A 72,089-nucleotide genomic window follows, 5' to 3' on the forward strand; every position below is an offset into this window, starting at 1 on the left:
ATAGCACCAAAACAAGTTGCAGAGTTTGTCCTTTTACAGGGTTCAGAACCACGATCCTCATTCATCGCTTATATCCAGATGGAGAATACAACGAAGGTCTCTGGTTGCCGAGCCAGTCCTTAGACAAAACCGCCTCCAAGAAGAGTATGGTTCCCTTGTAGGTGAAGGCGGAGCGGACTTGACCAAGGGGTAAATCTGTCACATCCTCCCACCCGGTACCCTAACTGGCATACCAGAGAGTGTGATCCACAGCCCCGAAGATCAAGTAATGAGGAAATCATCCTCCCACATATACAGTTACATAATCATAAACAAGAAATAATCAGGGTTTAAAATATTATAACAAAAGATTAAAGCCAAGAAATGACTAATCAATATAATCAGAGTGCAAAATGATAACAGATGTAATCACATCAAAAAAAGTAGAGTGAGGCGGAAACTCACTCCACAAAATACAGCGGAACGCAGAATGTAAGTCTAAAAGAAATAATATCTAAAACAATGGAACTAAGAGAAAAATCTAACATCAGGGTTTTCTATTCTATAAATAACGTCTTCAAAATAGTGGACTTCATCAATCCATTTGAGACGTTCCACGTATACGTTGTCTTTAATCGTAGTACGCATCTTGATCAACTGAGGGATCATTAGAATAATCTTGATGGTTGCCAACAACTTGCGTGTAGTACGGTTCATCGGCTTGCGCTTCATTGAACTGTTCGCCATAGAATTCAGTACCTATAGAATAGTCTAACAATGTACAAAAGGATGAGTTTCGAAGAAACTCAGTAAGGTAGTTAATCCATAACAACATAAATAACATGGAAGCAAACCATAACAAGATGCAATGTGAAACAAGTAATGTATGTATGCATCTAAACTCTATATATGCTGGTCTCTATGGCAGACATGTTTTAAGTCATAGCACCGTACTTCTTTGGGTAGGTCACGCATACGGCTCCTGTTGGTAGTGGGTCCAGGCATCCCTCTCGGACAAACCATGGTAGGGGGTTAAGTCAACACACTCTCTCACAACCATTTGGCATAAGTACTGGCGCATGTCAGGGAAAAGCCTAGCCCAATGCAAGTCATCTAGTCAGTTACATCAAGTCAGGTCTAGATACTTCCATTCCTCCCCTCTCGGGATCCTTTCCGGTTTCCTTTCCACTAGAGTCAGCGTATCCGACTCTCTCAAATACGGACTCATCAACCCTATTGGTTATCCACATATGGTAAACGGGAAGCTCTCATGTCCTCTCACGGATATAACTCACCAGTCTCGAGCGCCCATGAGCCCAAGTCTAGTCATATGCAACCCTCCAATAAATGGCCCCCACAATGTGATTCCCGTCCTCTCAAGAATATAACTCACCGGTCTTGAGTGCCCGTGAATCCCCATTGCTACCACGGGTCGTTCACTTTCAATACCCTTCCGAATCGAGTCTGATATAACAGGGGTACAACCTAATCAAACACTGCTAGACAGCCCTAGGTATGACAACCAATGATTCGGGAAAGTGTCGATGGGCAACCCCGGAAACATCCCATACTATTTCCGATATTGTCCAAGGACACCTCCCAATCCCAAACCAAACTTAATCAAACACATTCTCAAATTAGTCATGACATACACAACCAGTAGTTCATCATATAAAAGAGAATGTAAAAGCAAAATCAGATTAAGCAGTAATAAGTAATTCATATAACATGAATAATGAAAAAGATGATATAAACAAGTGCTACTGTTCTCACAGTAGGAGATCAGAATTAAAGTACAACAACAGTAGGTAATCTCATAGTTTCACAAAGTAGAAACTAGAGAACAAGTAATCTATGTAGTTAAGGAAATAACTGCCCTTACCTTCTAATTCGCAAAGGAACTTAGAGAATCAAGTAAGACCTTGACTAAACCTGAGAAAAGAGTCTTAAACAAGTGTATACTATGAGTTAGGAAAGATACATGGAAGGAAAGATTACAATTCAATCAAAACAGACCAAGAATGGGGTTGCTGTACCCATTGGTCGACTGATTGGTCTATTGCCCCAGTCAACCAATGAGTCGACCAACAGACAGTAGCCTTCAAAAGTCAGAATTTTTAGAATATGAATCCGAATTTGGTGGTTCAAAAGGGTACAAAATAAGGGGGAAACTTTAATGGAAACATCTAAGTCTATAGAGGACAACAAACCATTAATCAAATCAAGTTTCTAGGTCACAACTCAGGAACCAGAAAGTTAACCTAATTAGGTTAAACATAGATTATGACGGAAAAATATAACATGATCAAGGGTAAGGAAATAAAATTAATAGGTTACAATTCTAGTAAAGAAAATAAAGTGAGAGTCTTCTAACATGATCAAAATAGGGGTTCTTGATCTTACCCAAGAAATTAGGGTTTCACCCTTTTTGGTTCCCATGAAAAAGGTTGAGATCACAGGAGGGAGGGAATTGATGATAGGCCAATTACAACAAGAAGAATTAAAGAATATTGAATTTAGATCAACTTCCACATTACCCATGAGGTTTCCCTCACATGGGGGGTTTACCAAAAGGTTCTCCTGATGACCACACAAGGTTAGGGTTTCAAGGGTTAGGGTTTCCAAGATTCAATTGGCAAGGGTTGAGATCATGATGATGATCATAGATCTCAAGGAACATGATGAAATCATGGAATAGATGGTTGCAAGAATGCAGCATCATCTTCCTGATCTCAATCAAGAACAGATTCAAGAAAAGAAAAATCAGAAATAGAGAGGAAAGAGATCATACACATACCTTTTATGCAGGAGGATGAGGATTGCTTGAGTTCTTGCGAGATATCAACCAAGGATGCAAGGGAAGCGATTAGATTAGGGTTCTAACTCGTTCCAGAGGCTTAGGAGGCAGATGAGGCGGAGTATTCCCGAGATTAGATTTAAATAGAGTAGCCACGATTCAAATTTCAAAAACAGAATCAATTGGTCGATTGATTGGTCAACTGGTCCAGTCGACCAATGAGTCGACCAATCAGAACAGCAACTTCAAAACAGGGAATTGAAGGCTCAGATCAAGTCCAAACATCAAGGGGTTTTGCACACACCTAAAGTGACATATCTAGTAGGTAGAAATGCCTTTGAACCAATACAGAGAGCACTCCAAGTCCATCAACTAATCCAATCTTCATCATAGTGCAGTTTCCATAGAAGGGGCACTGACATCCATACTCAAGGATTCCACTCCAGCCATCAAGTCTTCAACTGAAATGGCCCAAAGTTGACTTCTTGCCTTACTTCTGGTTACTGGACCTACAAACAACAAGGTTTCCGGGTCAGGGTTAGGGCTGGGTTTCACAAAATCCTTCCATCTGATACTAAAACTGGCACCTCAAGAGACAAGCTGCGCTTTTGAGGGATTGAAAATTTAGCGATTGGCAATGAACTAGGAGGAGGTGAGTTCGAATAAGTTGACCCTGCCCAGCGTTCAGAGGAAGAAAGGCCATCGCTAAAAAACCTTTCGACCTTTCTAGCCTCGATGTTAAAAATCCACTGAAAGCAGCTGGTCACGACTGAGATTTCAATAGAGTAAAGTAATTATTTCCATATAAATAGACTAAGTCTTCGTACAATAAGTCTTAGAAGCGAAATCCAAGAAGAAAAAAAAACCATATCAAAATCTGCAGTAACAATCATAAATAACAAAATCCATCAAAACAGAGTAATATGGAAAGGAAAAATTCATGAGAACATCGAAACCAACACTTTAGCATATATAGTAAACTGAAACCAATATTGCAAAGTAGAGAAATCACCTCAAGAAAGAACAGGCATTTAGGAGATGGATTTACACTAGGATTTCTGAAACAGGAAATTAAGTTTACTAAGGACGAAATGCTCTCTCAAGATGCAATGGAAGTTGTTCCACCCTGAAGATTTTCACAGGAATCGTAGATCTGGTAATGTGTATGCATTTGCTTTGTCCTATTCACTGCGGCAACGGACGCAGTGGCAAGGATGCATAGAGGATCCATCGGTGGTTTCCAGTGAAGCCAAGGTGAACAACAGAAGGGTTAGAAGAGCTTGTAAATCCGGATGAGGTTTAGGATTTTGTTTCTCATCGAGTTGAACAGGGATTATTTTTGTAAATTTAGAAAATATAAAGGACGAATAATTATAATTTGTAAAACATTTTAAATATAAAATCTGATTGAAAGAATCTAAATCGATGATTTATTCTATGCCACGTGTCAAATTATAACGGCTGCGCCGATATCTATCCGCACAGCCGTGAATAAAAATCCCTTCGTTTTTCCGTAAAATCCATGTTTTCCTTCACCTTCCCCCACCAAACTGGCTCCTTCGGTCTCTCCCCCTAAACTGGATTCTTCACCTTTTGTTTTTCGACCGTCCTCATTGAGCAACACAACAGCCACTACAGGTGAGCAACTTAAATTGTAGTTTTCGATTCTGATTATTTAGGGAACTTGAAACAAGGGCTGATATTTGATACTCTTGTTTTCCAATTCTTCAAGCATAAGTTAGAATTACTATTATATAAGGACTTTGTAGGCCGTTATTTTTCTTAGTTTATGAAAAACTACAATGCCTTTAATTCCAAGCTAGTGAAGAGCTTGCCATTGCCAATCTCATATATTTGGGATTTCTTCTGATTTGTTTTCAAATTTTTGAATGCAAAAGATCAGGGAAGTAATATTGTTAGCATTATTGCACCAGTTGTGGCTGCATGAGTGATTATAAAATTACTCGTTGTTCTCTTGTATTTTTTGGTATTCCGGAAGAAAAAAGAGGAACCGACGAGGGAAAATGGTATCGATTTTGGCCTTTTAACTTGCTTCAAAAAACCACCTATAATGGCTGTTGTGTTGCTCGATGAGGACGGCCGAGAAACAAAAGAAGGTGAAGAATCCAATTTAGAGGGAGAGACTCGAAGGGAATCCAGAATCATCACCCCGACGGGGAGCATAGAGTGCTCCCCAATAGGTTTACCACTACAAATTCGGTGGGACCCACCAGTAAAAAATAATTAAAAAAAAAAAAACCCTCCCATCACCCAACTCCTGGTCCCCCTGTATTTATGGTGGTAAAGCCATCGAGGAGCACAAAGTGCTACCCCTACGGGTAGCTGATCCGGACTCGACTGAAGGAGCCGGTTTGGTGGGGGGGAAGGTGAAGGAAAACATGGATTTCACAGAAGAACGAAGATGATGCAGTTGGTTTTGAGTTTTTTTTTTATTATTAAAATTAGTAACCCGAACTGGTTCATTTATTTGAACCGAATTTTTGTAACCAGATTAATGGGAAAACAGAGGAAAAACTCTAAAAACCTTCAATGGTTGTGATTTTTTGGGATGACATGTGGCAGCCATCTGGAGCGGCCTCTGGATGGCCGCTCCTTTGATGGCCGCAGAGAACTTAAACCCATCAATTTGGTATCGAAACCATTTACTGACACTGAAACCGCACCGTTTAAACTGTATTGTACTGAACCGTTTCAAAATTCGGTACTGTTTGTACCGAAATCAGATTTGGGAATTCGGTACGGTACGGTTTCGGTATAAGGCATCATACCAACGGTATGTAGCATATACTGTACCGTAATACCGGTGATATGGAGAAAATATGATCGAACCGGGTTCGTACTTGGTTTGATCCTTGACTCCGGTCGAGACAGAAGGAATCGACTCTCTCCCGAGCGAACCGAATCTGTAAGATGGCTTGCTGAGGAAGAAAACTTATTCAGCTACAAGCACGCCCTAATCCAACTTATGGATTAGGTTAACTACCCTAATGATGGCAGACTCAAAAGGACGGCTGCGGCTAATCATTATCGAAGGGATAATCATCACATAACCTAGAGGTTATCTCAGGAGTCCTCTACTAGTCCAAACTAGTAGAAGTCTATTGCTCAACAGATCTAACTGTTAAGATCCAACGACTACCCGAAGAAGGCTCAAGTGCATCCAACGAAGGAGATTCGAAGGTACATTCTATATGAACCTCACTACCATACAAGGTGAGGGACGGAGATTCATATACACACTGGTAGACGTAAACTATCAGGGGCTCACGATCTAGATGAGCAGTTTTTCATTCCTTAGCTCTGTGCTTCTAGCAGAGCCGTTTGTGATTAAGTTCATCAACTGACTTAGCCTTCCGAGGTGGACTCCCGACCCCCGCGGTCGGGCCACATCTGACGCTTTCATTTTGCAGGTCATCACGAGAAGATCTAAGGGCTGAGCAGATTTTGGACACATCATTTGGCGCCGTCTGTGGGAAAGACTTGTAAAGCCATGGTGACTAGATCGGCAGCAGCCGCAAGAGCCGCTACACAGTGCGATTCCGGTGTTCAGATCCCTGGAGTGAATAATCCAGATGTTCCCCAGGGAAGCCAAAATCCTATCGAAGTGGATGGCGGTTAGGGAGGACGTAATCCTCCTGATACATTCCAAGATCAATTGAATCAGGTAAAGATTCAACTCTTGGAGGTGAGCCAAGCACTCCGCATGCTCACCAAACGAGTGGTGTTACCACGAGAACCTGATCATCGCGATTCAGGGAGGCGCGCGTTACGACGTGATCAACCGCGTGATCAAAGATTGGCTGAAGACCAGAATATCGGTCAGAACTTTCGTGAAGGCGACCAAGGACCTAGACGAGTTGACGATCAACCTAGGCGAGACGATGGTTCGACAGACCGCAGGAAAGTACAACCGATTCAAATACAAGGTTGGACACAGGGGTGAGAACTCACTCACCAACGGTCAGAAGAACCGGTCGTGATGATCGAGCAGTTCGCGACGAGCGGAATGTTCGGGATGGACGGGCTGTTCGTGATGATCGAATAGCTCGTGAAGATCGTGTTAATCGAGGTCGTGATCATATCGATGAAGATCACCCGACCCAGATTGGTCAGGAATTGGCCAACATCAATCAGAAGTTAAGGCAGTTGGCTAAGGGAAGGATAACTGAGGATATTTACTCAGTCATTCAGAAGACCCCCTTTGCCGAGCCAATTGCGGGATATCAGTTCCCCCATAACTTCTGTTTGCCTACCTTTTCTACATTCGATGGCTCCGGAGATCCAACGGCCCACATTGGCTATTATCAGTAGACCATGGCAGTTTCAGGTAATTCTGATGAAATTTTATACTGGGTTTTTGGTTCATCTTTAACTGGAGCAGCACAAAAGTGGTTTTCGAACCTCCCCTCTGGAAGGATCGTAAACTTTGAGGAATTGGCGCGCAAATTCATAGGGCGATTCCAGAGTGGAATACAAGTCAAGAAAACAGAAGAAACCTTGTTTACTGTCAGACAAGGAAAAACCGAATTGATCAGAGAGTTTCTGAAAAGATTCAACAAAGTAACGATGGAGATAGAAAATTTGGATGAGCAAGTAGCCAAAACCGCTCTATTCACTGGACTCACTAACCGGAAACTCCTGGAGTTATTACTAGAGGATATGCCTACAACTTATGTTGAGTTGGTAAAGAGATGCCAGAAGCAGGCCGAAGTCATGGAGATCCTAGATGCGCGCCAAGGAGATAACAAAGTCTCCAATAAGGAACAGAAGGCTCCTGAGCGAAAGGCGAAGCTAAAGAAAAATGTCGGCGATCGGGTTGGAAAATCTCAGGCTTGGCGCCAGAGGTCTCCCGGTAAAAGTGAGTATACTCCGTTGAATGCTCCTCGGGCTGATATTTTAAATATCATCAAGAGGCGAAATATTTTGAAGTGGCCACCTAAAATTCCTTTGAAGCTTGGAGAGCAGCAGGATCGAGAAAAGTATTGCCGATTCCACAAGAACTATGGTCATTATACAAATGACTGTCATCATCTGAAAGCGGATATTGAGAGATTAATATCTCAGGGACACTTGTCCAATTTTGTTAGCAGAAGAAGGGAGGAGCCACGCGCGGCTGCCCCTAAAAGGGATCTTTCGGTTAGTTCAGAACGATCAAGGGAGGCTCCAAAGTCTAAGAGGGGCAAGGAGGTGATTGAAGCTACTCGGTCACCGATCCTTACCATTTTCGAAGGACCAGAGCCCGAATCACTCCGAAGTTTGAAGACAAAATCCAAATTTGTCGGAACCAGAGAGACGCAGGGTCTGCAGCTGACCTAATTTCTTATGAAGTGTATCAAAAACTGAAGGTGGATGAGGACTTGATGGAGCCTTCATCCACACATCTATATGGTTTTGCGGGGTCATCTGCGGTGGCGGAAGGATCTGTCCAATTGGACTTATCTATTGGAAGTTTTCCTAAGGAAACAACCGTCCAAATCAATTTTTTGGTGGTTCGGGAACTGCCAGCTTATAATGTTATCCTCGGGCGACCATCTTTATCCAAGATAGGTGCTATTGTTTCAACAAAACACCTGAAGATAAAATTCCCGACTGATATGGGAATCGGTCAAGTTTCCTCTGACCAGAGGATCTCTCGGTAGTGTTACGTTGCCTATTTAAAAGACAAGGAGGGCCCGAGGAAGGTGACTACCCTACCTATAGAAGTTCAAGACGATCGGGAAGAAGCAGAAATGCAAAGGCCGGAACCATTGGAGAAGCTGGAGCAAATCCAACTGTGTACCGAGGATAAGAAGAAGATTACTTATATCGGGTCTGAACAGCTGGAGAAATTCAAAGATGAGTTGAAGTTATTTCTTCAACAGAATAATGACATATTTGCATGGTCTGCTGAAGACATGCCAGGAATCGACTCAGGGCTGTCGCAGAGCATAAACTCTGGATAGATCCGAAGGTGAAACCAGTGATACAGAAAAGGAGTAATTTCTCCATTGAAAAGTATGAAGCCATTCGGGGCGAAGTTGAAAAACTGAAGAATTCTGGTTTCATAGAACCAATTGAATGCCCAACTTGGTTAGCTAACGTGGTAATGGTAAAAATGGCGAATGGGAAGTGGAGGATGTGTACAGACTACACAGATCTCAACAAGGCTTGCCCTAAAGATTGTTATCCATTACCTCGGATTGACCTCTTGATAGATGCGACTATAGGATATGAAACTTTAAGTTTCATGGATGCCTACTCAGGGTATAATCAGATCCTTATGAATAAGGAAAATGAGAAGTTTACAGCTTTCATGACTGATCGTGAAAGCTACTATTATAAAGTCATGCCATTTGGCCTGAAGAATGCAGGAGCAACATATCAGAGGGCCGTCAACAAGATTTTCAAAGATTTGATAGGGAAGAATGTTGAGGCTTATGTTGACGACATGCTTGTGAAGAGCTTTACAAAAGCAAATCATATTGCAGATTTGACTGAGGTATTCTCAGTGCTGCGAAAATATCAAATGAAGCTGAATCCAGAAAAGTGCGCCTTTGGAGTTTCCTCAGGCAAATTTTTGGGCTTCATGGTGTCACAAAGAGGTATTGAGGCTAATCCTGCCAAAATACAGGCTCTGGTTGATATGGAGGCTCCCAAAACTGTTCGTGATGTGCAATGTTTAACAGGGAGAGTTGCCGTTTTGAATCGTTTCATCTCCAAGTCTGGAAAAAAGTGTTTGCCATTCTTCAAGGCACTCAAAGATTTGAGGGGCAGCAAGGAAGCAAAATGGACCGAAGAATGCCAGAAAGCTTTCGAGCAGCTAAAAGTAGCACTGGGACAACCACCGATCTTGTCCCGACCAGAGAAGGGGGAAATATTACAGCTATATCTAGCGACGTCCCTTTCAGCGGTCAGTGCAGTACTTGTTCGTGAAAAAGATAAAAAACAGTGACCGATTTATTATGTGAGCCACGTATTGCTAGATGCGGAGACACGATATTCGCAGATTGAGAAGCAGGCTCTGGCTCTCATGATGGCCACCAGGAAGCTAAGGCCATACTTTCAAGCTCATCCATTTGAGGTATTTACAACTTTTCCTCTCAGTAAAGTTCTTAATAAACCTGATTTATCTAGAATGATGGTGTCCTGGTCGGTTGAACTCAGCGAGTTCCAAGTGAGCTTTAAGCCCAGAACCGCAATCGAGGCTCAGGCGCTAGCCGATTTTGTAGTAGAAACTACTGCACCAGTGGAGTCCACCATGGAGGATCCCATTATACCAACCACTTGGGAGGTATATGTGGATGGTTCGAGTAATAAAGATGGAGCAGGAGCTGGAATTCTATTGAAAAGTCCAGCAGGATTTATTATTCGATATGCTTTGAGATTTGCATTTGAAGGAAGTAATAACGAAGCAGAATATGAGGCTTTGATAGCTGGACTTCGGTTGTCAAAAGCATTGTCTATTGCAGATGTTACTATTTATAGTGACTCTCAACTTATAGTCAACCAAGTCCAGGGGGAGTATGGTATTAAAGAACCACGCTTGCAGAAATTTCAAGAGATAGTGCAGGCATTTCAAAAGCAATTTCGGAATTTGAAGATATCTCAGATTCCGAGGACTGAAAATTCAGTGGCAGATGAGCTATCCCGACTAGCCAATGCCAAAGAAAAGAATCTAGACCCTTCGGTCTACATTGAAGAGATAACATTTCCAAGTTATCATGAGAAAGAAATTTCTTATATTGAAGCAGAGCGTTGCTGGATTGATCCGATAATCTAGTATCTGAGAGATGACAAATTACCTGAGGATCCGAAAGAGGCAAGGTTGATCAAGATACGATCGGCGAGATTTGTCATTCAGAATGGGAGACTATACAAAAGATCTTATTCTGGACCCCTTATGAGATGTATAGGCCCCGAAGGAGCAAAGTCAACTTTGGCTGAGGTCCATGAAGGAATTTGTGGAGCACACATGGGTGGACGAGCCTTGGCCCACAAAATTCTAAGACTTGGGTTATATTGACCTAAGATCTAAGAGGCTGCTATGGAGTATGTTCGTCGATGTGGCAACTGTCAAATTCATGCTACCGTATCAAAGCGCCCAGCGGAAACCATGACTTCAATTCTAGATCCCATTCCCTTTGCGATGTGGGGAATTGATATCATGGGCAAATTCACCAAGGCGTCAGGCTGACGGGAATATCTGATAGTAGCAATTGATTACTTCACAAAATGGGTTGAAGCCAGAGCCGTGGCAACAATTAATGAGAAAAAAGTGAAGAAATTTGTGCTTGAGTCAATCATATATCGCTTTGGGATTCCAAAGATTATCATCACTGTCACATCCACCCAGCCGGTATCCTATCTGGCATACCCGGGATGTGATCTACAACCCGAAGATCCAGATCGAGCGGCCTTGCCTCCCACATACACGATAACATAATCATAAACAATATAATCAATGTATAAAGAAATAATAGATAGATCAAATGAATAAGACAAGATAGATAGTCAGAGTGCGGAAACATTTAAGTAACAACTTCAAAGTGATAACATCTCAAAGAGAGGGAGTGATCAGAAGTCACTCCTTCACAAATAGCGGAAGCAGTAGTAAATCAAGTTTAGTTACAGACAGTATCATAATCAAATCCATAAAGACTGGAGAGAGAAGATTCCAATGAATACAGTCATCCAGAGAAATGGGGCCTACACATAGGTTTCCTCTATCCTAATGATGTCCTCTTCAAAAGTATGGATAAAGTAAACCCAACGTGGCCGCTCCCTCACTAATGTGGGGCTAACCCGGGTACGCACTATAATCCTCCTCGGTATAGCAATCCTGACTCTCTGCGTAGCTATCACCCGAAGGGTAGTATGCGGGGTCATAGCTCAGGTCATAGGACGTGCCATCCAGTTCGTCAGTACCTGCAGGAAAATCTAACAAATTGCACAAAAGGAATGAGTTCAAAAGAACTCAGCAAGGCAAGTCGTTTCATAATACACAGTCCATTCGATACAATTCACCATACGATGTGATATGATATGAGGCAAAATGAAATATGATTCTATATTAAGTATGCTGATCTCTAAGGTAGACATGCTTTAAGCTGTAGCACCATACTCCTTTGGGTCGTCATTCACACCCCCTCAATCATAAGATATCTTGGGTCTGCCCGGGGAAGTTCGGTAAAGTCATCTCATAAACCATGGTTGGGGAATCAGTCACCGCTCTCTCACATCACCGTTTGGTATAAGTACAGGCGCATGTCACAGTAAAGCCTAACCCAATGCAAGTCATCTACTCAGTCATATCATGTTAGATCCAGATACGTCCATTCCTCGTCCCCGGCGATCCTTTATGGTATCCTTCACACTAGAGTCAGCGTAATCCTGGATTACGGACTCATCAACCCTATTGGTCATCCACATATAGTAAACGGGAAGCTCTCACGTCCTCTCACGGGTTGGTTACTAGTCTTGAGTGCTCGTGAGCCCAGGTCTATCCATATGTAACCCTACCAATAAATGGCCCCTTTCGGGTATCCGCAATATAGTTCAAGCCCTCTCACGGAGTGGATACCGGTCTTGAGTACTCTCGCTCATATTCTACCACGAGTCGTTCGGTCTCAATACCCTTCCGAATCGGGTCTGATACAACAAGGAAAATATCCTAACCATACACCTAGACAACCCTATATATGTCATCCAATGACCCGGGAAAGTGTCGATAGGCACCATCGGAGAACATCCCATACTATTCCCTCCGATGCCCAAGGACAGAAGTGTCGAAAGGACACCTCTCAATCCCAAGTCATACGTAGTCAATCACAATCTCAATCTCATCATATTATAGTAAATCAATGATTCGTCATATAAACAATTACATATCATAACATGATTGATCATACATGAATTATAAAATAAGACTGAACATGATATTCTAAATGATACATACATTCTATTACTGATAAGGAAATACATAACAATCATGTATAGTAAAGGATTTCTCATATGATCAAAACCAATAAGTTCTCATAATGTAAGCATGTTGGTATAATTAACATACTTAAGTTAACGACCGTCCTTACCTTAATCAAGTTGTAATTAAATTCAAGGATCACCAAGAATGGTTCCAAAGTCATTGTTGTTACCCTAGATAACACACAAGCAACATCAGAGAAGAAAACATTCAAATCGGGGTTCAAACGGATCAAATCGGCTGAGTACAGGGCATTAACAACTCTTGGTTGACTGGCTTGGTCGACTGTTAGTTGACCAAGCAGTTGACCAAGACTTGTTAACTTCTGGGCAGAAATGGAAACGTGCTCAGAATCTGCCCTTCCACTGCTCCGATTGACTTGAAATTTGGAGGGCATGCTTATAACAGTAAGAGGATATTACACACCAATTTTCATGATGATCCAACGGTTCAATCAAAAATGCCCAAATCGAAATACTAGGTTCTATATGGTAATCCTCAAGAATCAAAATGGAATTTATAGAAATTGTAAAGGATGGTAGGAATCAATCAAATAAAGGATAAGAATTGAGTTAGAGTCTTAATTTCAATATAGTCTAAGCTTAACATGCATCTACATATCAGATTGAATCAAAATAGATTAATATTGAAGAGGATCAAAGTGATGAAGTGAAATTAATCTTGATTGAATCATAGCATATCATGAGTGAAGATGATTAAGGAATTGAAGAGGGGAAACTCATGGTTGAGTGTTTGCAAGATTGCAGCACTTCAGCCATGGTCTCAAGATTATCAAATGATAGGGAAATGAATAGATTAGAAGAGGATAGAAAGAATCATACCTTGGATTGATGATTAACACATACACCAATGATTAGAGTCAAAGATCTTCCCAAACTTCAAAGAATAGCCCAAGAGGTGTCCAACCTCGAGCTCTGAAGTGCCAATGATTAGGTTAGGTCCTCATTCACGAGTTCCAAAAAGGTAGGGGCAAAATGGGAAGAGATTTCATGAATATTTGAATTTCATTACTCTTGGTCGACTGGCTGGTCGACTGTCAGTCGACCAAGCACTCGACCAAGCCATGACAGCAACTTTAGGAGTGGATTTGGAAGGCTATACAGGGTCAAATTGAGCGGGGTTTTGTCCTACAAGTCAATCAACAAGTCTAGTTTCAGAAAATACCTTCGGATTGATCACGGGGTTCCAGGAAGTGATTCAACTAATTTAATCTTCATCGATGCGCAGATTTTTACTCAACACTGACAAGGTGCACAAGTGAGGGGCATTGTTGTCAATGTCCATAGGCTCAGCATCAAGCATCGAATCATCCACTAAGAGGGCCCACAGGTCTCTTCTATGACCACTTCGGGTGTTCGGACCTGCAACAGTATAAAATCAGGGCCGGGTCAAGGTAAGGATAAGGCTGGATTTTACAATCACTGACCATGGTACTCAGTTCGACTGTCCGCAATTTGAGCAATTTTGCGGAACATATATAATCGAGCATCGTATGTCCCAGTGGCATACCCCCAGAGCAATGGACAAGTAGAGGTACTAACCAAACGCTACTGGAAGGAATAAAGAGAAGACTCGAAGCTGACAAGGCTTCTTGGGTCGAAGTTAGTGATGGTCCACCCAAAACAATCACCATTAAGACATTTTTAGTGATGGCAAGTTAAGGAACCGCCACAAATTATGTCAATATTATATTGTGGTACATCCCCTTGTAATTTCCTATCCTTTAGTGGCGGTTTTTTGTTTACCGCCACCAATTACATTAATTTTTTTTATTTTAAATTCCCCTATATTTGCTATTATTAAATTTATTCCTGAAAGACAATACAAATACATGAATACAAAGAAAATTCAAGAAAGCTAACAGTATTCAAAGAACACAATTTAAGAAAAATAAATACAATATATATTAATCAAGTCAACTTGTATACAAATATACAAAATTTCTTAATGTTACATTGTTAATCTAAACACCAATAATAGAAAAAGAAGAAAAACGACACAAATTGTAATATGAGAGATGTTAAGGGACAAATGCGAGGTGAAGGGAATCCTGAATGGCTTTGAACTCCAATGCATAGGCAGAGTAACCGTGGCTAGCCACTGACTTTGCCACCACGAACGGGCCTCCTAGATCCCAGATGATGCTACCATGCCTCCAGCTTTAGAAGATGCATCCCAAGTGGCATCAGAATAAATCTAAAAGCATACGTCCAACTGCTCGAGCGATGTTGTTGCATAGATGATTGCACTTGAGGCTGAATATCTACTTGAATCCCAAGTGAATGAGTCGGTGGCTGAATGTCTACTTGAGGCTGTTGTTGCATAGATGATTGCACTTGAATGTCATTTAAGAGCTTTGTCAAAAAAGAAATGGAATTAGAAAGATTGGGGTATATACCACGAAATAGGAAATGGATTCCGGCATTCCATATTACCCAAGTTAGTGTACTCCAAATAAAGTAAATCCAAGCTAATTGATAGACTAATGAAATCTGAGATCAATGAAATCTAATCATTCTTCAAGAATTTTTTTTTTTCTCTCTTTTTTTCTTCTTGTCGCACCAAATTTCCTCTATTTGTCACTGGGAAAGTTGTGCATGACATAAATCATGACAGATGCAATAAATCATGGCCTCCAAAAAATATCAATTTCTAACCATCAACTTGAGAATATAATGCAATAGATTTCAGTGATGTAAAATAAAATATTAATTCATAATTTCCTAAGAAGTGAGCACCAATATAGGGCTTAAATATAAAGAGAAAAAAATGGAAAGGAGAAGAACCATTCTTCAGCTTCTTTCCATCTCTTGTGCAGTATGCTACTTGGCATTAAAAAGTCTTTTATCTCAATTAGCCACACACCATGACTGCTCCTTGCTAGTTGTGAAGGACAAGGATGCTGCTGTGGTGCTTTCTATAGATTTGTTGTTAGGGCTGTAAGGAGCCACACTCAGAATCCTGCATTGAATGGACAAGAAAGGGTTTAATTGAAGGAACTTCAAAATAATACCACCACCCTACTTAGAAATACATCAAACAAGTTTGCTCAGGAAGTTCCATTTGGTGCCAAAAAAGAATCGAATGCATCAACAACCATGTATATCCAGTATACAAGGTCAAATTGGAAGCTTAAGCAACCCTTGCAACTCATGAAGCAGTTTCCTAGTAGGGAACTAAGTAGATGAGTCCCCAAATTAGATAATCCAATAATGAAGGCACACCTAATTTCCTACCCAAACTGAAATTTGAGAACATGGGCTGGTTTACGGTTGATGCAGAGTGACTTAATTTTATATTTCAGTTGGTAAGGTATTGCAACGGCCAGATTTAGATCCAATGCTATAAATGTGACTTCCTCAACACCAATTGGAGCTTCTGTACCGAGAAACTAGCGTTCATCTCTTTCAGGTTCTTTCTTTCCTTAATCTTCTTCTTTGCTACTTTCTGGATATCATCACTAGCACCAACAATGGTTGATGCTATTGTTTATTCTAATGTCATCAACAAACTGACCACCATCGTTTGGGATGAGATCAAGCAAGAATTGCAATTGGTCGTGGGTACTTGTCATTGGGACTAAACTTGAATCAGAATAGACAAGACTCAAACCAGCTCATGCAACCCATTGAAAAATGGGGGGAAAAAATAATAATAATACCTATAAGGAAATAAAAGATACTAATATTCCCTTACTGTAATTACCTTAAACTTGGAGGCAATAGAAGAAAACTTGTATGATGATCTAGCAGATTCCTCCGGAGAAGGAGGGAAAATGCCAGCAACGAAAGAGCATTTAGAGGAAGACGATAGACTGCAGTGTTCTACCACAACATAATCTCTGTTTTTATCTAGGAAAGAATCTGTGTGATAATTAACCTACCAAAAGAATACCAAAACTTAGAAAAAATAGTGCTATCAGATCCAACAAAATCCATATCACAAGATTAAGACGTGTAACATGCCTTGCCAGGACAGTGTGAAATGGTAAAGTCTGTTTCTAAGAACTTTGCCTTTTCCAACCGAGGATGTGTACGGAAGCTCTGAAAAAGCTTGAGGAACAGCTGCAAAACCAAAGACCAATCAGTCAAAAGTCTAGGATAGTAGAGGGTAAGATCTCAAGCTACCCACAACCAGAGTATAAATTTATACAATATAACGTATAAAAAATTAACTGTTGGCATGAGAGTTGTTGAATCAAATGACACAGGAGTACCCATAATAGGAGCCTCAGATTGGCTGCTGCTAGGAGTTTCCAAAGTACCTATTGATTTTGTGGCCATCCCTTCATCACTGTTATTGGGAGTCCGGATCAGCTACCCATCGGGGTAGCACTTTGTGCTCCCCCGACGGCTTTACCACCATAAATACAGGGGGACCCAGGGGTTGGGTGATGGGAGGGTTTTTTTTATTTTTTTATTTTATTGTTTTTTACCGGTGGGTCCCAGCGAATTTGTGGTAGTAAACCCGTCGGGGAGCACAAGGGGTGATGATCCGGATTCCTGTTGCTAGACCTGCTACCTGATTGAGCACGAAATTGTGATGTAACAGAGGGAGGTCTTGGAAGGGACTGGTTCTCATGCACAGCTTCTACCCCGGATGGTTTTACGATTGCCGTTGGCACTTGAGGTCTTTGGTTTGTTACAGAAGTTCCGTTTCCAGCCAAAAACAAGTGTACCAAAATTTCAACAAACTATCATGCTAACTCGAAAGGGTTCGGGTTCAGATTGAACCTAGAGTATGCTTGTAGTGGGCTTGTGATTAGCATCGAACGCATCTGCTATTGATACTGTAGGCATAAATGCAGAGGAGGATAGGGGATCAAATACTATCATTTTTGCCCTATCTTCTTGCACGGTCTTGAAAGACACTAACTAAGGGAGAGCGGAGACCTTGTTTGAGAAGGGCCATTGCATGCCTGAACCCCTAGCAAACCCTGGTGTATCAAACAGAAGCATGAATAAAGCTGAATCAGCTAATATCAAAGATCTCAAGGTATAACATGTTATGACCAAAAGTTAAAAAACACCACAACAGGAATCTTGATATTCCTAATGGGAAACCACATCAATTATAGTGGGGAAATATTCTCAAACTAAAAACATAATATAATGTTAATCTTTAACTGGTTATTCTTGTTCTACCTTCTGTTGAAGATTTGCACATTGCTAATATCTTTGGTAATGGTATACAAGTGAATATGCCAACTTTTATCCGTGCTTGTTTTCAGCCTTCACCGCACTAGCAAGTACGATCTAGACGATCCGTGTACGCTCCATCAGATGATAGTGAAGGTATGATGTATTCAAGAAGCATTCCATTCCAATAAAGGACCTTTTCCTTTTGACAAAAAAAAGAGGACCTTTTCCTTAATAAATGAGGTTGCTCACTTGCTCTTTTCCCTACATAGATGGGGGAAAAAACAATGCTAATGCTGAGGATCAGGATATGGATCAGGATGGTCACAATTAGTTATTGAGGAGCCATAAGGTGGGAACATGTTCTTACATCCAATCAAAGAACAAAATGCAGAAGTGAGACTTACCAAGGGCATTTCCTAATATAATTAAGAACGAGGTCATTAGACCATCATAACCATACTAAACCAAGAAGTTTAAACTTAGAACAATACTAATTGTTCAAAATAAACACACAATTTTAACGTGGTTCGATCTTCAGTGTGAAGTCTACATCCACGGTGAAATCCCCAATCATCTATGTTCTGGGGAGAACTTTCATTAACTATAAATAGAGATGGTAGTGTACATGATGTGGTATTTTACAATGAGTGGAGTTCTACTAAGATGAGAACTTTACAATGATTAGGACTATTAGTCTTTATGTTGTACTGAAAGACTAATATCCAATAACACTCCCCCTCAAGTTGGATCGAAGATGATGTCTGAGGTCAACTTGGACAATAATTTTTGGAATGTTCCCTTGGATAAAGCTTTCGTGGAAATATCTGCAAGCTGCTCTTCACTTCTTATGAATGGAGTTTCAATAGTTCCATCTTGGACTTTCTCACGAATAAAATGACAATCAATCTCAATGTGTTTGGTTCTTTCATGAAATATTGGGTTGGAAGCAATGTGAGTAGCTGCTTGATTATCACAGAAGAGCTTCATAGGTTGACTAAAACTGTCAAAACCTAATTCTTGAAGAAGAGATCTAATCCATACCAATTCACTAGTTGCAGATGCCATTGCTCTATACTCAGCTTCAGCACTGGAACGTGCAACCACACTTTGTTTTTTACTTTTTCAAGTGACTAGGTTTCCTCCAACAAATAAGCAGAAACCGGTAGTTGATTTTCGATCAATAGGATTACCTGCCAAGTCAGCATCAAAGAATCCTTCAATAATAGTGTTCCCATTTTTCTTCATCCATATACCTCGTCCTGGAGATGACTTCAAGTAACATAGAATACGGTCTACCAACTCCATATGTCCTTTGGTAGGAGCATGCATGAATTGGCTCATATAACTCACTGAATATGCAATATCAGGTCTAGTAATAGTAAGATAAATTAGTCGTTCTACTAATCATTGGAAACAACCAATATCTTACAAAGGAGTAGAATCACTGACCACTTTGCTATTATAGTTTATGGGAGAATTAGCTGGTTTCACACCCATTTTTCCAGTTTCTTTTAGAAGGTCAAGGGTATACTTCCTTTGACAAATGAACAATCCCTTACTAGAGCTTGCAACTTCAATACCAAGAAAATATTGAAGTTTTCCCAGATCTTTGATGCCAAAAGTTTTATCCAAATATTGTTTGAGAGTAGTAATTTCCGATGATTATCTCCAAGTGATAACTACATCATCGACATAGACTAAGACAACAATTGTACCACCAGTAATTTTCTTGACAAACATTGAAGAGTCTAATCCACTTCTTTTGAATCCAAAAACTATAAGGGTTGTACTTAACTTCTCATACCACGCTCGTGGTAATTGCTTAAGACCGTATATTGCCTTCTTCAATTTACAGGCAATACCATCTTGATTTTTTAATGGATGACCTGGAGGAACTTCCATGTATACTTCTTCTAGCAAATCTCCTTGTAAGAATGCATTCTTAACATCCATTTGAAAGAGAGGTCATTCACAATTGACGGCTATTAATATTAACACACTTAGAGTGTTCATCTTTACTATAGGTGCAAACGTTTCCTTATAGTCAACCCCATATGTTTGAGTATATCCTTTGGCAACAAGTCTAGCCTTGAATCTTTTAATTGTACCATCATTGTTGTATTTGGTCTTATAGACCCATCGACAACCAATTGGATGTACACCATTTGGAAGTGGAACAATATCCCATGTATAATTTTTATCAAGGGCCTTTAGTTCATCTTCTATAGCCTTCATCCATACTGATGAATTCTTGGCTTCAAAATAATTTTTTGGATCCTTATGATCCTCAATAGCAGTTAAAAAGCAAGGAATTGAGGAGAAATACGACCATAACAAATATGAGATTGAATAGGATATTTTACTATATGATATGTTGAGAAGTCATGCAATCTGATGGAAGGTTTAGAGATTCGAGTTGATATTCGAACTTGTATAGATGATGTCTGCTCATTCTTAGGTGGAGCCAATATTTGTGGTTCTTCTTAAGTATTAAGACTGTTTTGTTGCTCAATGTCGATTGATGAGTTATCTGACATACTTGGTAACGGGGTAGGAGCAAATTCCTGCACAATAAGTTCATTATAATGATCCATATTCTCCCCCTGAATTTGACTCCTGTCAGGATAAAACATGTGAGTTTCATTAAAGGAAACATCACAAGAAATAAAAACTTTCTTAGTAGAAGGTTATAGCATTTGTATCCTTTTTGTGATGTCGAGTAGCCCAAAAACACACTTTTGTGAGCGGGGATCAAGTTTGCTACCATGTTGTGAGTGAACATAAGCAACACAACCAAAGACTCTAAGATGAGTCATTATAATTGGACGATTATAAAGAACCTCCATTGGAATCTTGAATTGTAACACACTACTTGGAAGGCGGTTAATCAAATAACAACTTGTAAGAATAGCATCAGACCAATAAAGTTTAGGAAGATTTCCATGAAAAAGTAAAGAATGGGTCACCTCAAGCAAATGTTTATTCTTACATTCAGCAACTTCATTTTTTTGAGGTGTGCCAACACAGGATGTTTGATGCAAAATTCTCATATTTCTGAGATATGATTGGAAAGAAGTATTTGTATACTCTGTGCCATTATCTGTTCGCAAGATTCTAATATTCGTTTGAAATTGAGTGTGAACCATATTGCAAAAATCTTGAAATATCTGCAAAACTTCATTCTTGGATCTCAATAAATATAACCACGTGGCTCATGATTTATCATCAATGAAACTAATGAATAGTTTAAAACCATCTCTAGAATCCACAAGAGAGTGCCAAACATCAGAATGCACAATCTCAAAAAATGTACTAGAAACATGAGTACTATTCAGAAAAGGCAACCTATGTTGCTTAGCAAAATGACAAGCATCACAACAACTAGAATCAAAAAGGAAAGATGAATTCAAAAAATTTAGAATCCTATCAGAAGGATGGCCCATACGCCAATGCCAAAGTTGGGATTTCTCAGGTTTTCTCAAAGAAACCAAAGCACTACTTGGAGAGTCCAACACATAGAGACCATGTTGCAGGTGACCTCCACCAATTGTAAGTCCGGTTCTGTTGTCCTGAAATATTAATTTGTCTTTGGAAAAATCACATGGCAATTCAAACTTTCAGTAATCCTGCTAACTAATAGTAAATTCATAAACAAATATGGCACAAACAATGCATCTGTTTTGGTTGAAAATAAATTCAACTTCCAATGTCCTTGAATAGGAACAGTGGTGCCATTAGCAACCGTAATAGGAGGGCAGGAGTCCACTTTATCAATACTTAAATCAGATAAATAAGATGAAGAACGACACATATTGTCAATTTGCACTGAATCCACTATAAAGTAATTCTGAGATAGAGTAGAAAGGGCAAGGGGAGTACTAGTGGTGTGAGCAACATTGCTTGATTCAGCTGCTGGGTGAATAGAACTAATTTGATTGAAGGAGTTGTTGCAGTTGAGATGCAATCTGTTCAAGAGAACCCTGAAAATTTGAAGAGCTTGCTTGTGCAACAATTTTTGGATCTGATGCTTTAGTGGTAGTCTGATCTTTAGAAGGACGCAAGTGAGGGTGCAACTGCCAACATCGTTCTTTAGAATGACCATCACGATTACAATGATCACAATGATAAGCAGGTCGAGTTCCACAGCCTTTCCCACAATGACGACCATAAGAGACTTGATTTACAAAGCCAGAATTAGGGAAGATATTTGTTTTTGCAACATGGGCAGTAGTCTCATTTTGGTCAGCCCTTGTTTTAGATTCAGAGTGCATAACACGTCTTCTAATTTCTTCTCTTTGAATAATTGCACAAACAGTAGTGAATGTGAGAATTTCTGGATTCATAAGTATCTGTCTTTTTAAGTCTTCATATTCAGGACGAAAACTGGCTAACAGTTGAAAGACATGATCATGCTCATCTCTCTTCATATATTCATCAATAGTTTGGGCTGGTGGACGATACTGACGAAGTTCATCCCATTTCCTTTTAATGTTTCCAAGATGATCAAAAAAAGACTGAGAAGAGCCTTGCTCAACATGGGTAATCTCTTGTTGTAATTCATAGATTCTTGAAGAATTATCTGTTTGCCCATACATGAGTCTCAAAGCATCCCATAAAGATTTAGCCGTTTCAGAATAAGCAAAAATCTCATATATCTGAGGTTCCATGGAATTAAAAAGCCAAGTCATAACTTGGTTATCATTGGCAAGCCATTCACCATATTTGGGATCAGCAATCTCAGAAGCTTTGGTCTATCCATTAACATGGTCAATTTTAGAACGCCCATCTAAGGCCACGGTTGTTGCACGAGACCAAATCAAAAAATTTCTTTCATTGAGTAAGGTGGAGGCAGTCATAATAACACTTCTACCCTTTCTTTATTCTTCTTCCCTTATTTATTTATTTATTTATTTAATATATGCAACCAATGACCAACCAAGCAAGAAAAAATAGTTGAAGGCTTCAAAAAAACGTGAGACCCAAGTGCGAAGCAAGCAAATAACACAAAAAGAGAATTTAACTCTTCAACATGTGACACCACAAGATGCCAAGCAAGCAAATAACACAAAAAGAGAATTTAACTCTTCAACATGTGACACCACAAGATGCCAAGCAAGCAAATATATAACACAAAAAGAGAATTTAACTCTTTGACACGTGACACCACAAGAAGTTTTTTTTTTTTTTTTTGGTAAATAAAATCAATAAACGTGATTGTACTTATCTGTCAAAGGGGTTTTCTCTTCCAAAGCTCCGGCTGGTTTCTGTGCTCGAGAGTTCTTAGGTGGGTTACTGTGCTCGTGATTTCTTGATCATGACCTCGGGAGCGATTTTAAAAAAAAGCTGCGTAATAGCGCTCAAGATCAAAACAGTCACTGCAAAGGAGAACGTGGCTTGCTCCATCTCTCTCAGATGGAGGAGAACAAGATCGCGATCGAACGATCGAGTGCCGAAAAAATAGGGCAATATCCGAGGAAAAAATACGCAGAGTTTCAAGAACACACTGAACAAATCCAGGTATGCTTTGATACCATGTTCAAAATAAATACACAATTTTAATGTGGTTCGATCTTCAGTGTGAAGTCTACGTCCACGGTGAAATCCCCAATCAACTATGTTCTGGGGAGAACTTTCATTAACTATAAATAGAGATGGTAGTATACATAATGTGGTATTTTACAATGAGTGGAGTTCTACAAAGATGAGAACTTTACAATGATTAGGACTATTAGTCTTTATGTTGTACTGAAAGACTAATATCCAATAACACTAATGTATATAAGTTTCATCTAAATGTTAACTATCATCCCATCCCACATTCGAATATATGTGTGTGCGCCACTTCAACTTATAAGCTTTCCTGCTAAAAATACTTGAAATGGTAAGATATCTTTGGATCTCTTCATCAAACCTCTTCAACTTAGCTCTCTTAGCTTCTCTCTTCATCTTCATTTCTAAAAGAATCTCAGCTGTAGCAATATTATAAGTGATTTCCTCAACCCTTTGTCTTAACCAACCAACCTCCCATCCACTCTACTCAGCATCCAACACTTTTTATTGCCACTTTTTTACTGTCTTTCTATCCAAAAAGATCCACAAGAACAATAATTCTTTTAAAAATAAAAACCACATGAAAAGTAACTCATCCAATAATTGTTAATATGGAAGATAGAATGTGTGGCAATGCCAACACCAAAAATAATTTATGTAAGTTAGATAAGCACAAAAAGTAATGATGAATAATGTCTTACCAAGCAAGAACTGTGAGTACTTATATGCAACCTACACTCCTATTTAACTTGATTAGCTGTTGGTCAATTACAACATAAATAAAAGTTAATTTTCAAATCAATTATACCTGCTTAGTTCTTAACTAAATTATATGTAAGTAAAATGAAACATAATAATTTATCATTACCTAATACAGGATTCTTGTCCAATAACAATTTTGCTAATAACTCCACTTTCTCTTGCAATTCATCATACTTTTGCTAATAACTCCACTTTCTCTTACAATGCATCATACTTTCGAAAAGCATCTCTATCCTTGTAGGGTCCAAACCTTCAGGATGCTCCTTTTTCTAAAGAAATCTAACAAAAAATAAATAAATAAACAAAGATAAAAATGTTAATTAATAGTTTGCATACGTGTTCACAATAATTTAATTAGAGTGACATTTTGGAAACGTGCCTTCATGCGAAATCGTTGTGCATAGCTTTTTCGACCACAAGTATGAGTCATCTTTTGGAGCTTTCTGATGTCAGTATTAATATGACGCATCTTCTGCATAATAACAAAACAATTAAAAGATTAACATTGTATAACATTGACTCTTACTTATAAAATGTATGTTCACAAATAAATGATTTATTACCGTGTTCTTTTCACTATTTCATATGTCTATAAGTTCTTTCCATTAATCTAATGGAACCACCGCTGGACAATTATTGATTGCCTCATCAATACTACCAACATCATCATAAAACTCTTTTCTTAATTCCCTTTTAAAGGCCTTTCATTGCAGTCCCATTTTGATAAATACCCATTTCTTACCCAAAGCATCCACTTGATAATTCTTCTGCAAGAAAAAATAATTATTTATCAAAAAAGAAACATCTTAGTTGTAAATACTAATGTAAGTAAGATTGTTAATTATTTTCCCTGGATTTTATTCCATAATGCTTCCTTGTAGTGAATAGGTACTTTCCTCCAATCGTCATAGTTATAGGGGAGGTTCGAACCACTTCTTACCTGTGTCCCTAGGTAAGTAATGAACTCTGCTACATAGCCATCATCCCCTTGTCCATATACATTAACCATGACACGCTTTATTTCCTTTGGATCCATCATTTGCGTCTTCAAAGACACATTTGGACCCCTCTTATGACGTTTCCGTACAATTGAATTCCAATATATGAGAAATAAATCAAAGGCACATAATTCAAATAAATAAAAAACTATAAGCATATCAAAAGCATCCTCACTCAGAGTTGAAGTGCTTGAAGAAGGAGCAGAATCCACTGGATCCATTAAAAGTCACAAAGTAAAACACTAACAAAGAAAAATATATAGATGTATAATATTATATTATCATTAGACATTCAATTACAACAGGGAACTATAAAATACATTAAAATAGCAAGCAACTAGAATAATATGGTGAGTGAGTTGTGTCAACAAAGACAAATTTGAATATGATATCCAACATACAAAAAAATGCATTAAGAAACTTGAAAAATGAAATACTAAGGATAGTAAACTATTTATAATTGTAAAACAAAACACAAGGTTGAAGAGAAGTCTTTGGCCATCATGTGAGATTTTATCTCTTAATCATTCATCACCATGCATGGTTGTCTACAAGCTTGTGGGTTTCACCTAGATGTGCAAGTTTGATCTTGATAGTCCAATCTTATCATGGCTATCTTGAGTTAAAGCAAGGTTTAAGTTCAAAACTATAATCTAGGGAATGTTAGGTTAAAATACTCTAGCCAAGATCAGGGTCTTAATGTATATATATATATATATATATATATATATATATATATATATATATATATATATATATATATATATATTCCTTTTTATCCAAAACATCAAAGCTGCATTAGATTAAACTCTCCAAGGTCACTGACATGGAGGATAAAAAGTTGTTGTCCAACATGAAAAGAGGTGGTAAGTTCCACCGGCACCTATTGAATGAGAAAATTCTAGCTCTTCTAACTATATAGTCTACATACATATTGTGAGATTTTTTCTGGAGTCAAAAACTGAAAATGCATATGTATATTAAATTATGACTCTTACTTAGATATTCACACAATTTATAAGTTTTAAAAAAGTTGTTTTCATTTACTTTCTCCCTTATCTAAGTAGATGTTGTAAATGGGACTCCACAATGTACAACACTTTAGTCCAAAAAGCTAATGAGACTATCCTTGGACTGGTCAGCGGCGACCGCAATGTGGGAGGTGTTAACAGGAATCTACAGGTCTATCTGTAACCTTGAAAGCCCCAACCCACAATCTTAACCAACCAACTCCCCCCTTTTTCTCTTTTTCAGAACCCTCCAGAACAGGGCATAAAAAGACCTATTTTTACAGCTTTTTTTTTTTTTTTTTGGTAAAGATTTTTATAGCTACTCACTGGTCTGATGTTCTGTCACAAGGCAAATGATGATGCAAGTCCATGGGTCCTCATTATATGGATCGATGGATGCTACTAGCTAGTACAATAATTTTCATTCTCAGTTCTATCAAGACAAGAAAGAATCTGCAAACAGCATTATGACATTACATACGCCCAAAACGAGCAGACCATGCATGGCACTTGCTTTATTCAACAGAGAAGATGAGTAAAAATATACCTACTTCCAAAAATGATTAAGAATGAATAATCTCAAAGAATCAAGCACCTTACCAGATAGTAACCTCATTAACATACCTTTCTGTTATGGAGTCCTGAGTAGCATTTGTGAACCCATCAAAAGCTAAGTTCAGGAAACACAGTCCATATCCAAGAGGAGCATTAGGGTGAGCTAGCTTGCTTATGGTCTTTCAACCCAAGATCCCAAGAAGCCTACCCAAGAATCACTTCTACACCTAAAAACCAACCGATAACATCCCTAAACCTTCCCAGACCCAGCCACAGGCTTCCCAAATCATCCTAAGGTAAGCCTAGATATCACTAAACACACCACATGCTTCTTTGTTACAACCCAAATTGATTTTATTAAAACCTTAGTCATCCCAACCAACCCATGGTGATTTTTACTAAACCCATTTAACCCAAAACCATTCCAAATTGAGTTTGTTGAATCCTAACTTGTCCCTAGGATTTTCCTAAACCCTAAATCTTCCCAAACTTGACTCTAAAACCATCCATAGCAAAGCTAGTTGTAGGAGTATCTCCATCTCTGGACTTAAAATTCTTCATTCCATTTTTCATCTAGCACTGCTGGTCAACTGCATTATGGTGCACAGTTATATCATTATGGGACTAAAAGAAATGTGAAAACTGCTATCATTGGTTGCAGGGCTGTCTGATAATTGATATTGATCAATGCAAGTTTATTTACATGTTTCTTAAGCATCATAAATCTAGCTTTAATGATAGATCCTATGACAGTGATGGCTATCATTCACTAGATTTTGATATTATCAACATTTACAAATTGATTAAAGCAAAATCAGAGAGACACTCTCGCAATCACAAGTTGAACAAATCTAATCTTCTTCTTCATGATTCACACTTAAAGGACTTCTGATCCCTAAATAACATCCATCAGTTCCACCAATTGAGAATTTTATTCTTCTATCTTAATTCAAGGATGTCTGAGACCATTGGTTACTAAATTAACCTACTAGCAGCAATAAACTGAATGGATCTTCTGCAGGGAAATAGAAAAAGCCATAATACTCTAAAAGTCAAAACAAAATTGGATGAATTATCATTTCCTTTACCCACATCTAGAGTTTAAACATGGTTCAAATGCTATTTTCCAGGTAAGGGCATCCACACATTAATGCATCATTTGAAGAAGATGCTTAAATATTAACATGTGATGTCTGCATCGCCTCCGATTGAAAAATTCAGCTATGAAGGCTCCGAGCTCCCCCCTTAACTAGGTTACTCGATACCCATTTTAAAATAAGAATGATAATATCAGCCAGGTTGAATTTGCCAGTAGATTTCATTGAACACTTAGAAGAAAAAAAATTAGCATCACCAGAAAATAATATTAGTTCTAGCAAAACACTACTGAAATTCTTCTCTAAGCACTTAAATGCATATCAAAATTTTTCAAAAGTATATGATCAACAAAACCATGTCATCCTCCTAAGCAGGAATAACATAACAAGAAAACCTGACGCGAAGAGGGCAAAATTGAAACACTTGGAATAATGATTTGCTTAAGCAGCACCAGCACTGCCCTTGCCCTTCATCCTCTGTAACTTCTTCATATAGAATTCCAACTCCTTCCCTTCTAATATGTACTTGTTGAATGGAATTACGAGGCACAAGAATCTGTAAACCAAACCAGACAAGGATGGAAGAGCAGCAACATAAATGCAAAATATTTATTACATTACAACCTATAGAAACTCAAGAAAAGAAACACCCTATTAGCATTAAAAGGGAAAAAGGCCTCTAAGAAAATAACTTCCATGGTTGGGTGGGAGCGCAATCAAATTCACATAAACCTTACTCAGAAACTTAAGTTTTGCAAATTCAGAAATTATAGCATTAATAGAGAAGGCCTCTAAGAAAAGAACCTCCACGGTTGGGTGGGAGAGGAAATCGAGTTTACCTGTCCAACTCAACCAAAACAAATCACAACGACAAGCAGCGAGGAATTGCAAAATCTGATTCTGCATTCCATAAACGAGTTTATGTTTATGAGCAAACATGATATTATTTAATAAAAAAAAAACACAGCTGAAAGATGAAAGCTCAAACTCACACTGCTTCGGTTGAGCTCGTAGAATCAGAAGGGGATGAGGTGCAATGCGGTAAGATGAAAGGCAGAGGGCATCAGAGGAAGCCGAGATTAAGGCCACAAAATATCTGCAAAGCACATTACAGGATGAATTCGTCTTGGGAGGAAGAAAATGAGGAGGCTAAGTTGCGCACTGTACCTGAGGATGAGCTTCATTGCAAGCGAAATGATGGGAGAGGCTGGTGATGCAAGAACCTGGGAATCCTATTTCACAACTACTGCTGAACATGAAAATCGAAACTGAAAATAGCTTAAGGACTTGGAATCCAGATCTTGAGATACTGATGTTACAAGTGGTGAAAGCGATTCCAACTTACCTGAAGCTTCAGTCGTCTCAGAAATTCGAGCATTTGATGATTCTGACTCTAGAAAAATCCTCAAAACCTCAAAACCACATTCATCCTCTCTGAAATTCTTCCAAAACCCCTAGGATTGAGAGAGAGCGAGCTCGAGAATGAGGTTTTCAACTCTTCGTCTTCCAAAATCGAAAGTGAAAAATAGGTGCAGCCGCGCAGGGTTGGGTGGGAGGAGTTTAGGAAAAGCCGGTGGTATATTTTTTGGGAATACACCGTCAGTTTCATAAAACCGCCACAGGTTAGGGATATTCGTAGCGGTTTTACCAAAACCGCTGCAAATGTTTAAATATTCAGTGGTGTTAATACACAAAACGGCACTAATATGCTAATAAATTCTGACAGTTTTCAAAAACCGTCAGTAAATTCGTGTTACTTTCACATTCTTTCATCTGTATCGGGGTGGGGTTGGTATGTTGGTATGTTTTTAATAATTTGTAATGCCCCACATCTTTTTCTATTATTATTTTATTATTGTGGTGAATGTGCCATTGTGGTCGAGGTCAGACATCGCTTGTGGATCCCACAACAGTGGAATTAGACTGAACTGTAAGTGAGGAAATGATCAGCGCAAATTTCTGAACCCGGAGGTATGAATATTCACACCCTAAAGTGGGCCCTGTGTAAGCAGTAGAGCAGGCCCACGAGCCCATCAAGAAGGCCACTAGGTATATACATCATTGTTTTGTGTTAGTAATTGAGGAGAGAGAAGGTGGAGATGCCACCACCTTCTCACGTGCCCATTAAATATTTTCTAATGAATTAGAAGGGGAAGGGGTGACACCTATCTCATATTATTTTTTTGTAATTAATGTTGATAAAGTAGGAGAAAGAGGAAGAAGTGGGTGTTATGCTGGAGTCCGGATCTGCGACCATCGGGGGAGCACTTTGTGCTCTCCTGACAGGTTACCACCACAAAAAACAGGGGGGGCCAGGGTGGTGATGGGAGGGGTTTTTTTTTTTTTTTTTTTTTTACATTTTCAGTGGTGGGGCCCACCTCTTTTGTGGTGGAAAACCCGTCGGGGAGCACAGAGTGCTCCCCGTCGGGGGTGATGATCCAGATTCCACAATCGGATGCATGTAATATGAAAGATGGGAGTGGAAAAAGACAAAATGGAAAAAGTGAAGGAAATGGATAAGAATTAAGAGAGGGAGTTGTAGGGGAGAAATAAACGAGAAGAGAAGAGGAGAGAGAAGACTGGAAAAAAAAAAGAGAGAGAAAGAGTTGTACCACCCAGTTTGCAGAACTTTTAAGAGAGAGAGAAGAAAGTGGAGGAAAAGAGAAACGTGCAGAGGAATGAAAAGAGAAAGAGGAAAGAGAAGGAAAGATTTCAGATTTACAGAAACGATTAGAAGATAGTTAAGGAGGAGAGGAAAGAGGAAGAGAAAGAGGAGAGGTAGAGAGGAGAGAGAAAAGAAAGAGAAAGAGGAGTTGCTGAACGAAAGAGAAGATGAATAGGAGAAAGGAGAGAGAAGGAGTGGAGAAAGTGGAAAGAGAGAAGAAAAGACAAAAGAGGAGAGAAAGGAAAACCGTAGGGAGGAGAGAGAAAAGAGGAGAAAGAAAGGAGGAGAGAGAAAATACAGAAAAAAGGGAATTTTCATATTGGCTCATGCGTTTCTTAATAGCCGTAAATTGCCGTTAATTGTTCGGGATGCAGGAGGGCGAGCGGATTTTAACGGAACCCAGGTCAAGACCCACACGCATGGAACATAATCAAGTAAATAATATTGACCAACCTGTAAATGTTAGTGGGTGATTCCTTTTAGTGGACATATAACATGCACATGATAACAGAAAGTCTATTTTATTTATTTATTGATGCAATTTATGGAAAGTGCATGATATATGTGTCTTTGTGTATTGAACAAAATGCATGGGATTGGATGACATCATAATGATTTGACTGAACTACTTGACTTGGAATGCTAATAGTATTCTTGAACTGTTAATTATGAATTTGAAATGATGCTTATGCTTATCAGATATGGAATTGTCATACTCTCATATTTAAATGATTGAATTTCATGAATTGTGTTCAGATGAGACTGAATGATGCTTGAAATGAAAAATGTACATGGAAATAGGCAGAGCATGGTACGGCAATTTTGAAAGTGAATATAAGAAAGAGTAAAAGAATAAAATGTTAAAGGTTTCAGTAAGACCTGGTACTTATATACCCAAATGGGAGGGCATGAAGCGGCTTCTGTAAGTCCTGGTACTTATGTACCCAAATGGGAGGGCATGAAGCAAGACTGAAAAATGAAAAGAAAAGAAAGGAAATAAAAGAAATAAAGAAAGGAATAAAATGTAATGGCTTTTGTAAGTCTTGGAACTTATGTACCCAAATGGGAGGGCATGAAGTGAGACTGAAAAGTGGAAAGATATACTAGACTGATGATGGCCTCCTGTAGATAACACCTGGCCTTGAGCCAAGAGACTGATGCCACTTGTGTGGTTTAGACTGATGGTGCTCTCTCTACAGGTAGCGCTTAGGTCTAGTTGAATGAAAAAGGAAAAAGAAAAAAATAAAGAAAAGGAAAAAGGAACAGGAAAAGGATAAAGGAAAAGGAAAAATAAAGGAAAGTTTGGAATGTATGATGTTATATGATTTTGATGTGATAATTGATGTATAATAAACTGCCTGACTTACTTACATGGTTGTCCTTTACTGCTTACTGGGCTGCAAAGCTCATTATTGTAAATGTTGACAGACATTCAAATACATGTTAAAAGCAAGGGTGCTACCACCTGACACTGCCTTTAAAGTTGCAGATGTAAATTCACTTTCTTTTCGTTGCGATTGATGTTTGTATAATTGGACAGTGAATATATATATATATATATATATATATATATATATATATATATATATATTTTCTTTTGCGATTGTATGTTCTTAATTGGACATTGTTGAAAGGTCAAATGTAGATGTAAAAGGACTTCAGACTTTATGTATATATGTACGGGCTAGATTGTCAAGCAGGTTGTTTATTTTGCCGTGAAAATGTTTTGTCTAGCATTTTGTTTCATTGATTATAAAGAGGTGAAAATGAGAGGAGCTATCACGTGCCTTAGTTGAATTCCATAATGTGGGCCCCACCAAACCTGTGAAAACTGGGGTCGTGACATAATTAGTGGCGGTTTGTTATAAACCGCCACTAAGTATATATTATTAGTGGTCGTTATCATAAACCGCCACTAAGTATGTATTATTAGTGGCGGTTTATCACAAACCGATAAACCGCCACTAATTAAGCGTCACTAATTCCCTTTTTTCTTGTAGTGATGGAATATGAAACATTAGATTCATCCACGAGAGAGAAGAATCAAAGTTGATTCAGGAATAAAGGATCGGACACAACGATGGTGTAAGGTTCATCCACGAGAAAGAATAAGCAAAGTGCTGATTCAGGAATTGATGGACATTAACATTAGATTCTTTGGGATGAATGATATGGTGGTAGGTGGAACAGGAGAAAGAGACTGGTGAGGAGGAATTCAAACGATCTCACCATATAGAAAGCAAGGAGGAATCAGACGTTAGCTTCAATCGATCCTAAAACAAAAAAGGTAGTATGAGTTGTTATTCCTAGGTTGACACTGATAGGGGGGTGAATCAATGTTTTCTAAAATTCCCTTTGATGTGACACTTCTTTAAGCTCAAGACAAAGTTAGTCAAGATGATCCTATAGTTATCAATTACACAAGGGCATGTCCACTACACACCACAATGTCGCTAGGTCTAGTGCACCACGACTTTGCAATTAAAGCACTCCAATATATGCAATGAAAAATAAACTAGAAACACAAGACACCAAATTTACGTGGTTCAGCCAGATTTCCTGTATCCACGGAGTAATGCCTTAAATAGAGCTTTGTATTTACTCAATACTCTCCAAACTAAAAATTTTGATCAATATAATGATCAAAGAGCACCCACTCTCATTCAAACATGGAGCAACCACTCCAGTATGAACTCTTGTACCCACAAAAGTATAAGACAACAACCTCAAACAACTCAACCCTAACAAGAAACTATTTAAAAGGTGAAACTTTACAAATGAGGGAGATTACAATAGATTACTCACCTTCTTCTTCAATGTTTTCACCAAAATACGCATCCAAGCTTGTTCTTCATACCAATCTTGCTTCTTGGCTTCTCCTCCTTGTTTTTCTTAATCTCCATAGGCCAAACCTTAAAAACTCGCTTATGTTTCGCTCAAATTAGGGATTTTAAAAAGGATAAACGTTCATGTATAGGAACCGTTGGATTTCATCTTCTGAATGAGTCCCGAAGAGAATCTAATCACACAACCATTTGATATCCACTTTAAAATGGCGGGTAAGATCTGGGCCATCTAATGTCTTATGTTATATGAGACATCATAAGATTATTTCAAATATAATCGTTTTGATTCTATCTTAAACATGCAACACATTGGATCATTTTAATCACTATACTTCGCAATGTACCAATATGTATACTCCTGGATAACCAAACACCTCGCGAGGAAATCTTCTCAATCATGGACACTAGAAAACTAACTGCTTCAATCTCATTTCTTAAAATTGGATCTTCATCCATATCCTTCTAATAACCATTAGATTCACACAATTCAGTCTTTCAAAATTACATGCTCCTCCATGAGATACAAAACTTCTTTCACAAAGACCCCCAAACTCTTTAAAAATGATTTTCGAATCCCTGAATGTAGATTATATCACAAAGGTCAAATTTCATCCTATTCTATGTTGCCTAGATTTGCTTTTATATCAAACACTCTCATGAGAAACCTCATAACTTTCTTGTTTAATATAGGAATCACAATTCAAAATGTGATGGGAAAGAAGACTTATGAACTACGGTTTTGAAGTTAGAGTTGAACCCATAAAACAATTTGATGATTACCCAAAAATTCATCCAAGATGACCCTTGTGCAGTAACTTGTGAAATCCACCATTCTAAGAAATCTTCGTTTCACCCAAAAAAACTTAAATTTTCTCAAAAACACTCAAAACTATTGTAATACTATTAATCATCCTCGAAAAAACATAGAAATTTCCCAAAGCCTTCTATGGGACCTTCACTTCAGTACAGTTTATGTACTCTTACAACACACTGTATTTTGGTTGCCAACAATGACGACACATGCAAACTCAGCCAATGGTACAACACAGGCTCAACGATGCCAAAGAAGACCAACATATTGGGGACGACGATAAACAACTGGTAAGATGATTCCGTATTCTCAAAGCTAAGATAAGGTTTTGAGTGATTGAATATAAATCCAAAGGAAAATTAATCGGGTTAGGATAGACATGGTAGATGATAAATGTGATGATTGTGATGACTTACTTGAAAATGCATTTAGAAAAGAAATGAAGCTTTTACTTTTCTTCTCACAACCATGCTCATCTCAAAACATAGTAGCACACAGATGAATCAAAAGCTTAGCTTCAATCGAACCGCAAATAAAGCGAAGCTCAAGTTTTCAACAATTCAAAGGTTAAAGGGTGGGAAAGACGAATTAAAGGAAGTCCAAGGTTTAAGCATAGGAAGATTGGATAAGATAGGCGATGATGAAGCTTTTGTTGAAACAGGGGAAGAGGCGGGTTGGTGAAGTCAACCGGAGCAAAAAAGGTTTTTCCCCACTAGAATTCCATACTGGAGACGTAACAGCTGAAAACTCCTAAAATAATCCGTCAAACCAAGTGCATTTATCACTTCAAATCCTTAGCCTGCTCTACTTGATTTGAGTCTTTAAATTTCCTATCCAACCAAAACCTGACTGAGAATGTTAATGGCACGCTATTGCCATATGACTAACAATATAAATACAGAGGAGTTTTCAACAGCAACTCAAAGCCACCGACTTCAAACACCAAGGGAAAGGAGTTCATCTACATCCAACGTTTGGCTTCAGTACTATGCAACACTAAACTGCGGATGTAGTGGATCTAAAGTTATGGTCGAGATCGAATCTCCACCATAAAAGCTCAATCTCAACCACCATGCCACCTTGAATCCAAACCATAAGTAGTTCAGCATTTCACATTTAATGTGCAACACTGAAGCTCGACCCCTACATCTATAGAGTTCAACTTCATTGTTGCGCATTAAATGGTGATTGCTTATCACATCGGATAATATTGGTATCCATCCGATAAGCAACCAGATTCTAATTCAGATGACTGCTTATTGGATCGGATAATATCAGTTAAAATTTTATCCGATTAGAATAAAGTATTTTTTCTTTTTAAAAAATAATAGTATATTTAGTTTGAAATGATATCTCAAGTGATATTTTAAACCTCACTAAAGTTAAACCGCTTAACCCTAATTAATAGGTTGAACTCACCCTAAACCCTATCAGAATTTTCTATAGCCAACTGACAAAACTATGGAAAAACCATTAGATTGACCTTTTTTTTTCCTTCTAAAAAGAGTTAACAATAAGATTGGGAAACTGGAAATTTGAAATCGGAAGCGAGAAATGATAATCAGCAATCAATAATTTATTGGATTGAAAAATTACTAGATATTCGACAATATTCAGGATTCGATTCGGATACCTTCTATAAATTTCTTTCGTATATTAGATCGTATTCAGATTGCATTTTACTTATTGGATTCAAATACTAGTGGTGGTATATCCGAATCGAATCAAATCCGTTTATAGGTGTAATAGTATGAGTGCATTTGATATATACTTTGAAAGATAAGAGATGTAAAATATGTAATAGAATAAATTCCACAGAATATAAACACAATAACTTACAACTCAAGGGTATGTACATAATTTGCTCATAATTACACGTATCAACTCTTACCATATCTTTGATCAGATGACTGAAACATTTCACAGATCTTTTATTCACGGGAATCAAAAAAGGGGCTCAATGAACAACGAAAGCACTCGATTTTTGGTAACTCCACCAGAAGTACCAATCCCATCACCATGTTGAAAGATGCACTGGGAAGTTCGAGCCATATTCAAGGCCATGTCCACAACCCATCTAGGCAGTCCACAGCTTTGGGCACACTCGTTAAGCTTTTTCCATGAATCCCTAACCAAGCCTTCTATGTGTTGTCTTGCTTCTCCCTCTGAAACACCTTTCTCCTTCATGTAACACTGTATGGATTTGGACACATCGCCCCTTTCCATCTCAGCCTTCATTTTCCAGCCACATATAAAAGCAATTCAACTTTAATAAAATGTTGGAGATTAAGGAACAATCTATTCATAGCATTATCAAGTGAATCGAAAGTAATATATACACGCATATAAAAACATACCTGGGAAGTTCCAAGGTCATCAGTGAGTCGAGTTATGATAGAAGCCCAATAAAATAAATCACTGGAGCCATGGATGAGGCAATCAAGAGTCTCATCAGCTGGTGGGATGCTGCAGCATTCCAGTTGCAAAATACAGGCATGGACCATGGCTACAGGACCACCCACTGTTATCCATGCATTACCCAAGTATTCTTCCAATCCTGGTGTGTACCCCTTATAAAACCATCTTGCTTCCACCAAGTATGCTCTGCAAAGTCTCGCCCACTACAAAATATGACCATGAAATTCATTAAAGCTCTCTTTGTTTTTGCCAAAAAATATAGATCAATTAAATTTTCTTGTAAAGTAATAAACTCCCTTTGTTATGTAGGGTAAGATCAAATCTCGACCACCACTTTAGATCTAGACTGTAGGCAGCTCAGTGTTGCGCATTAATTGCACAGCATTGAAGCAAAATTATTAAACGAGGATGAATAGAAGGGGAAAGGAAATAACCTCTTTCGTTATGTAGGGTAAGATATTCAAGCCAAGATCCTTTTGTGCATCATAAACAATTTCATTTCCAAAATTTAGGAGTGTTGAGTAGCATAACTTCATGTAGTTGGGAAGATCTTCTGTGTTTTTGATATCCCACCTGGCAACATCTCAAATTGATTTTAAACCAGATAATTAAGCAATTAAATATTAATTAGAATGTAAATGTTCCTTACAATTAAGTATGATATGGAGAGTTTATGATCAGACCGGGTTCATACCTGGTCCGACCCTCGACCCCGGTCGAGACGGAGAAAACCGAATCGCTCCCGAGCGAACCGGATCCGGAAGATGGCTTGCTGAAGAAGAAAGCTTATTCGGCTGCAAGCGTGCCCTAATCTTACTTATGGATTAGGGTAATCACCCTGATGATGGCAGACTCAAACTGACGGCTGCGGATAATCATTATCGAAGGGATAACCATCGCATAACCTAAAGGTTATCTCAGGAGTCTTCTACTAGCCCAAACTAGTAGAAGTCTATCGCTCAACGGATCTCACTTATAAGATCCAACGACTACCCGAAGAAGGCTCAAGTGCATCCAACGAAGGAGATTCGAAGGTACACTCTATATAAACCTCACTACCATACAAGGTGAGGGACGGATCAATCGATCGAAAAGAATACTATCTGAGACTCAGGTTCAGATACATACTGATAGACCTAAACTATCAGCGATCTGCTATCTAGATCACCTTTCCCGCTTCTTCATTCCTTAGCTCTGTGCTTCTAGCAGAGCCGTTTGTGATTAAGTTCATCAACTGACTTAGCCTTCGGAGGTGTACTCCCGACCCCAGCGGTCGGGCCACATCTAACGCTTTCGTTTTGCAAGACATCACGTGGAGATCCAAGGGCTGAGCAGATTTTGGACGCATCAATTGGCGCCGTCTATGGGAAAGACTTGAAAAGCCATGGTGACTAGATCAGCAGCCACAGCAGCCGCTGCACAACGCAATTCAGGTGTTCAGATACCTGGAGTGAATAATCCAGATATTCCTCAGGAAAGCCAAAATCCTATCGAGGTGGATGATGGCCAGGGAGGACGTAATCCTCCTCCTGATACAATCCAAGATCAATTGGATCAGGTAAAGATTCAACTCTTGGAGGTGAGCCAAGCACTCCGCATTCTCACCAGACGAGTGGTTTTACCACAAGAGCCTGATCAGCGCGATTCAGGGAGACGTGCATTGCCACGTGACCAGAGACTGGAGGAAGACCGGAATGTTGATAAGAATTTCCATGAAGGAGACCGAGGACTTCGGAGGATCGATGATCAATCGAGGCGAGGCGATCGGTTCGACAGACCGCAAGAGAGTACAACTGATTCAAACACAAGGTTGGATACAGGGGTAAGAACTCACTCACCCACTGTCAGAAGAACCGTTCGTGATGATCGAGCAGTTCGTGACGAGAGGAATGCTCGTGAAGGACGGGCTGTTCGTGATGATCGAGTAGCATGGGATGATCGTGTTAATCGAGGTCGTGATCATATTGCTGAAGATCACCCGACCCAGATTGGTCGAGAATTGGCCAACATCAATGAGAAATTAGGGCAGTTGGCTAAGGGAAGAATAACTGAGGATATTTACTCAGTCATTCGGAAGACCCCTTTTGCTGAGCCAATTGCGGGATATCGGTTTCCCCATAACTTCCGTTTGCCTACCTTCTCAACATTCGATGGCTCCGGAGATCCAACAGCTCACATCGGCTATTACAAACAGACCATGGCGTTTCGTGTAATTCGATGAAATTTTATGCGGGGTTTTTGGTTCATCTCTAACTGGAGCAAAGACAAAAGTGGTTTTCGAACCTCCCCTCTCGGAAGGATTGTAAACTTTGACGAATTGGCGCGCCAATTCATAGGGCGATTCCAGGTGGGATACAGGTCAAGAAAACGGAAGAAACCTTGTTTACTGTCAAACAAGGAAAGAGCGAATCGATCAGAGAGTTTCTGAAAAGATTCAACAAAGTGACGATGGAGATAGAAAACTTGGATGAACAAGTAGCCAGAACCGCTCTATTCACAGGACTCACTAATCGGAAACTCCTGGAGTTATTACTTCAGGATATACCTGCGACTTATGCTGAGTTGGTACAGAGATGCCGAAGCGGGCTGAAGTCATGGAGATTTTAGATGCGCGCCAAGGAGATAATAAAGTCTCCAATAAGGAACAAAAGGCTCCCGAAAGGAAAGCGGAAGCCAAAGAAAAATGTTCGCGATCGGGTTGGAAAATCTCAGCCTTGGCGCCAAAGATCCCCCGGTAAAAGTGAGTACACTCCATTGAATGCTCCTCGGGCTGATATTTTGAATATCCTCAAAAGAAAAAATATTTTAAAGTGGCCGCCTAACATTCTTTTGGTACCCGGAGAGCAGCAGGATCGGGAAAAGTATTGCCGATTCCACAAGGACTATGGTCATTATACTAATGACTGTCGTCATCTAAAGGCAGATATTGAGAGATTGATATCTCAGGGACATCTGTCCAGTTTTGTTAGCAGGAGAAGGGAGGAGCCACGTGGGCCACGTGCGGCTGCTCCAAAGAGGGATCGCTCGGTTAGTTCAGAACGATCGAGGGAGGCCCCGAAGTCTAAGAAAGGCAAGGAGGTGATTGAAGCTGCTACTCGGTCACCGATCCTTACCATCTTCGGGGGACCAGAGCCCGAATCATTCCGGAGTCTGAAAACAAAATCCAAATTTGTTGGAGCCGGAGAGGTGCAGAAGCGGAAGAAGCTGAATGGTGAAGATTCTATCACCTTTAGCGAGGAAGACGAAAGAGACGTTTGTTTACCTCATGATGATGCTATAGTCATCAAGGTAGAGATTGCACGGCGTGAAGTGCATAGAGTTTTGATTGATACAGGTCTCCGCAGTGACCTAATTTCCTACGAAGTGTATCAAAAATTGAAGGTGGATCAGGACTTGATGAAACCTTCATCTACACACCTATATGGCTTTGCAGGGTCATCTGGCAGAGCGGAAGGATCGGTTCAGTTGGATTTGTCTATTGGAAGTTTTCCTAAGGAAACAACTGTCCGAATAAATTTTTTGGTGGTTCGAGAACTACCAGCCTATAATATGATTCTCGGGCGACCATCTTTATCCAAGATAGGTGCTATTGTTTCAACAAAACACCTGAAGATAAAATTCCCGATCGATATGGGAATTGGTCAAGTCTCCTCCGACTCGAAGATCTCTTGGCAGTGTTATGTTGCCTATTTAAAAGACAAGGAGGGTCCGAGGAAGGTTATCGCGCCCTCCCCATAGAAGTTCGAGATGATCGGGAAGAGACAGAGATGCAAAGGCCCGAACTAGTGGAGAAACTGGAGCAAATCCAGCTGTGTACCGAAGACGAGAAAAAGATTACTTATATCGGGTCTGAACAGCTGGAAGAGTTTAAAGATGAGTTGAAGTTATTTCTCCAACAGAATAAGGATGTATTCGCATGGTCTCACTGAGGACATGCTCGGGATCGATCGGGCCATTGCAGAGCACAAACTCGGATAGACCCTAAGGCGAAACCAAGGATACGTAAAAGAAGAAATTTCTCTATTGAAAAGTATGAAGCCGTTCGAAGCGAAGTTGAAAAACTTAAGAATTCTGGTTTCATAGAACCAATCGAGTGCCCAACTTGGTTGGCCAACGTGGTGATGGTGAAAAAGGCGAATGGGAAGTGGAGGATGTGTACAGACTACACAGATCTAAACAAAGCTTGCCCAAAAGATTGCTACCCGTTGCTTCGGATTGACCTCTTGATAGATGCGATCACAGGATATGAAACTTTAAGTTTCATGGATGCCTACTCGTGGTATAATCAGATCCTTATGTATAAGGAGGATGAGAAGTATACGGCTTTCATGACTGATCGTGAGAGCTATTATTACAAGGTCATGCCTTTTGGCCTGAAGAATGCAGGAGCAACATATCAGAGGGCCGTCAACAAGATTTTCAAAGAGCTGATAGGAAAGAATGTTGAAGCTTATGTTGACGACATGCTAGTGAAAAGCTTTACAAAAGCAAATCATATTGCAGATTTGACCGAGGTTTTCTCAAGATCTACGGAAACATCAAATGAAGCTAAACCCAGAAAAATGTGCCTTTGGAGTCTCCTCGGGCAAATTTTTGGGTTTCATGGTATCACCGAGGGGAATTGAGGCTAATCCCGCCAAAATACAAGCTCGATTGATATGGAGGCTCCCAAAACCGTTCGGGATGTACAATGTTTGACAGGGAGAGTTGTCGCTTTAAATCGATTTATCTCCAAGTCTAGAGAAAATGTTTGCCTTTCTTCAAGGCACTTAAAGACCTGAAGGGCAGTAAGGAAGCAAAGTGGATCAAGAGTGCCGGAAAGCTTTCGAGGAATTAAAAGAAGCACTTGGACAACCACCGATCCTGTCCAAACCAGAGAAGGGGGAAATATTACAGCTATATCTAGCGACGTCCCTTTCGGCGGTCGGTGCAAGACTTGTTCGGGAGAAAGAAAAAAAAATAGTGGCCGATTTACTATGTAAGCCACGTGTTTCTAGATGCGGAGACCAGATATTCGCAGATTGAGAAGCAGGCTCTAGCTCTCATGATGGCCGCCAGGAAGCTAAGGCCATATTTTCAGTGCTCATCCAATTGAGGTATTTACAACTTTTCCTCTTAGTAAAGTTCTTAACAAACCTGATTTGTCCGGAAGGATGGTGTCCCGGTAGGTTGAGCTCAATGAGTTCCAAGTGAGCTTTAAGCCCGTAAACCGCAATCAAGGCTCGTGCATTAGCCGACTTTGTAGTAGAAACTACCGCACCAGAGGAGCCCACCGTTGAGGATCCCATTATACCAACCACTTGGGAGGTATATGTGGATGGTTCGAGTAATAAAGATGGAGCAGGCGCTGGAATTCTATTAAAAAGTCCAATAGGATTTATTATTCGATATGCTTTGAGATTCGCATTTGATGCAAGTAATAACGAAGCAGAATATGAGGCCCTGATAGCAGGACTTCGGTTGTCAAAAGCATTAGCTATTGCAAATGTTACTATTTATAGTGACTCTCAGCTTATAGTCAACCAAGTCCAGGGGGAGTATGGCATTAAAGAACCACGCTTGCAAAAATATCGGGAGATAGTGCAGGCATTTCAAAACCAATTTCGGAATATGAAGATATCTCGATTTCGAGGAATGAAAATTCAAAGGCGATGAGCTATCCCGACTAGCCAATGCCAAGGAAAAGAATCTAGACCCTTCGGTCTACATTGAAGAGATAACTTTTCCAAGTTATCATGAGAAAGAAATTTCTTATATTGAAGCAGAACGTTGCTGGATGGATCCAATAATCGAGTATCTAAGGGATGACAAATTACTCGAGGATCCAAAGAGAGGCAAGGTTGATCAAGATTCGATCAGCTAGATTTGTCATTCAGAATGGGAGACTATACAAAAGATCTTATGTTGGACCCCTTATGAGATGTATAGGCCCCGAAGGAGCAAAATCAGCTTTGGCTGAAGTTCATGAAGGAATTTGTGGAGCTCACATGGGTGGCCGAGCCCTGGCCCACAAAATTCTAAGACTTGGGTTATATTAGCCTAAGATCCAAGAGGCTGCTATGGACTACGTTCGTCGATGTGGTAACTGTCAAATTCATGCTACAATATCGAAGCGCCCGGCGGAAACTATGACTTCAATTCTAAATCCCATTCCCTTTGCAATGTGGGGAATTGATATCATGGGCAAATTCACCAAGGCATCAAAGGGACGGGAATATCCGATAGTAGCAATTGATTACTTCACAAAATGGGTAGAAGCTGCACCACCGGCGACAATTACTAAGAAAAAAGTGGAGAAATTTGTGCTTGAATCAATCATATATAGCTTTGGGATTCCAAAGATTATTGTCACTGACCATGGTACTCAGTTCGACTGTCCACAATTTGAGCAATTCTGTGGAACATATATGATCGAGCATCGTATGTCCTCAGTGGCATACCCCCAAAGCAATGGCCAGGTAGAGGTTACTAACCGAACGCTACTGGAAGGAATAAAGAGAAGACTCAAAGCTGACAAAGCTTCTTGGGTCGAAGAACTACATAATGTACTGTGGGCTTATAGAACTACGGTTCGAACACCTACAGGAGAAACTCCATTCAGGTTGGCATATGGATCCGAAGCATTGGCACCAGTGGAGATAATGGTGGGGACATTACGGGATTGTGAGTTCGAGGAAAAAGCAAATGAACAAGGATTGCTTGATAGTCTTGATTTGTTGGACGAAGTTCGGGCAAAGGCAATAGCACGAACTCAACATTATCAAAGAAGGATAGCGTCTCATTACAATACTCGAGTTAAGAATCGTCGGTACTTAGCCGGAGATCTGGTGTTGAGAAACACCCTAGCTTCCGACCCGCGTCACCAAAGAAAATTGGACCCTTCCTGGGAAGGACCTTATATGGTTGTGAAACCGGTCGGTTCAGGAGCTTACAAGCTGAAGAACATCGATTCCCAGAAAGAGTTGGATCGTTCATGGAATGCTAGGCATCTCAAAAAGTTTTATCCTTGAGGATGATTTCAATTTTGTTCGCGATGTAATCATTTTCAACTCAATCAATGCAATTTTTGGCTTTCAACAAACTATCTTTTGATTGGGGGGCATCATACACCACATTCAAGAACAAGATCCAACTATAAGGCATCGGACGAAAATTCGTATGGGTCATTCAACACTTATGGAAATTTTTCGAACTTTCTTAAGTCGGGGCATTGGATGAAAATCCGAGTGAGTTCCTTTTGCAAGGCGTCGGTTTGAAACCCGAGTGAGTTCCTTCGAGACTTATTGAATTTTTGAATTATCCTCAAGTAAAGGCATCGGTTTAAAACCCGAGTGAGTTCCTTCTCAGACTTATTGTATTTCTCCGGAAATCCTTAAGTAAAGGCATCGGTTTTAAACCCGAGTGAGTTCCTTCTCGGACTTATTGTATTTCTCCGGAAATCCTTAAGTAAAGGCATTGTTTCACTAACTAAGACCTAATACAACGACCTAATACAACGGCGATTCAAGTGGCTAGCAAAGTTCAAGATAAAGTAATTTCTTATTTCTTCAAAAGATCCAAAGAGGCCAAGATCAAAACAATTACAAGAGCTGGATACAATCTTCGATCAAAGAAGAAAGTCATTATAGGTGATCATTAACAAGTTATACAAGATCGACGCGACTTTGTTAGAACAAACATATGAGTCAACCATTGGTGGGGATTCAAGGAAAAGAAGAGAAGAAATGAGGATTACAAAAATATTTCGGTATGCATAAAAGCCTCCGCAATTTCATACTCTTTGTCCAACTTTGTCCAGGAGAAGAATGGTCCTCGACCAAACTCGCATTCAAGACAAGCTCGTCATAATTGACTTCTTCTAGCGGAGAATAAACAGAGAATCTTCCAGATATTGCATAATATCTGGATCGGAAGGTGGAGGATCAATCTTATCCTTGGTCCAATCGGGAGGAGGAATACCCGTGTCGGTAAATACTTCAGGATGGCAAACAAGACCGTAGGGAGTCGTATCAAAATGAGGATCCTACCTTAATATTGATTCACATACTTCGTTCTCACCATCCCGGTACGCCCGCAAGTTATAAGCATTCAAGCATATCAACAAAGGGCTTACCGTGTAAATACTTGAAGACGCAGGCTCTGCGAACATCAGTTGGAAGGGATTCGGCAAAGGAACGACAGCTTGCCTTTCAAGTAACGTTTCAGATCCTTTGGCTCCCGACTTTCCAACTGTTCGCTCCAGCCGCCGGATCTTCTCCCCGGCATCATCCAAGTCCGACCGAAGACGACCAATCATCGAATTTTTTTCTCCCCGCCACCTCCCCAGCTAGATTCCGAAGGCGAGCAATCTCAACATCTTTATCTTCAGCAGATTTCCCGAAGCCTAGAAACTTCATTGCTCAACCTATCGAGTCTAGTAACTACTTCCACTTGGTTGTGGAAGTTACAAAGAAGACTCCCGCAAACAACTTCCTAGTTAGCGAGGAGCAGAAAAAGTAATTTTTCAAAATCGAGGATAATGAAGAAAGACTTACATCACCAAAGTGACTTCGTAAAGACTTCATCCGGAAGTTTGGAAAGAACTCGCGCTCTCGTAAGTCATTCGAGCAGCAAGACACCATTCCAACGCTCTCGTCAAACTCGTTTGACACTAATTCAAGCGAAGGATGAGAAGGATGAACTACACCAAGAGAAGGATGAGCTTCATCACTTGTCACCCAACGGCGCTTCCTAGTGGCAAAATCCTCCAACTCAGAAGGAGAGGACGAGGATGCCAAACAAGCACTAGAGTTAGAAATCGGAGCAGCACTTGCTGGGACCACACCTTCATTAGACGCCAACATAGTTGCCTCGGATGCCCGAAGAGTCTCCTTCGGGGGTACACCAACAAAGCTCACCCAGCCAGGAGCGCCCGGCAGCACCATCGGCAACGGAGTGATCAAGATCTTCCCGGGAAAGACGAGCGATCACTTCGGGCAAAGGAGGCGCAGGATGGCATCAATAGAAACTGCGGGAATCGACTTGAAGATTCACCGCCAGCCGCCTTACGCTTGGAGGATTCACTAGCTGAAACCACCGCACTGGCCCCAACCACCACCGACGGAACGATTTTCTTGCAAGATTTTGCTCTGATAAAGTTCGGGTTGATCTTGGGAGCCACTACGCAAAACAACAAAAAAACCAGCCGTATCGGACAGAAATAAACGACAAAGAACAAATGGGAAACCCTAGTTTTCTAAAGCTTCTGACAAACCAACAAACTAAACCCCAAGTCTCACTACTGTGCAGTTTACTCAGGGGGGAAGTGGGGAAAGAGATGAGTAATCAAAAAACTCACTTGTTCAGAAGTTGATAGAGCTGTTGTTGGAGTACGAGGAATACGGAAGCGTGCCGAAGGACGAAAGGTCGCTTTGGCACTTTAGCAAATCTAACTTGCGTAAGTCGTGATAGATGGAGAGTACCCACGAAGGCTTTAAATAGCCTCGTGTATAAGACGACGGTTGAAGGCTAAGGACAACCGACGACCTAGATCGAAATGACGCTTCGAAATCTGCAAAAAACAAGATCAATGGTCGAAGGGATGCCACATGGAAACATGTGGAAGCAAGCACCTGATGCAGAGATACCTCCAATCGTCGCACTGCCATTAAAATAACGGATGTATTTCCGATGCATTGGAAACAGTGGAATGGTATACAAAAGCAGGAAAACGTTTGAACTTCGCAGAAGGGAAACGTGCGGACTTTGCAATAAATGAAGTAGTGGGGAACATTAATGCATCTTCCCGAAACGCATCTTCACAATATTTCTACAAGATTATTATTCGGCGAGGAATGAAAAGTTAAGTGATAAGTTTTATCATTAATACTTTGATATTCAAGGCAAGATTTCGGCAGGAGACGGGGAAATTTAGAGGCCAACATGAAAAAAGAAATGTCTATTCATTAAATTGAGGGTAAATCTTTACAAAAGGACAACTCCCTAAGCCTTTTCTTCTTTGTTGGCCGAGGGACCCTGGTCGGGAGGACTTTTCTCAGGACCATGAGAAGAGCCTTCCTCAAGAGTGGCATCGGCTGAATCCTCTACAACAACAACTTGAGACTCAGCTTGTGATTTCTCCTCTGGAAGTGCCGGCTCGTCATTCAGGTATGCCTCATATTGAGGGTCAGCTGGAAAAGGATCATCTTCTTCCTGGGCCCAGTCCGGGAGATCCATACCAACTTTCCCGAAGACCTCTTGGTGGCATACCTCACGAAAAGGAGCAGTGTGGAAGTCAGGGATCGATCCAAGGATTTGCTCCCAAACGTCGTTCTGCCCCATGCGATAAGCTTGAATGTTGTAGAGACCTAGCAACTCGGAGAAAGGTACGCTGTTCAGGTATTTCCGAATGCACTCCTTCCGAAGTTCTGGCTTTATATGCTCAGGCTTGCTAGGGATCGCCAACTTCAGATATTCTTCGAGCTCCCTACTTTTGATTTCAAGGTTGTCACCAAACAACGTGGCAGCTGCCTTTTGCTTCCTGGCCTCGCGCTTGGCAGCTGTGACACGAATTTTCGAAGTCTCGAGGGCTTCCTTGAGGGAGATCACTTCTTCCTTATGCTTTTTCTGCAGCTCCACGGTAGCTGCAGTCAGCTGGTCTATTTCTGAATTGGCCTTGGCCAATTTCTCTTCACAAGTTTGCAAAGCAAGGAGTCTGGTGCGACCAACCCGGCTCAATGCTTCCATGTGTTGATAAAAGCTCAACACAAAGATTCCCGGGAAGGCGGAAGATATCGAAGAAGTCATAAGAAATTATGAAAACATAAGTAAGCAAGAAGACCGGTACCTTGTAGATTGACTAACAAGGGAGGTGTCATCTAGGGCTTCAAACTCCCGGCGATCGAAGGAGCAAGACCGAGGGAGCTCCATTCTCGCAGCCTTTCTCAGGATCCCGAGTAACCCCGTCGGTCATCTTCGTGGTCCACCGGGGGGTGAAGACCTCCTCACCATCCGTCGAAGCTTTGGATTTTTTATTAGAGGGAGCATCAATTGTGTCATGCCTCCTCTTGGTTCGGGCGGAGGAGGAGACATTAGACCTCTCCACCATTGGTTTCTTCCCTTTACCCGAAGCATCGCCTACAGGCCCGATATTCCCGATACCCCCGTAAGAAGGGTCGGGAGAGGGAAGAGAAGCCTCTTGATCTACGGTCAAGACCCTGGGCGATCGTTGCTCGGCTGTCACAACGGCCCTAGCGGCCTTCACCCGCAGGCTTTCACGGTTCATTCCGGGAGGCACCGCAAAGAAGAAGGACAAGAGTCGAATTCAAAACATATTACTTCAGTCAAATCAAAGGATGATGGTTAGAAGCTCACAATGAGCCAAGCCCCAAGATCGAAGGATGGAGTTATACTCCACTTCATATCCATGTATCTCTTGATACCACGGAATGGATTTGATCTTCCTGATGGCCGCCTCGTCTTCTCTGGATAAGGGAAGGCCCCGGTTACTCTCGGACGAAGAAGTAAACCTCCTCCAGGTGGTTGGGAAGTTAAGATCTGATGGAGGCGCTCGACGTAAAAAAGTATTGTTCGCGCCATCTTTTGTGGTTAGAAGGGCAAGTTCCTTTGACAAGGATGCTGCCCCTCCAATCAAGTTCAGCCTTATTGCGTTTGGACAGAAAAAACCCATCCGGGAGGATGGGAGATAGAAAGAACATGAAAATGTACAAAAAGAGAAAGAGATGGCGTAATGCCAAGCTCAAAACACAAACCCAAGAAGCCGACGATGAGACGCCAGCTATTGGGGAGGAGCATTCCGGGACAAATGTTCCAGATGATTCAAAACTCATGGAGAACAAAGGATTAAAAAAGGGAAAGCAAACCCCGCTTTCCACCGCATCTATATACAGAGAAAATTCACCCGAAAGGGATGAATCAACCCTCTCATCGGGGTGGGGAGCCCTAACCCGATATGAGGAAGGAAGATCAAAATCTTGGACAGTTGAAAGAAGGGTTTCCTCATTGTAAATGGAGGGAATGCAGCCAGGTCCACCATTGGACCCGGAGGTTTGAGGCTGCCTAGAAGACTCGACAATCTTGGAAGATCCAGACTCGAGGAGGACAGGAGAAGTTTCGGTTTTTCTTTCAAAACCTTTTCGAGAAACTTCAGCGAACTCCCGCCAGAGGACGCTTAGGGTTTTGTTATCACTATCCGATCGTTCGGGAGCAGGAGAAGCAAAAGCGTCACACTGCTATTACCAACATGGGGTACTAAAGAAGCCCTATCGTCCGCCATTACTCGTTTCAAGAATCTACAAAAAGAAAAAGACTAGTAAACTTACCGATTCAAGTGAGACGGAAGCTTGAGAGCAGGAAGGCGCGAAGCGGACAACAAAGGTTCAAATTCCGACAGGAAGAATGAAACCTACGAAGACAACGAACCGCTTTTAAAACTCCCGCACGAGTGTTCGGGAATCTGAACGATCGAGATTGATTCAAAATCAACGATCAAGATTGAAAGACGTTTTGAAAGTTCGAACTCACGAATCCGAAATAGGCGTTCGGAAACCGTCGCTTGGATGACGTGAGCCACGACAGATCAACTGCAACGAGATATGTGGCCTTACACTCACAACGCTCGAGGAAAAGTGACCACCGCATTAAATGTGATATGACATTTAATGAAGCACGCAGAGATCATCACCTGACGACGAACCCAGATAAAACCAAGCCCTCGGGATCGACCGAACGCTTGGTCTGGGGGGCTCGTGATATGGAGAATTTATGATGAGACCGGGTTCATACTTGGTCCGACCCTAGACCCCGGTCGAGACGGAGAAAACCGAATCGCTCCCGAGCGAACCGGATCCGGAAGATGGCTTGCTGAAGAAGAAAGCTTATTCGGCTGCAAGCGTGCCCTAATCTTACTTATGGATTAGGGTAATCACCCTGATGATGGCAGACTCAAACTGACGGCTGTGGATAATCATTATCGAAGGGATAACCATCGCATAACCTAAAGGTTATCTCAGGAGTCCTCTACTAGCCCAAACTAGTAGAAGTCTATCGCTCAACGGATCTCACTGATAAGATCCAACGACTACCCGAAGAAGGCTCAAGTGCATCCAACGAAGGAGATTCGAAGGTACAGTCTATATAAACCTCACTACCATACAAGGTGAGGGACGGATCAATCGATCGAAAAGAATACTATCTGAGACTCAGGTTCAGATACATACTGATAGACCTAAACTATCAGCGATCTGCTATCTAGATCACCTTTCCCAGTTTTTCATTCCTTAGCTCTGTGCTTCTAGCAGAGCCGTTTGTGATTAAGTTCATCAACTGACTTAGCCTTCGGAGGTGGACTCCCGACCCCAGTGGTCGGGCCACATCTAACGCTTTCGTTTTGCAGGACATCACGTGGAGATCCAAGGGCTGAGCAGATTTTGGACGCATCAAAGTCTCTCTAAATTTTACCTTTCAATCGCATTCGTGAAGAGTTCAAGTTCATCAAGTGATCCATATACATCATAAATGTCATCAATTACTGTGAGTATTGAGATTAATTTGGTGAGCTCTATTCTACATTTGGAGAATCCCTGTTCATAGATTATCCCAACTGCCCACATGAAATTCTCCACCAGTCGGTCCCTTGCAAAGCAAAGCTCTTTTTCTAATGCCAATTCTCTCCACCACCTGCAATAAAAAAAAATTAAAAAAAATTTATGTAAAAATATTTAAATTATTGTATACTAATAACATTGAATATATATATATATATATATATATATATATATATATATATAAAAGATCGGAGGTTCATATGAGTCAGTTTATACACATCTCCATGAGGGTAATTTTTTTATATTGAATTTAAATATATGGGCAGTGATATGACCCTGGTCCCAAGATGATTCTTCCAAATTATAGTTTAAACATATGGTATTCAAATAGACTTTTTACTAAAAATCACCTAGAAAGCTCCTGTAATTCCTTTTGGTGTACTGACTGCACAATGTTAAAATCTAGCTTTCCTAGCTCAAGCAATACGAACCAACTCTTCTTCACATTGATATCCTTCTCGTAAGCATTTATAAAGTTTCTAGCTTCTAATCTCACCATTCTCCATTGCAATGGAACTTCTAGTGACTGTCTCACTCTTTCTGTGAGATTACTTTCGGGCTTTTCTATCAACAATGACTTGAGACTTGAGACACTGAACTCCATGGCATTCTCTAGTAGAGTTTCTCCATTCACTCCAAGATGTGCAGCTTCATACAAGGACAAGAGTCCCTCAGTTTCATCACTTAACCACTTCTTGAAGTGTGCATTTTTGTTCTTGAATTCATTGAACACATCTATAAATTAAAACATGTCATCATTTAGGCTCTTTTTGGTATCAATTCTCATTCTCTATAATGCCTATTTAAAAGAAATAAATACAAGAATTCATTATTGGTCAAGAATGAAAAATGATTTGGTGAATTTAGTCAAAAATAAATTATGGAATAAAAAAATTGGTATATCAAAATAAAAAATTGTTAGAAAATAATAGGGAGCAAATGAGAAAAGAGAAGAAAAAACAAAGTACGATTTTTTATAGAAGAATGTGTATTGACTATTTTACCTTCATCTTAATTATAAAGTTTTAAATAGACCTTTGCATAAATGAAGGGAATGAAAATCTGATCATAATTCATAATAGACAAAAAGTCTATTATGAATTTTGGAGACTTTTCTATTATTTTAAATAAAACAAAACTGATCATGGATGCCACACAATTTAAGTATCTTTCATTATCAACAAAAAATAATAATAATTAATAAATAAATATTCGTGTTCGTGATCTAGTAGTTAAGATGCAATTTTATTTCTTTATATGTGCAGATCACCTGAACTGATCTGATAACCATGTTGTCGAAGAAGTCGAAACTTTAAGGCAGCAGAGTAAAGATCATCATCATCAATGCCCTCCCAATAACCCAGATGATGAAGACTAAGGGACTCTCTGATCATCTGCTCAAAGTGGTAAGCCACTCCCAGGCGTTGAATCAAATCGATGAGTTTCAACTGAAGCAATGGATCTTGATTGGTAGACTGTATAAGCAGCTTCACCTCTTTCTTGAGCTCCTTTAGGCGAGCATAGGAGAGCTCATTCTGCATTAATCCAGACAAGCAAGGGATAAGAGTTTTATATAAGCAATAAAATATAGTAGGTGATCGAAGTGTAGGAATTCAAAAGGGATGAGATTCACAACCGTGCAAGGATTCTTCAGAGTCTGAATGAATTGGTGATCCCAAATGGTAGGATGATAATGGGCCGATCGGCGTTCATGACACTCTTGTGATGCCGACGACCGCACCACCGTGAGCAGCGTGTGTAGGAGATCGTTGGTTGATACACGTTGCTGCTGCTGCTGCTTCTGCCTCTGTTTCGCAGCCATGAGATAGTTCTGTCGGTAGCCAAAAACGAAGAAGAGAGTTGAGGTATGAAGCCCAGTTTCAAGAGTGGTTGAAAGGTAGTTGAAATAGCAGAATGGACCATTTTGATTGATTACTTGAAGACAACTAATTCGTTTCCAGATTGTTTACAAGATCGTCTTGAGGATCTAACCGCAAAGCGAGTCTACTTATATAATTGAAGTTTTAAAAAACACGCCAGTTCTTTGAAGCGATCGTGTGGTAGAGAAAGAGATAAGAAAGACCATGCACTTCTTTAATTTTATGGTTGGCAATTACCATGCTTTAAAAACATGCTTAAAACCATTAAGAGGAGACAGTTAATTCAATGGGTGGATATCTTCTAAGCATACTTTTAGAGCATAAAACACATTATAGTGGTTAAAGTAAACATTGTCCACATGGTGATTCCACACACGAGAGAGAGAAAAATTGTTTGGATGTTGTGCAATTAATGCGCGAACAGTTGAGATACAGATCTCAATCGTGATTTTGATTTGGATCGTCAATTTTCAAAAAATGTATTTTCACACTTTTGAGAAACGGAAGATCTCGACCCTTGAATTTTTATCAATATAAACTTGCTTATTTGGTTCTTCATGAAATTTAAAAGAGGTAATTGCTATTGCCCCTTCTATTAAATTATAAAATTTTATTTTTTATGAAATTACATTCTTTCCAAACTTCTAAGTATGTTAAGAGGCCATTAAGGTTAAATGTGTATTATTGATTTTGTCTTTTCCTAGAATTATTGATTTTTCTTTTGTTATAACTTAATTACTATTTTATCACCTGTACTTTTCTAATATTACTAACCCAACATTTTATGATCTAAGTACTGGCGCATGTCATGGTAATACATAGCCCAATGCAAGTCATCTACTAAGTCACATCCACTCGGAGTCAGATATCTCCCTTCCGTGCACTAGACAGTCCGTTGCGGTATAATAGCCTCCCTTCCGTGCCTAGGCAATCCGTTCTGGTAACTCCCTCCCTAGAGTCATCGTACCCTATGGTTCCAACCAACTCAAACTACAGACTCTCAACCCTATTGATCATCCACATATAATAAACGAGAAGCTCTCATGTCCTCTCATAGTTTGGCTACCAGTCTTGAGTGCCCATGAGCCCAGGCTTATTATGTGCAACCTTACCAATGAATGACCCCCACAATGTAATTGTGTCCTCTCACGGGTTGATTACCGATTTTGAGCATCCACCAATCCCCATTGCTGCGGATCACTCGGTCTCAATGCCCCTTCCGATAGGGTCAAATATATATGATAGGGTTTTCCCTAGCCAAACTCATCTAGACCATACCAAGGTATGTCATACAGTAGTTGGGGAAAGCGTCAAAGGGCATCATAGGAAAGTGTCTCATACCACCTCCATTGATGTCCAAAGATAGAACGCCAAAAGGGCAGTCCTCAATCCACACCCACACTTAGGCAATCACAACACATCATGATTCCATAATTAGCACAATAGAGTCCAACTCACAATCACATCATTCATAATCAATAACAATGTAAATCATGTTATGAATAGCCTACTGTAATTACATAAGTATAACAATATAGAAAAAGTATAACTACAATAGCTAACACATGCATATAGGTCCTAACATATCAAAGCATTTATTTGTGCAAATTGTGAGTGAACGTATTCACCTTATAGTCAACTTTGTAAGTCCCCAAGTAAGAGATCAAGGAGCAAGTCCAAATTCACCAAGATAATCCTAAACAAACATGTATAGAACATAAGGAACAAACTCTAATGATCGGAGACGAAATAGAGTTAAAACGGAGAAGAGTTGTTGTCACAGACACTTTTGGTTGGTTGCCTTGGCCACTTGGATCGACCAAAACTACTTTGTACAAACAGTAACTTCCAACTTTTGTTGGAAACTCTTCAAACGACATCGGAACACTCCAAAATTAATAGAAAATTTCTAAAATGAGATTTAGAGACTATCTATGATGATCTAAACATCAAACAATGTCATTGGAATAGAAATCCAATAAATCACCTAATAGGCTTGATTCGCGGATTTATATGAAAACATTAGAATGAATGGGGATTCATTATAACGATAAGAAATCAGTAGATCATGCATAGAAAACAACCTAGGAGTAAATCTAACATAGATTAGAATCAAATAACAATAGTAATGATAGATAATGATCTCATTCTAAATCAAAACATCGAAATCACATCGTATTGTCTATGGAGAGAGTAGAGTGAATGGGAATTCACTCTAAAACTATGAGGATCTGAGACTAGGCCATTACAATAGTGTAAGACCTTCCTCACAATCAAAACAAATAGTAGAAAAAGTAGAGATAATAGAACAATGAAGTATATGATCGAATACTAACCTTGTTAAGAAAATCAATGGAGGAACTTCTCTTGGATGCTTGGAATCAACCTTGGGTTTAAGAATAAGGCTCTAGAGTTCTTCTCACATTCTCCAAAGGCTAAGATGCAAAGTGGTGTGATTTAGTCCATATATATATATAGGGCTTCAAAACCTAAAACTCCCCAAAATAGACAATCTGTCCCTAGGCATGCTTTGGTCGATTGGGTCAACCAAAGGGATCGACCAAGACAAGGCCTTAGGTCAAAATTGCTGAATTTGGTTCCCAAAAGCCAAATTCACCACTTGGGTCCTCAACCAACATTAGGAAGGTTCTTACCTAACTTCATAGGACCTTCCGAAGGTGTTAACATTGTACTCAAGGTCCATATTCCAAGTCCATCATCATTTAGGCTACATCTTCTCTCAAAATCATATAAGGTTTCCATAATGGGATCTTCACTATCAATCTCCATTGGTCCTAGGTCAGAGCCAATGGGTTCAATAGAGAGGGTCCACAATTGTCTTCTACCTTGACTTCGGGTCTTCAGACCTACAACATAGATTTCTGAGTTAGGCTTGGTCCGGGATTTCACATCAGCAACCAATCAAGTCAAAGATATTGTCATGAAGAGACTTGATGTGAAATCCCCTATGATCCTAACATAGAAATTCATATTGTAGGTCCAAGAACCCGGAATGCAAGTAGAAGATAGTTATGGGCCATCCAAATAGAGACTATTGGATTGGAACCTAAATCAATGGAACTGGATGATGAAAATGATGCACCTAGAGTTTTGCTAAGTTTCGGTAGAAGAACTAACTCGAGCATTGACGGACGAGGAAAGTGGATTAAGAGTTCACCGTTGGCACTTTTGAAAGATCCCCAAGATCAAATAAGACCCTTCTGATGTGTGAGTTAAGTGCTGAAGCAGTGCCACAAGGCAACTACCCACAAAACTCACTCTTGGAGTAAGTTATAGGGGTAGGGTCAATTGGGTAGGGGTCTTCCCAGACAACCCCTAATTGGAGCCCACGAGTAAGAAAGGGGTATTTTGAGATTTTGTGTTTCGAACCCCTATTTAATGCTATCTTCAACCTACAACGTGTTATTTTACTCCTAGCCGTCAAAGAAGTCATTTCAGAGGAGGAGAACTTTGCAGCGATCGTTTGGAAAATGATCTAAGTTCTAACTATAAATTCTAAGATTAGTTAATTCCTCTTTCATTCTAAGTTATCTATTTTGATATTTTGTCAGAGGAAAAAACTCGTGGGAAGATCAATAATTATAGGGAACCTAAACCCTATTTTTATCTTGTGATTAGAGTGATTCTACAATCACTCTATTCGCCGATTTTCTTCATGGATATATCAAATTTATATTTTATTAGATTATTGTTTAGATTTAAGTTTTAGATCTCTTGCTATTGTTAGACATTGTTTTTTGGGAGTTTTTGGAAATCTCCAATCATTTTAGAAATAGTTTGGAACCTAAATTCGAAGCCATCGAAAAACCATATCGGTTGTTGTCGGTGCATCAACAGGGGTCGCTAGACAAGGATCCCCCAGGTGACCCCACTCTCGAGGGTCGATTGGTAGGGGTCTCCCCGAGCCACCCTACCTAGGCAATCCTACCCCCTTTTATTTTGGTTTGTGTTTCTAATTTCGAAGTTTGACTTCTTAGGTTAATTCTAACTTTAACCATTGATCAATTAGGATAATTTGGATCGTGTTAAGCCATCTTTGATTCGCTTTAAAAAAGTTGCAAATCTATTGACTGGTGAGGAATTCAGCTATGTCTATTTAATATTGACATTTAATTTGATATTGAACATGCATAATGAATGATATGCTGTAATTATATGGTTATTTCATAAGCCTTATATTCTGAACAAAGTACATTACAATTCATCACATTCACCCAGATCATTTTTTTTTTTTTTAGTTTGCCAATCCCGGTTTCCAAGGCTTTGCTCTGATTAATCTGGTGTTCGACCCGGGTCGCACACTTGGCTGTGGTGGGTGAGTCTCCCAGCGGGAATTTTTTGCATCCACAAGGTTTCTATACCAGAACTTTTCTTAAGCGGACCAAGCTGCTTACCACTTGGACCAACCCCCGTTGGTACCCAGATCATTTAAAACACAAGACAAAGTACATAACAAAGTGCTAGTAATCCTTTACTACTTAACCCTCTCGGCATATGCCCCGCCGCTTGAGAGCTTCGGTTGATGATGGTGGAAGTTGCGGTGCCTGAGGAAGACAAAATTGAGTAGCAAGTTGTTCCATAAGGCTCTACATCAAAGTCATATGACCCTCAATGATGTCAAAGCGTGCATCGAAATGCTACTGGAAGGAGGTGATACGGCTCTATAGATCAGCTGCAGATGGATAATGTTCATCCCAAGTGGGTGGTAAGATGTGCTCCGTGGTGTGCTTCTCCTGCTGATGGTCCTCATCTCCTACATCCATATCTTGTGTCTCATCATCACTGTCCATCATGCATAGAAGCTGGTGGAGGAGCAGGGTTAGGGGCGGTGAACCGGAAATTAGAGCATGTGAGGATGTTCCTGAGCATGTTGGCTTCCAAATATCTCTTGAATTACCAAATAAAATTGAATTAGACATTGAGCATGGTCCACTACAGCTCCGGCATTATTGATTTTGTCATCAAGATTATGATATGCAATTCTTCTTCTCCACACTCTAGGCCTGCTTTTTGAAAGACATAGCTTGGCCAAGAGGGCAAACAAGTATGATCCATCAACCTATTTATCCCACATGGAACAAACAAGGGGGAAGAAGTCGACGTGGTCAATCCAATTTGAAAAGAAATAAACCTGCTTACTCCATTGCTGCTGTGTCTGGTCACCTAAACGAAGCAGTATAGGAGAGTGGTCAAAGACACCATCGGTTGGGAAAAGCCACATAAAAGGTCCGAAAAGAATTGACCCATGATTGATTGACTAACACATGGTTGATCTTGAAAGCAAATTCGATCATCCCCACTACCCACCCTAGCTGCTCCAAGTAAAATTGTTTCCAATTCAACATCTAGAAGATTAGAATCATCCACGCAGTTGCATAAGGGTCCATATTTCCTTCTAGGATATGGCCACCTGCTATGTCATTTGATCCTTGTTTGCATTAGGGGTGCAAGTTTGGCCCTGGCGGCCCTGACCCGCCCTAAGCCTAATAGGGCTTGGGTTAAAGATTTTTGCCCTAAGGGCATTTAGGGCCAAGGGCGGGTCTGGGATTACTCTCTAGCCCACCCAGCCCATCCCGGCCCGTCCTTGATTCTGGCCCTGATCTAGGCCTTGATTCTGGCCCTGATCTTGGCCTTGATCTAAGCCCATGATTTTGGCCCAAATCCTTACCCTAATTTGAGTCTGGACCCTCCACTCATATGAAGACGAATTAATTCTAATACACATGGGTGAATACTTGAAGTGTCAAATTTTAAAAATATGATCATGTTTTGTAGAAAATTAATAAAAATAAATTATATTCTTATTACCAATGTAGTAACCATCCATTTGATTTTGGCCCAATTCTGACCCTAATTTTGGCTCTAGTCTTAATGTTAGTTTGACCTTGATCATGTACTAGATTTTTACCTCAATCTTCATATTAACACTGATATAACAATAAGTCTCAACTTTGACCTTCAGTCATTTTGATCATATTAGATTATAAGTTCACTTTTTATATTATTTTTAAGGTAATTTTTTTTTCTTCAAACTAAATCACTTTTAGTTCAAAAAAACATTGATTTTCTTTTTTCTGGATTTAAGCGAGATAATATATTATAAATAATAAAAAACTAGTATATAGAGAATTAATATCTAACAAATCTACTTCCCAACTTCTCATCATGAATATTGGCCTCTTTCTTTTGCCTCCAATTTGATATTTCAAAAAAAAAAAAAAAAAAAAAAAAAAACTAAAATATCATTTTCTTTAACTACAAAAAAAATATCAATACTAAATTATCATTGATTTACTTGTTAATAGGTTTTGAAAAATGGATTTTTTTTTTATTGCATAAGAATATCAATGGGAGAGGTTTTCAATATCTATCATCAAAGCAATGGGAGATTTTCAAAGCTCAATATAGAATTATAGAGTATAAATTAATTTAGGATAAATATCACTTACCTCCCTTCTTAGCTAGACAAATAGCACTTACACCCCCTCTTACTTAGATAATGTCACTTACCTCCCCTCTTACTTAGCAAATACATCAAATACCTCCCATCTGTTAATTTTATCGGTTAAATTTAACTTTTACAATTAAATATTTTTCTAAAACCCTAAACTACCCTTGGTTAAAAATACTTTTTTTAGTTTAAACCATAAATTATTGCAATCACCCTAACAGTTAAAATACTAAATTACCCTCAATTAAAATAATTGTTAAGAAACCAAAACACCATAGTTAAAATTGAAATTATCTTTAATTATTAAAAGTCCAACATACCCTTTCGATAATTCAGTATTGAAATTGCATTTTAATATCAAGTGTTTTTTTAGTTGTTTAATGAAATAAAAAAAAATAAAAATAAAAAAGTATGTTGGGGTTTTAATAATTAAAAATAATTTGGGTTCTAAGTATGGTATTTTGGTTTTTAACAATTATTTTAATTGAGGATAATTTAGTTTTTTAACTGCTATAGTGATTACGATAATTTAGTGTTTGAACTAAAAAAATATTTTTAGCCAAGGGTAATTTGGGGTTTTAGAAAATTATTTAACGATAAAAGTTAAATTTAACCGAAAAAGTTAACAAAGGGGAGGTGTTTGATATATTTGTTGGATAAGAGGAGAGGTACGCGATATTATCTAAGTAAGAGGGGGTGTAAATGCTATTTGTGCAGCTAAGAGGGGAGGTAAATGATATTTACCCATTAATTTATGTTTAGAGCAACACTATCAACTTATTGACATTTTATCATTTTGTAGAAGCTTGAATTATCTTATATTTTTATGAATTTTATTTTTAGTTTACTCATGATACTTTTATGTATTATTATTATTATTATTCTTATTAATTTTTTTTTTATAAATTTACATTTGATATCTTAAGTTTAAGGATAAGACCAATTAAGGCTAGGGATAAGGCCAATCAGGGTTAGGGCCAAGATAAGGTCAATCAGGGCCAGAGACAGGCTAACCCATCCTGACCCGACCCAATTAAGGGCAATTAGGGCGGGAATGGGCTCGACTTGACCCTGTAGGGCTTAGAGATAGGGATAATAATTATTGGCCCTGAACTAGAGTTACAGTTGGGAATGAGCTCGATTATAACATATAGGGCTGGGCTTGGGATTGCAAAAACCCGGCCCAATTGCAGCCCTAATTTGCATTAAAATCACCCAAAAGAACCCACAACATTGTGAATTAAGTGCTAAGATGGCGGTTAGCAAATCACAAGGCTTCAAATTCAATTTATTTGCTAGAACACAATCTATTAATGCCCCGGCGTTTTCTAGATTGATTATCCTCCGGATCCATGTTCCACCCTGCAATTTCATCATTGGGAAGATGGGGAAAGGCTTCAAATTCAATTTATTTGCCAGAACACAATCTATTAATGCCAATTGTTCGTTTTCTAGATCGATTATTCGGGCCAGCTTGCACGCACCACGATTTACTTCTTCAGGGGGAGCTTTATATTTAATGCCTCCGAGTGGGTGCGAACCCAAGATCTCTCCTAGAAAAATTGGGTTTTTAACCACTTTAACATACTACCTTTGGCAAGTGATTTTATATTTCTTTTTCTTTCATATGATATCAGGTGCGGTCTTCACACATGGTTATTTATTTATTTATTTATTTTTATCTTTTTTATCTTAAAGTGTTTTCTTCATGGTTCGTTGTGTCGGCGATATATCGCCGACACAAGGCGAAAAATCGCTATGTCACTGGGGGGCGACACGACACCCCCCAGCGACACCGATATTGCAAGAAGTCGACAATATATCGCCTACTTCTCGCGATAAAATGGGGAAATTCGGGCGAATTTCGCCCGAATTTCCATTCGATTTCTTTGCATTTTCTCTCTCTTCTCTCTCTTCTCCAGAGCTTCTCTCTCTCATTTTTTGCATGTTTCACCATATTTTCGTCCGATCTTCGACATTTACGAGTACATCTTGCTTCCTTGTTGCCGGATATCACGTTGTTTCTGTCGATCAGTAGCCGTTTTGCACAGATTTGGGAGTTTCTTCGTCAAACAGGTAACCATTCTTCTCCAAGTAATTTTTCACAAAATGCATGCTATATGATGTTGGATGATTTTGAAATTAATATATGTTGAATACCATGTGCCGATCTACGATTTCACGGAGTCGGAATTTTTTTCCGCAAAGTATTTTATTTTTTTATTTTTGTGAGTAAAAAATGATATTTTGATTATCTTGTATGATTACTTTTTAAGTGATACAGTGGTTGTATGATGATAGAAAAAACATATGTGAAACTCCGTGAGCCGATCTACGGACTCACGGAGTCGAAATATTTTTTGACCCAAAAATTAATTATTTTATTTTTCAAAAAATATTAAAATATTAATATCAATATCAATAATTATGAAAAATGGAAAAATTAGGGGGAAATGGGGGGAAATGTTTTGAAAATTATGGAATAATTATGTAAGTATTTTATTAGTGTATAAACAATTATATGATTGTTTATTAGTGTATAAACAATTATAATGATGTTGTTAATTGTTATTTGTTAATGTTATTTGAATGCAACAGTCATGATGTCTGCTGGTGGGAGTCAGAAGGGAACTGGGTCTTCCCAGGGTGGACGGGGACAAGGACAGGGACAGGGACAGGGACAGGGATAGGGACAACCTGAGAGATCAGCAGTAGGAGGGAGGACTGACCCAGCATGGCAATATTGTACGGCTATTGATGGAGACAAAAATAAAACAGAGTGTAATTTTTGTCACAAAAGAATATACTCAGGTGGCATCAGTAAGTTCAAGGGTCACATCACTGGGAGTTCAAAGGATGTGACTACATGCACAGAGGCCCATCCAGATGTAATCAAGTTACTCAGGGATCTACAAAAACAGAAGGGGAAGAAGAAAGATGATCGGAGGAAAGTCAACAGAGCACTAGATGATGCAGTGCGGGGTCCGTCATCATATGTGGATGATTCAGATGATGATAGGGATGTTGATCCTGTTGATGTGGACAGAGATCAGGAGGAGAGGGATATGCAGCGGGCCATGGCAGAGAGCAAACGATTGCACCATCAGGAGCAGGATATGGCCAGAGCTAGAGCTACAGGAGCTAGTCCCTCTAGGCCTACGGGGGCTAGACCTTCGATTCCGGGGGGAGGGGTGGTGTATTTGGCATGTTTGGCAGATCACAGAGTCAGCGGGCCCCTCATACATCAGGTTCAGACCGTTCAGTGCCACTGCCACGGCAACCATTTGATTATCCACGCCATCAAGACCCGATCATGGAGCAGGATCTTGATACATTCAGGAGAAAAGGGGCCAAGCAGCCCAAGATATCTGGTGCATGGAAAGGTATGGCAAAGAAGGTAAAGAAAGCAATGTCAAAGTGGATTTATTACAATCACATCCCAGCAAACACAACACAGGGTCCATACTATACGAATATGATTGATACTATTGCAGCGGCAGGCCCTGGATATGATGGTCCCAACCCTACAGAGTTGATGACCACCCTCCTTCAAGAGGAGAAGCATGAGCTACAGGAGTATATTGATAGTATGAAACCCTTTTGGGATACTTATGGATGCACCATCATGTCTGATGGATGGACCGGCCCGACAAGAAAGTCCATCATCAACTTCATGGTATACTGTGATTGGAGAACTGTCTTCTTGAAATCAGTGGATGCTACTGGTCATATGAAAGACCACAGATATATCATGGGTCTCCTGCAGGATGTGATCGAGGAGGTGGATAGGAAAAATGTGGTGCAGATTGTCACTGACAATGGCTCCAACTATAAGAAGGCCGGTGAAGTGTTGATGGCTTCACCTGATTATAACCTTTTGTGGACACCTTGTGCTGCACATTCAATTGACCTAATGTTGAAGGACATTGGAAAAATCAGCATTGTCCACAACACCGTTGAGAGTGCAAGACAGGTAACCAACTTCATCTACAATCATAACGTTGCTTTGGCAATGATGAGGAGATCATGTGGAGGTGAGTTGGTGCGACCTGGTCCGATACGATTTGCGACAAATTTCGTCGCCTTGAGCAGCATGCAAGATAAGAAGTCGGGCCTCAGGTCCATGTTTGCATCGCAGGAGTGGTTTGATTGGGCTGGATCCAAGTAAGATAACTATCTACTATTTCATTTTATAAATTATTATATTTATATTATGAGTTTATGATTATCTTATATGATATCTATTGTCTATTGACTTAATGAGTTTGTGATAATTCAGCACGACCAATGGGCGTGCCGCACAGTACACAATATCATCTGATGATTTCTAAAGATGTGTTACTGTGGTGTTGCAGACTATAGATCCTATAGTAAAGGTCTTGCGTATGGTGGACTCTTCCTTGAGGGGACCCACTATGCCCCACTTGTATGCATCCCTTGAGCGTATGAAGGATGCTATAAAGGCAGCAAACCCTAGAGGACATCGGGCTTTCTTAGATATTGTCGATGCACGATGGACAGCTCATCTGATGCATCCTCTGCATAGGGCTGGTAAGTAAATATTCTGGGTTGTTGATTTGTAGTTGTAGACTTGTGGGCTTGTAGCATTGTAGGTATTGGTAGTTGGTACTAATTTTAAGCTTTTTAATTATGCAGCATATTTTCTAAACCCTAAGTATCAATATAGTCAACATTTAGGGTTGGACACAAACCTATTGGATGCCCTGCTACAGGTGATAACGAAGTTGGAGCCAGATGAGATGCTCCAATCATTTTTCCACAATGAGGTGAGACATTGGGAATTTCAAATGATTAGTGAGTTGTATTTATTGTTTAAATAATTTAGATAACCAATCAATACTAATGATTGTATTATTGCAGATCAAATTGTTTAGGGATGCATTTGGGTCTTTTAGTGGAGCTCTTCTGCTTGTGCGGGCGCGAGAGAAACCAGTGATCCAGGTTAGATACTTATATAGTTAGATCCTTAGATGCATAAATGTTTTGAGTCTTTTGACCTTTGAGTTTCTAACTTAATGTTTTTGTGATAATGCAGCTGAATGATGGTATCTCTATGGCAACAGTGCATCAAACTTGCGAAGGTTGGCAATCAGGATCTTGTCTCAGACTTGCTCTGCCTCTGGATGTGAGAGGAATTGGAGTACATTCAGCATGATCCACTCCAAGAGGAGGAACCGGTTGGGAAGCCAACGTCTAAATGACCTCGTATTTATTCACTATAATATGAGGTTGAAGCTGCAATATGCCAGGGAGCAGGCTCTGAATGATAGGCAATACATCAATCTCGATGATATATTTGATGTGGCCGAAGATGAGCAAGATCCCCTCACTCAGTGGATGTTGGACAAGGGTGAGCCAGTATTGGACCAACCTAGAGGGAGGCCTGATCCATAACTAGCTCAAGCTACAGGGGTTAATGTGGATGAGTATATGGCCACTCAAGAGGGTCAGGCACATGCAGAGGCAGCTGCAACTGCTGATGAGGATTGGATGATGGCACCAGGCACGGAGGAGCGGCAGGACGACGATCCCGATGACACACTCCCGCCTAGTCAGATTGGTCAAGATGATGATGATGGTGGTGGTGGTGGTGGTAGTGGTAGTGGTGGTGGTGGTGGAGGCATTGGAGAGCGTCTACATGTTCCATTACTAGAGACACAACAGCAGCCCCACCCAGATACACTGGGGAGAGTCATTTTGATCATGCCAATCAGGATTATGATTATGGTGGTGATTATCAGCGTGGTCATCAATATCCTGATACGAGGCCGAGCCACCATCAGAGGGGGGCTGGCCATGACGGCCAGCAACAGCACGGAGGTGGTTATGATTACGGTAATCCTTGGGATGCAGCGATTGCGTCAATGAGGTCCATGAGCTTGGATGAGTCTGTAGACTCCACAACAGGTTATTGGCCTACAGGTAATTATGGTGTTCCTCTCCCTCCTTCACATGGATAGTATGATATGGAAATTAATAACCCCTCTAGTTCTTCGTATCATGGGAGCTATGGTATCCCCTCTAGTTCTTCGTATCATGGGAGCTATGGTGTCCCTCTCCCTCCTTCATAATCAGAGTCATTCGTACCAACAAGGGCAATTGATGGCATGCGGAACGTTCCTTAGCCCTATTCTCACTTCCCTCAAATTGGAGTTCTCATGGCGGCGGAAGATGACCGCTATAGAACTGCAGTTAATGATTACTTAGACAATTTTCAATATCGTATGAGATGTGATGAGTATGTGAATTTGTTGGGGGGGGCATCATTGGAGACAGTCTGAGTCACAGGAGTTCGATCCACCTAGGCACAATAGTTGGTACTGAGAGTTCCAGATTTTATATGGTTGGATGACTCTATGTATTTCAGTATTTGTACAATGAATTGTAGACTCTATATGATTTGTAGACTTTATATGATTTGGTTTTTATGAGTTTTTAAATTTTTAGTTTCGGGGCTTTCGTCCGCGTACAGTAGGACATGGGTCGATTAAGAACATTAGTTTAGGTAATGTTTTAGGTCAAAATAACACCCCCAATGTGTTTATTGGTCTCAAATTAGGCTACACATCAAATTTCAGGTCAAAATGACCTAAAATACCCATCGAAACAAGGGTTCGATTTTTCATCGAACCCCTACCAAAAGTCGGTCGACTTTTGGCGATATGTCGCCGTGTCGCTAAGGTCCGACACGGCGACATAGGTCGACATATCGAACCTTGGTTTTCTTGAAATCGGTGCTCTTGAAATCCGTGCATGTCTTTATCTAAGGGTTTTTTTTTTTTTTTTTTGGTGTGTTTTCTTTACATCCGTGCATGTCTTTATCTAAGGTTGATTTCATATTTCCTTTTCTTTCATTCCATGCACATTTATTTTATTTTATTTTATTTTGAAATCTGTGCAGGTCTTTATCTAAGGTTGATTTTATATTTCCTTTTCTTTCATATGCTATCAGTGCGGTCATTTGGACATGTGTGTTTTTCTTTTTCCTTTTTGTGGTCTTAAAGTGTTTTCTTGAAATCCGTGCATGTCTTTATCTCTTTCTAGAAACACCTATTATTGAATTTTAAGACAATTTTTCTCTGCCTTTTTCGTAAAGCTTCTTGAAGTGTTTTTTCTGGAAGGTTTCTAGAAGACTTGTACTCTGCTTTCTTTAAAGTGGTTTTTCTTTGGTTTTACGGTGAGATATTCTGCTTTTTCTAGTTTTTCATGGGGAAGAGCAATGCATGGCTCAGCTCCTAGTCAGTCTATGCTTGCTTAATCAAAATTCGTACAGTCTTTTTTATTTTTAATAACATCTTGAGTCATTTTTTGCAACTAAGGATTCTGTATATGGCAAATCAGTTCATAATGGTCACAAGGGTGTTTGACGAGCTTAGCTTGGGATTTGATTTGGCTAAAGATAAGGACTTGGGTCCCTAGGGCCACCCTCCAAAACCGATTTGGTAGGTAATGTGAAAACTAAGTAAAACTATATTCTCCGTTAATTAATCAAACCATCAATACCAGTATATATAGGTACATGACTATAGATAGAGTACATAACAATACGTGCTTATACGTGTCTAACTCTCCTTAATTAGCTCTAATATCCCCCCTCAAACACGGCCACCATTGAAGGCTAAGTTTGTGACAGAGAGCTAGAAATTCTTGCATAGGCAATCAAATAGCAAAAATGTCGGCCAACTGCCAAGAGAAAGAAACATAATGTGCGATCAAATGCCCGAGAGCTACTTTCTCTCTCACAAAATGATACTCTTTTCTCAGGTGAACACAAACTGATACTCCCAACTCAATGTTTGGAATAGGTGTGGAAAACAAGATTCACAGTCATCCATGGGGCCCCCACATTATTACAGTAACGAATAATGGGCCTGGGCTGAGAAATCCCCAAATCTCGGAGAAGAAAACTGATCCAACTGATTTCAGTCATTGCCTAATATTTGCCCCCGTACTGGACCAAGAGACCGTGAATTGTTTCTTGGACCCTCGACAAATGCAATTGGAACTGAAAAATGTACAAAAACCTGTGCTGGAGCAGCGAGTGTAGGGACACCTTACCCAATCCTCAACCGAAAAATCATATAACTGTAAGGAACTGTGTCGCCAAATAAGAGTTCCAAAATCTAAGGTGGTGAGGTGCCGCTGATATACCAAAAAAATGCACTTCACAAGATCATAATCTGCCACTGTAGGTGAGTGCATCCGCTGACATATACTATTGACTGCATAAGCCAAGTCGGGTCTCATCACGGTTAAGTATTGAGGACCCCAACCAGGCTACAAAAGTAAGTAACATCTAGCTATGGATCAGATGGACCTAGCTATGGATGTGCTCATGAGCTTGACAGTGTCCATACCAGCCCATTTCAATAAGTCCAAAGCATACTTGTGTCGTTTTAAGAACAAACCAGAAGGGGTACGTATGTAGCACTTCAATCCCTAAAAAGTAATGAATGGGCCCAAAATGTAAGAGACAAACATGATTCGAATGCAAAGAATCTACAAACCCAGGGGGATGCGACATGTAGGCTGGGGTCTTCAAAACGCATGTAAAAAAGCGTTATTCACGTCCAAATTGTTTAATGGACCAGCCCAAAGCGGTAGCAATGCTAATAACAGGTCGGATAGATCCAAGTTTAACAACTGGGCTGAAAGTTTCAAAATAAGCAACGCCCTCATGCTAAGCATAACCACGATCAACCAGCCTAGCTTTTAACCGCTCCAAAGACCGATCGGATCAATATTTAGTCTTAAAGATCCACCAACAGACTCAACTAAAGTCATTATTGGCCAAACAAGATGACGATTATTAACCCAACCAAATACATTAAGGGCAAGAACTATGAGGGTAAAATATTTCAAGGATCCACTTTCCTTGAAGCACAAATTCCAAAAAAACCTCTTGGGGCTGGAAAAGCATCATAGTGGGAAGGGATAAATTAAAAAGGGGGCTACTAATGAGAATTGAAAATGGTTTATCAACGAGGATATATATTGACCATTGGATTCCACACATTAATTCTCATTACCCGTCCAGAACCCCACATCTTCCAGGCCCATTACTTGTCAATGAATTAATTGACTGGTCAAATAGAAGTTGGAAAATCACTCTATTAGACTCACTCTTTAATCAAGAGGAAAAAAACGCTATTCTCACAATCCAAATTATGACAATAGATAAGGAGGACCATAGGGTGTGGGTTTTTTCAAAAAATGGTATATTCCAAGTCAAAATAGCATATTATAGTATTCAAAATACCATCACTGATATGAGTAATTCAAACTCTTCATCCTCAAGCATAAACTGGGGTGGAATTTGGAAAATTAAAACTTCACCCAAAATTATAAACTTCTTGTGAAAAGTTGTGCATAAGGGAATAGCTACGCAACAAACTTTATTTGAAAGAAATAGTAGCTTGACACCTATGTGTTTATTATGTACATCACAAGCAGAAAGTGTAATACATGCTTTATTTCGCTATGACCATGCAAAAGCTTGTTTTAGGGCCTCTTAGCTAAGGATTTGATACATCTGAATTTTTGGGAAGTTGTATGCATGATTGGTTAGATTTTTTTGGACTAAAAATTCAATGAATGCGATCAAAGCGATGTTGTTTATACTATTAGTAGCCTCTTGTATTGGGTTATATGGAATGACCAAAATGAAATGTTATTCAATGGAAAAAAAGTCTCCCTTACTCGCTCTATTAATTGGATGCACAAGTTAATAAATGAAGTAGCATGGCTTCAGGAAAATGCAAGCAATCAAGAGTTAGTTGTGGTGCAGCCCATGTACTCGGACTTTGCAAATGTGTCAGATGAGGAAGTTAGTCCTCCTTGAACTAGTTTCAAAGTCTTCTCGGATGCTTCTTGGGATAGCTCTTCACAACAAACGGGTAGAAGCTGCATTATTTGGAGCCATATGGGCCAAATTATTTGGGCAAAAACCTTTCATTGTTTTGGTTTGTCAGCAATTGTAATAGAGCTTGAAGCTCTTAAAGCCTGTTTGGTTACATGAATCTAGGGATTTGAAATGAAATGAGATTTCAAATCTATTGATTCATGGTTCAAAAATTTAACCTTTGGTTACTTGAATCTGATGAAATGAAATTTGTAGATTCATCCTGAAAACTGTTTGGTTACTTGAATCTGTGGAATGAAATCTATGGATTCACCCTGAAAAACTGTTTGGTTAATTATCCTAAATCTATGGATTTGAAACCTATAGATTCATCTTGAAAATTTGTTTGGTTATTTGAATCCATGGATTTCAGAATTTGACTTTGTTAATTTGGTATATTTTATATATGAAAATATAAAACTTTCAAATAATAAATATGTATCCACTTATAGATAGTCGATGTGACCTCACTCTATGTAAAAGGCTTCCAAGTTTATTGGTGCCCCCATCAATTACTGGGCATTGCATAGGATTTAAGAGGATGGAAATCCATGGAAAAGGGGACCAAATCCCTTTCTATATGTCTTATGCTACCTGAAGAGTTGGGAATGTTTTTGGTGTGTTTCAGACATCATTAATGTTGTGTAAAAATAAAAAATAATCGAACCTAACGAAGTGTTGAATTACAGAATCAGCTATTAATCAAAAAACCCAAAGCAAGGAAAATAATTTACATGTTCAAATGAATGACCTAGAAGAAAGACAATCAAATTTGAAATTTTACTGCAACTTTCATTCATCTCTAGTAGCAAGGTAAATGTTAATTGTTTTTCAATGTGCTCTCGAGTTTTGGAATGTTTTTTCAATAAATTTTTAGATTTTGTGACTTCAAAGCCCAAAATTTTAAATTCTGGAGTGCAACCCCTTATTTGAAATTTGGTGTCTTGCTGCAGTTGTCGCAAAAATCCTTGTTATTGCATTCATTTCTCTATAGCAGTGTGTAATCTTCAACCAAAAACCCTCAAAAAATAATTTAATTAGCTACTACCATCTTTAACGTATAATTCAAGAGAAGATATGCTTGAGTCAAAATCACAACTGCAACTGAATCAAACTAAATCAAGAGGGGGGGGGGGTTGGTTAATGGTTATCTTTATAATTTCTATCCCTTCAAAGGGTTATCTTACTATAATTGGGGAGGTATGCTTGAGTCAAAATCACAACTGCAACTGAATAAAACTAAATCAAGGGGAGGGGGAGGGGGAGGGGGAGGGTTTGGCTGGTTAATGGTTATCTTTATAATTTCTATCCTTCGAGAAGTTATTTTACTATAACTGTTATTTTACTATAACTGCGGTTTACCACATAGGGTGAATCAAACTAGTTGGGTTTCAATATAAATAGAAATTAATGCAGTTTGAAACTATTTGTGCTTATCTCCGTTGGGCAAAGAGGGTAAAGTATTTAATGTCCACAAGGCTTGCATATGCTGATGGCTATTAGAGGAAAATGTTACCCCTAAAAACAAAACAAAAAGAAAAGGGCTATAAGAGGAAAGAGGAAGGAAAGTCAACATTGAAAAAGAAACTCTGTCAATGGTCATTAATCCAATTTATCAGTCATGAAGCTCAATAACATTTCATGCAATACGGAATCAGCAAATACAAAACCAATGAGGAGAATTTGGCAAATACACAATGACCATTCCCGCAAACACTCAAAACTGACACCAATAATTTTTACTGAAGCCAGGGTTGAACAGCAAGAATGATGAAAAGAGACTCAAGAACCTTCTTAGGGGAAGTCTATAGTGAAATTCAATTCCTGATGGTCAATACGATTTGTGGAGTCCCAGCATGGTTTCTCCCTTTCCTCCATTCTTTTTTTTTTGCAGCCTCCCTTGCTTTAAGGGCAGCTTCCTCCTCTTTAGAGATGACCTTTGGCTTCGCATCTTCCCTTTTCCTCTTCACTACCATTGATGATGGAGCACCCTTAACAGATCTCATTGGATTTGGAGATGCTGCTGCAACCCTCCCTGGTGGAGGCCCACTTTGATGTTTACTGGCACCTTTATCTTCTGCAATAGGTGTATCCACCGAAGATGTTGATGGTTTCAATGAAATGGGTTCTTTCTCTTTGGATTCCAAGGGAACTTGAAATGTGCTAAACGCCTCTTCCTGCATAATCCACTTGCCTGTACCCAAAAACAAGTAAACGAAATACCATAAGCTAATAAAATCAACCATATAACAATCAGGACATTTCAGGAACCAAAATGAAGGAAAATGTCCTTACCTAAAACACTGGAATAGAATAAGCCTAAATTTGGATCACAGTGATAACCGCTGGCTTTATCATAGTAATAACCTGAGGCACTATCATAATCCCACTCTATGACATTTTTTTGTATATTGGATGAGTTGGATATAAAGTAACAAGCCCATAGGCTTACATTAAAGGTGACTGCCTGGAAACCTCATTGCTCATGACTTAATCTAGTTGATGGCCAGCTTCAATTAGTCTTAATTTTTTTTTTTGACTAATAATGGAACTAAACAACAAGCATCTGTCTTGATTAGTTTTCCACTTTTCTTACTTCAAATCTGATTTCTATTCCTCTGTAAACACTGGCTCTCAAAACTAATAAATCACTTGTTTGCCTAGAACATAAAAATCTGCAACACCATACATGGCCTCAGGCTTGGCCTTTATGCTCAACCTAGCCTGATGAGCAGCAGGTTGGTAAAGTAAGTCAAGACTCATCAAGAATCTTGAATAAGTCCTAAGACTTTAGGATGAGGTGTAACCGATGAGTACACAGGTCAAAGTCAAGCATGATGCTACCTACTAACACTCCTAATGAAGACCAGATTTTGTTGACGTGCTGATAGTGATGTGTGCAATGAAGAATCCTTCATGTGTGCATATGCGGGGGCATAAGAAAGCATCTTCAGGGTAAGCTAATACTATACATAAGAAGTACCTGCAGATCTATGGGAACAAAATAGTGTACAAAATGCAGTAAAAACATATTTATAATGCTACGTTTGAGTTTGATGATAAATACTAATATTGGTCTTTCAAAATTAGCCAAGACTCTCAGTTGTGCTGTTGATATGGAGAGTTTATGATCAGACCGGGTTCATACCTGGTCCGACCCTCGACCCCGGTCGAGACGGAGAAAACCGAATCGCTCTCGAGCGAACCGGATCCAGAAGATGGCTTGCTGAAGAAGAAAGCTTATTCGGCTGCAAGCGTGCCCTAATCTTACTTATGGATTAGGGTAATCACTCTAATGATGGCAGACTCAAACTGGCGGCTACGGATAATCATTATCGAAGGGATAACCATCGCATAACCTAAAGGTTATCTCAGGAGTCCTCTACTAGCCCAAACTAGTAGAAGTCTATCGCTCAACGGATCTAACTGATAAGATCCAACGACTACCCAAAGAAGGCTCAAGTGCATCCAACGAAGGAGATTCGAAGGTACACTCTATATAAACCTCACTACCATACAAGGTGAGGGACGGATCAATCGATCAAAAAGAATACTATTTGAGACTCAAGTTCAGATACATAC

At 39.7% G+C, this 72,089-nt stretch overlaps 2 protein-coding genes and 2 long non-coding RNA genes across 7 annotated transcripts; all 4 read right to left on the minus strand.

The window, feature by feature from the left end:
- Positions 1 to 14,795: 14,795 nt before the first annotated feature.
- Positions 14,796 to 25,921, minus strand: LOC149028758 (uncharacterized). Of its 4 annotated transcripts, none has more exons than XR_016170444.1 (8): positions 25,170 to 25,921; positions 24,793 to 24,996; positions 24,609 to 24,701; positions 24,336 to 24,498; positions 24,169 to 24,224; positions 17,510 to 17,712; positions 16,482 to 16,840; positions 14,796 to 15,737 (listed from the first exon to the last, which is right to left on the minus strand). It is a non-coding gene; the product is annotated as an uncharacterized LOC149028758 (long non-coding RNA). The 4 variants fall into 4 exon arrangements; XR_016170443.1 differs by having other exon boundaries at positions 14,796 to 15,130; positions 15,642 to 15,737; positions 24,793 to 25,921; XR_016170442.1 differs by having other exon boundaries at positions 24,793 to 25,921.
- A 74-nt stretch (positions 25,922 to 25,995) lies between these two features.
- On the minus strand, positions 25,996 to 29,433 carry LOC149028759 (uncharacterized). The gene is made up of 4 exons (XR_016170448.1): positions 29,057 to 29,433; positions 28,882 to 28,985; positions 28,729 to 28,789; positions 25,996 to 28,445 (listed from the first exon to the last, which is right to left on the minus strand). It is a non-coding gene; the product is annotated as an uncharacterized LOC149028759 (long non-coding RNA).
- Positions 29,434 to 36,155: 6,722 nt separating this feature from the next.
- Positions 36,156 to 52,123, minus strand: LOC149028760 (trans-ocimene synthase, chloroplastic-like). Its single transcript, XM_089161436.1, has 7 exons — positions 51,870 to 52,123; positions 51,504 to 51,768; positions 50,584 to 50,968; positions 50,088 to 50,306; positions 37,064 to 37,202; positions 36,569 to 36,832; positions 36,156 to 36,443 (listed from the first exon to the last, which is right to left on the minus strand). Exons 1-7 carry the CDS (start codon positions 52,053 to 52,055, stop codon positions 36,156 to 36,158), a joined length of 1,746 nt encoding a protein of 581 aa, XP_089017562.1. The 5' UTR covers positions 52,056 to 52,123.
- An 18,201-nt stretch (positions 52,124 to 70,324) lies between these two features.
- On the minus strand, positions 70,325 to 71,270 carry LOC149028761 (zinc finger protein ZOP1-like). Its single transcript, XM_089161551.1, has 2 exons — positions 71,168 to 71,270; positions 70,325 to 70,701 (listed from the first exon to the last, which is right to left on the minus strand). The coding sequence occupies exons 1-2, from the start codon at positions 71,268 to 71,270 to the stop codon at positions 70,325 to 70,327; spliced, it is 480 nt and encodes a 159-aa protein (XP_089017677.1).
- Positions 71,271 to 72,089: the final 819 nt, after the last annotated feature.

The sequence above is a fragment of the Hakea prostrata genome, chromosome 1, assembly GCF_041222555.1.
Source record: "Hakea prostrata isolate BN-2017 chromosome 1, UWA_Hpros_2, whole genome shotgun sequence".
Taxonomy (NCBI): domain Eukaryota; kingdom Viridiplantae; phylum Streptophyta; class Magnoliopsida; order Proteales; family Proteaceae; genus Hakea; species Hakea prostrata.

Bases quoted from the DNA above. Each gene is read 5' to 3' on its own strand.
- LOC149028760 (XM_089161436.1), bottom strand. From the start codon at position 52,055: ATGGCTGCGAAACAGAGGCAGAAGCAGCAGCAGCAGCAACGTGTATCA. The intron at 51,769-51,869 runs GTTGTGAATCTC...GGATTAATGCAG, and splicing joins CTCTGAAGAATCCTTGCACG to AATGAGCTCTCCTATGCTCG. The intron at 36,444-36,568 runs GTATGTTTTTAT...TGGAAAATGAAG, and splicing joins ATGACCTTGGAACTTCCCAG to GCTGAGATGGAAAGGGGCGA.
- LOC149028761 (XM_089161551.1), bottom strand. From the start codon at position 71,270: ATGAGTCTTGACTTACTTTACCAACCTGCTGCTCATCAGGCTAGGTTG. The intron at 70,702-71,167 runs GCAAACAAGTGA...TTTTGGGTACAG, and splicing joins TGCAGATTTTTATGTTCTAG to GCAAGTGGATTATGCAGGAA.